Source organism: Cannabis sativa, chromosome 9 (genome assembly GCF_029168945.1).
Source record: "Cannabis sativa cultivar Pink pepper isolate KNU-18-1 chromosome 9, ASM2916894v1, whole genome shotgun sequence".
Classification (NCBI taxonomy): Eukaryota; Viridiplantae; Streptophyta; class Magnoliopsida; order Rosales; family Cannabaceae; genus Cannabis; species Cannabis sativa.
Genome location: NC_083609.1, coordinates 40,423,102 through 40,495,190, shown reverse-complemented (window position 1 = coordinate 40,495,190; position 72,089 = coordinate 40,423,102). Strand labels below are relative to the sequence as shown.

Genomic DNA, 72,089 nt, shown 5'->3' with positions numbered 1-72,089 from the left:
TGAAATAAATCATGTGAACCATGCAACATTAAATGTTATTTCTGATCTATATTAATAAGTAAATCTGATTATATTGAAATGAGTTTTATTTAGGGCATAAAACCCAACAAACTCCCACTTGCACTAATATAAAACAAAAAGTGTGTTTCAAATAATCTCAACACCTCGATATACAAATCAAGTGTAGTAGTAGTAAACTCCTCGTAATAGGATCTAAGAGGTTGAATTTACCACAACCTTTCCACCACTATTACTCTTCCTTAATCACAAAATCATTGATAATGTGAAATTCCTCTCTATATGTCTACTCTCTTGGGATACTGGATTCTATACTTTTGGCAACTACTTTTGGTTAATAGGGAAATAACACTAGTAGTTTAGGCAATTTGGAATGGTGCCAAAAATGTATAGAACTTTACTTAGACTGAATAAGTACCTTTCCTGTAACTTTAACATTCAGTCTCTCTTACTGGTAGAATTAGAGACTTCAGATAGGTTTTTACACTTCTCCAAAATCACTATTCCACCCCCAGAGTAACCACCGTCTTATCAGAAAGATTTACTAGCACAAATGCAAATTTCAAAATCTGATACGGTGTAGTCTAAGAGTTTTAAGCACACCCTTATAGACTAACATATAGTTCCTCTTCTTAATCTTAAGATTTACTTGATTGTCTTCCAATGTTCTTCTCCTGGCTTAATCTGATACCTACTCATTACTCCCACTCAACAGCAAGTGTCTGGTCTAAGGCATACAAAAGCATATCTAAGACCTCTCACTGTTGATTTAAGAAATTCTTTCATGGCTTTATCTTTTCTAGAATAGTTGAGACTTTTCCTTAGATAAATAAAATCTATGTCTAAGAAGTTGTGAAGCTTCTATAGATTGCCATTAGAAAGAAAATGCTTCAGGATCTTACTAAAGTAAGTTGCTTGCATTAGAGTAAGTAATTACCAGGTATACTACAAGCCATAGGTTTAGATAAACTCAAACCTATAATACTAGGAACAGGAAGTTTTGTTAAGTCCATTGAATAGACTTATTAACTAAAATTTCCTTTTACGTCCTTGTAATAGAAAAATTTAGGTTACTCCATGTGAATGAATTAAATCATAGTTCTATTGGCTTTCTTCTTAGTTTCTTATCTTGACAATCCATTACTTGTTTAAACTCACAATGGATTTTAATCACTAGTGTCTCCCAGGTCATAAGAAGGTGAGTTCCTAGAAACTCTCCCACTACGACAAGGTACCGTGAATTATGTCTAAGAAAACTAAATGGTATTGACCTCTTTGGTTGTGACAAGACAACAGAGGCAGTGGGATCATCATATGTCATATAAGATGATAGAACACTTTTGGAATCAAGAAAAATATCTCCTTTATTTGCTACTTGATTTACAGACTTAGTCATTTTCTTAGAAAAGTAGTATTTGTTTGAACAAACACTTTCTTATCTATTGACTATGGGATGGTCCACCCCTAATCACTTAGAATAGCTAACAAACCATGGTTAACAGTTCTAGCTTTTCTTAAGATTTTGATTAGGTCATCCATGAATCTAGTAATAATTTACATTAAGTATATAACCATTACATCATTCTGAAATTGTATTACCATAGAAGGAATTAGGCAACGACTAGTAACTAATCATCAACATGCAACTCGAAATTTCTGGGGAGGTAAGTTTGGATATAATTCAAAAATCGATTTAATGATCTTTGAACTGCATATCTACTAACTATTTCTCCACCCCTATCAGTTCGCAATATCTTTAACCACATACCTTAATGGTTTTAACCATTGCTAGAAATTAATGAAATTTTTCAAACATTTCAAATTTCTTGCTAAAAGGTATAATCTAGAGTTATCGTTTTAAGAATTACAACGAAAAACTCATATCCACCCCTGAATGTACATCCATCTGCAAATGAGATGAACTACATTCAGTGGATATAGGCATATTAACTCTTTGCAGAGATTGATCTTGTCAAATCCACTATGAACAAGATACAAATGCCATAGATTAAAAAAAATGTGGTAGTGTCTTTTGATGACTTAGGTTTAGTTACATCAAAGAGTTCTTAGAATACTGCAAGTGGATCCTTGTCACAGAATACCTAACTCATATTCCATACAGTTTTAATCCATTAATAGAAGATGGATATTAAACACTTGAGAAAGTGTAACTGTATTGTATTCTGGAATTAGAAATATAAGAAAATTTCTCTTTGGAATCTAAAATTAAAGTCAAAGACTTAAATTTATACCAAATATAATGAGTAATTCTATCTTGGACCACCACTACTAATAGAAACTCTAAGTCAGATTTGCCCATACAAGTAGGAGATTTCTAAGATTGAGGATTTATATCAATTAGGAATAGAATTTCAGAATTATAATCATATGCGTCATTTAATTTCTTAAGAGAAAATATAGAATGACATGAAATGATTTATAGACCATTCATCCTATGATATGTTATTGAGCTATTTCGAAATGAATAAGCTAAGAGGAATTAGGATAATTTCGTTTATAAATAAGAATCCAACGATGCTTCGATTAGTGAAAGTCAAAGTAATCTTATTTATACAATCTTCTTATTTCATATCATAAAAATACTAGTCTAAGGTGTCATCAATTGATGAACAGCTAGATGTCGCATATACAATATTTATCTTTCGAGATCTAACACTATTATGTATGTCTAATGGTGAAAATCCACTAGGGATTTATCTCATTAGATAAACAAGCCAAGTTAGACCAACAATGAAGATTCGAAATTAAACTACAACTTAATAACAGAAAATAACATGGTTCAATATAAATTCATACACAATTCAGAAAATATAAACATATAGCAAGTAGGAATGACAAGTGAAAATACTAAAACTTACAATCCTAAATAATTTCCAAGGTTTTCAACAAACTGATATCAGTGTCCCGTTTAGGCGAGAGTCAAAGCTACCATCCATTGAATAGAGTTGTCAGCTCATCTAAAATGTTAAACATTCTAGCAACCTTTTATTCGATCAAGATTGGAATTCAGCGTTGTCCCGTTTAGGCGAGAGTCAAGGCAATTGTATCTTATGAGCTTCCACCATTGTTTCGCAATTTGCAAGTCAAATATGGTCGCCACCATTAGGGTGATCCATACCATATAAAACACTTACAAACTACATATCTTTCGAGATTAAACGGTGCGAAATTGCTAATAAACGTTCCTCCATTAGGGAGGATTAGTCACTAAAACAAACGCGATGTAAAACCAACAATGGAGATCGAATATCTTAATAATAAAGCTCATTATTTAAAGAGAGTTGTATTTTCTTTGATTCTCTTTATTTAATCTATTTATTTTAAATATATATTTATTAAAATTTCCAATTTAGAATGAAAAATTCTAAATATAAATTTTAATTTAATATTTATAAATTTTACTTAGATGGATATGAAAATAACATGAATTATTTCCATCTTATTAATAATTTCCAATAAATATTTAGAAAAATATTCATTAATTAACCTAGTGCAGTTATTCAAATCAGGCAAATGGGCCTTCACAATTGAGGTGGTTCATGTGAGGGGGTGCTCGGTTCAGTATGTCGTACCCACTACTATGGCTCCCAACTCTCACACAAGGCCCAAAAGAGAGGAATTTAACCTTAAAATGAACAACTGTTATTAATTGACTAAGCCCAAAAACTAAATGGGCCTAAATAAAATCTATCAAGAACTATGACATTTTATTTAGCAACATTAACCTATATGCATCTATAATGAAATTAAATACATAGGCTCACACATGCACACTTTGGATGGGTCCTATCATGTTGCTAGGTCATACACAGATGAAAGAAGATTGTAAATATACCTGTTACAAATTATTAACTTGACCAAGGGAGCCATCAGATCATTAGATCTGGCAAAAGGTAACCATGGCTATTTGCAATCAAGTAATAATAGGTTTTGAAAACTTACACACAAACTTACTTGATTGCAAATAGCCATGGTTACCTTTTACCAGATCTAATGATCTGATGGCTCCCTTGGTCAAGTTAATAATTTGTAACAGGTATATTTACAATCTTCTTTCATCTGTGTATGACCTAGCAACATGATAGGACCCATCCAAAGTGTGCATGTGTGAGCCTATGTGTTTAATTTCATTATAGATGCATATAGGTTAATGTTGCTAAATAAAATGTCATAGTTCTTGATAGATTTTATTTAAGCCCATTTAGTTTTTGGGCTTAGTTAATTAATAACAGTTGTTCATTTTAAGGTTAAATTCCTCTCTTTTGGGCCTTGTGTGAGAGTTGGGAGCCATAGTAGTGGGTACGACATACTGAACCCAGCACCCCCTCACATGAACCACCCCAATTGTGAATGTCCATTTGCCTGATTTGAATAACTGTACTAGGTTAATTAAACTAGTTTAACCTAATAAAATTGATTAGCAACATAATTAATTTCATTTATTTTGAAATTAATTTAAGAAAACCATAGTTTAAAGAATTTTATATTCTAAGCTAAACTATGTGTATTTTCTTGTATTTAATTAAATATAGAATTATAACCATCTAGATTCTTTCTGAAGCTTAATTTAAATTTTTCATTAAATATTCCTATTTAAGTTGATATTTAGTTATCTCTAACTAATCAACTTAAATCTGAATATCTTTTGAATTTCAAATTTCAAAATTAAGTTGAGGAATTTTAGGCATTGGTTATTAAGATTCTTTAGATATTTTTTAAGTTAATATCTTTTCGAATATTAACTTAAAATGGAATATTTTAGAGATTTTTTAGGTTAATATCTTTTCGAATATTAACTTAAAATGGAATATTTTTGAATTAAGTGGTTACAACTTAATTTTTGATATTTAATTAAATTTAAATTTGAAAATATTTAAGACCTGGTAATTACTTACTCTAATGCAAGCAACTTACTTTAGTAAGATGCTGAAGCATTTTCTTTCTAATGGCAATCTATAGAAGCTTCTCGACTTCTAGGCATAGATTTTATTTATCTAAGGAAAAGTCTTAACTATTCCAGAAAAAAATAAAGCCATGAAAGAATTTCTTATATCAACAGTGAGAGGTCTTAGATATGCTTTTGTATGCCTTAGACCAGACACCTGCTGTTGAGTGGGAGTAATGAGTAGGTATCAGATTAATCCAGGAGAAGAACATTGGAAGACAATCAAGTAAATCCTAAGATTAAGAAGAGGAACTATATGTTAGTCTATAAGAGTGTGTTTAAAACTCTTAGACTACACCACATCACATTTCAAAATTTGCCTTTGTGCTAGAAAATCTTTCTGATAAGATGGTGATTACTCTGGGGGTGGAATAGTGATTTTGGAGAAGTGTAAAAACCTATCTGAAGTCTCTAGGTCTACCAGAAAGGGACTGAATGTTAAAGTTACAGGAAAGGTACTTATTCAGTCTAAGGAAAGTTCTATACATTTTTGGCACCATTCCAAATTGCCTAAACTACTAGTGTTAATTTCCTGATTAACCAAAAGTAGTTGCCAAAGGTATGTATAGAATCCAGTATCCCAAGAGAGTAGACATATAGAGAGGAATTTCACATTATCAATAAATTTGTGATTAAGGAAGAGTAATGGTGGAGAAAAGGTTGTGGTTAATTCAACCTCTCAGATCCTATTACGAGGAGTTTACTACTACTACACTTGATTTGTATATCAAGGTGTTGAGATTATTTGAAACGCACTTTTTGTTTTATATTAGTGCAAGTGGGAGTTTGTTGGGTTTTATGCCCTAAATAAAACTCATTTCAATATAATCAGATTTACTTATTAATATAGATCAGAAATAACATTTAATGTTGCATGGTTCACATGATTTATTTCATGATTATATGTACATAATGTATAAATTCATCTGAAACCCTTTTCACATACTTGATCCTGTTTATTGTACCGTCAACACATTGGAAAGTAAACATGACTATGTGAATAAAGTTTCCTAGATTTATCAGACATAGGGTTTTACTGATATGATAATCTACAATAGAGTTTACTTGCATTTGGAGAAGTGCTATGTTCTTTCCAGAGCATTGGTTAAAGTAAAGCTCAGGTTGGATGCATGGAGTATGCATCGGAAGGGACCGATATTGAACTTTGACTTAGATTTATTAAACTTACTGTGATATCTATTCAAGTCAATATCGCCTAGTTGATCCTAGATCAAATGATCTTAATCATGATATGATTAGGCTCAATCTCGAGAGGCTATTCGTGTTCTTCTATTTGTTAGTTAAGCCTACTTTTAAGTCAGGGTGATACGTACATTTTGGGAACACGGTAGTGCAATTGAGTGGGAGCGCTATCATAAACATGGAATCTATAGCTTCTATCTGGCGAATAGTAAGCAAAGGATGATCTCCTTCGAGCTTGACCAAACGAACATAAATGGTGGAGTACTCATTTCACATAAGCTGAAATATCATTTATACGGGGTCAAGTGTTTTAAGGAATAAATACATTGTAGGGTGTAACGGTAATTTAATCCCTTCACAGTGTAGATCATTCATATAGAGGATCAGTGATCACATTAGGATTATAACAATAGATAACTAATGATGTGTCTATATGGTGGAACATATAGAGCATTCTATATACTCAGAGTGCAATTCTAAGTTCTATGCGTGGATTCAACGAAGAATTAATTAGTGAATTTTAGTGCTAAATTCTTGATCTACTTATTGGAAGCTCGGTTATATAGACCCATGGTCCCCACACTAGTTGAGATAATATTGCTTGTAAGACTCATATAATTGGTTTTGATTAATCAATTATAATTCTCAAATTAGACTATGTCTATTTGTGAATTTTTCACTAAGTAAGGGCGAAATTGTAAAGAAAGAGTTTATAGGGGCATATTTGTTAATTATGATACTTTGTATGGTTCAATTAATAAATATGATAAATGACAATATTATTTAATAATTATTTATAGTTATTAAATAGTTAGAATTGGCATTTAAATGGTTGAATTCGAAAATTGGGGTTTTTGAGAAAATCAGATGCAGAAAAGATAAAACTGCAAAATTGCAAAAAAATGAGGCCCAAATCCACTATGTAGGGCCGGCCACTTTTGTAGGGTTTTTCCCTCTGATATTTTCATTATTTTAATGCCAAATAATTCAAACCTAACCCTAGTGGAATGCTATAAATAGATAGTGAAGGCATCAGGAAAATTACACTTAAATTTTCTACTTTTTCATTCAGAAAAAACTGAGCCTTCTCTCTCCCTATCTTTGGCCGAACCCACTCTCTCTCTCTTCCTCATTGAGATTTCGAAATTCTTAGTGTATGAGTAGTGCCCACACACAGCAAATGATACCTCAACCATAGTGAGGAAGATCGTGAAGAAAGACTTTCAGCAAGAAGGAGTTTCAGCATCAAAGATTCAGAGAAAGAGATCCAGGTTCCGATATTTCATAATGCTCTGCTACAGAAAGGAATCAAGGGCTAGATATCTGAACGGAAGGAGTCATTATGTTTCGCTGCACCCAATGTAAGGTTTCTTAAACTTTATATGTGTTTATTTCATCGTTTTAGAAAGTTCATATTTAGGGTGTTAATCAACATACTTGTGAGTAGATCTAAGATCCTGGTAAAATAATTTCCAACACTTTCTTCTTGACGAACAAAACCGGAGCTCCCCAGGGTGACACACTAGGCCGAATAAACCCTATGTCAAGCAACCCTGAAGCCGAATCTTTAATTCCTTAAGTTCAGCTGGGAGCATTCTATATGGAGCCTTGGAAACTGGTTTCACTTCTGGTGCTAAATCTATAATAAAATCAATCTCCCGCTGAGGTGGTAAACCTGGAAGTTCTTCGGGAAAAACATCTAGAAATTCCCGAACCACCTTGATGTCCTCTGGCCGAATGGTATCTGGCCGAGTGGTGTCCATCACCACGGCCAGAAACCCTAAACAATTGCCATGCAGTAACTCCCAAGCTGACATGGCCGAAATCACCAGGATCCAAGATCCCCGAATCGAACCAACAAACACAAATGGTTCTTCACTTTCCGGATGGAAGATCACCATCTTCCTCTTGCAATCAATACTGGCTGAGTATTTAGATAGGAAATCCATTCCTAAAATAATATCAAAATCTACTAGGCTCATCTCTATCAAGTCAGCACTTAACTCTCTACCATCTATTCTGATCGGCATAGACCTAATCCACATTTTGGAGATAACTAACTCTCCGCCAGGTAATAGGGTTCCAAACCCTGATTCATAACTATCACATGGTCTATCTAATTTACTAAAGATTCTGGCTGCCACATAAGAATGTGTGGCCCCATAATCAAACAACACTGAGTAAAATGAGTTATTAACTGAGAGCTGACCTGTTACAACTGAGGGGCTGGCATCTGCATCAGCCTGCGTGATGGCGAACACCCTAGCTGGAGTGGGTCTCGCCGGAGCCTTAGGTGCCTCTGATCTGAGCTGGGGACAATCCCTCTTGTAATGTCCGGGCATGCCACACTGAAAACATCCCTAACCTCTGCACTCACCCTGATGGTGCCTTTCACAACTGGGGCACTCTGGGTAAGAAAACTGGGTCTCAGCACCACCCTGACGGCTGCCTTTACTCTGGTTCCCCCGGAACCTCTTGTTCTGCCCCGAGCCACCGGATGCAGTGGATGTTCTCCTCTTCTGGTCCATGGTCGAACCACTACCTCCCTTGCTAAAGCCTGATGCAGGAGGGGTAGGAGCCCCGCCACTCACTGGAGTCCTAACCGGCTCCGACATACATCCAACTGCGCCCTCAGCTCGCAGTGCCTTCTCTACCATCTCAGCATAGGTGGTCTTGTCGTCGGTGGTGATCATAAGGTCATGTTTGATCTTCACATTTAATCCGTCCAGATACTTTTCCTTCTTGCTGAAATCGGTTGGCACAATTCCTGAGGCCAACCTCGCCAACCGATCAAACTGGGTGGTATACTCAGTCACGCTCATGTTTTCCCGCTGGGTCAGGTGTGCAAACTCTTTTCTCTTGGCACTTCTAACGGCCTCATTATAATACTTCGCGTTGAAGAGTTCCTGGAACCTTTCCCATGTCATGGTGGTGACATCATGAATCTGAGACACCATGTCCGACAAGACTAGAGCGTCTTCTTAGAACTGGAAGGTGGCACACACCACCCTGTCATTTCCGGTGACACCCATAAAGTTTAGTATCCTGGTGATCACCGTTAGCCACTGTTCGACTTTCATGACATCTGGACCTCCAAAAACCGGAGGTGCTTGCTTCCAGAACCTTTCATACAAGGGTTCCATTCTGTTTGCCGCTACCACTATCTCGGCCTAGGCAACAGGGACGGGTGCCACAGGAACTTCTGGCACAGGCACTGCAGGAGCCCCCTGCTGCCTCAATCTCTGAATCTCCTGATCTTGCTCCTCTATCCTGGATTGCATTTCAGTAAACCTAGTCTCCCAATTCTGGGCTTCCTGATCGGCTTGGGCAGCCTGGGCAGCTTGTGGTGGGTTATCATCACCCCGACCACGAGCTCTACCCCTAGGACCTCTACCACGGCCCCTAGCATGCGGGGAAACAGAGCTCTGTGACCCTGATTTGACCCTACCGAGTTGCCCTTACTCCTGGTGTTCCGCCTGGCGTCCATCTAGTCTGAACAGCCTGCGAAACCAAGAGTTGGCACATCAGGTCATGATCAAAGAGAGCTTACTAATGCCGCTTAATTTGAAAATTAAAAACATGCGCCTATTCTACTATCAGGCTACTAACATGCTTCCTATCAGGCTTTTCTTATTTCATAATAATTAAATAAGCTACTAAAGCAATAAAAGCTTACTGAACCGTAGAACGAGCTGACTGCTGATGATGATTGTACATGTCATGACGATCTTCGGAAGACAACCTCGCGCCTCTGATACCAAATTGTAACACCCTAACTAGCATAGCCGTATTACGTGATTTTTAAACGTACTTTACAAAAGTTACTGTCTAATACAAAATACTTGTCGCCTAGCGACTAATTACAAAAAGCACTGCTGTCCCGAGGATCGTACGCTCTAGGCCTAACTGCCCCGACATGTACAATCTTCACCGGCTCGCTCTCACGGTTCCTCAGCCTTGGCCTTGCCCTTACCTACACATAAACATAGCACTGTGAGTCGACAGACTTAATAAGAAAAGCATAAATCATAAACATACATAAATCCCGGGTTATGATCAGACGCCCATACCCCTGACCATAACCCTAACTGCCGTGTCCGACACGATACTGAGTCCCAAACGTTCATAAGACGGTACTATTGACAAGTAACAGCCTATACTCGGTACACTGGTCATACTCCAGCTGTTAGTCATACTCTAGCATGTACCGATGTGTTACAGTATCAGCCTATACTTGGTTCACTGGTCATACTCCAGCTTCTAGTCATACTCTAGCCTAACCGATGTGATACGATCACATAGCACTGTACCACCAACCCTAGTATCAGCCTATACTCAGTATATTGGTCATACTCCAGCTGCTAGTCATACTCTAGCCTAACCGATGTGATATGGTCGGATGGTACGAAGCCAACATACATATCTAATGTAATCTAACAGGCTTCCTAACATGCACGCTAAACATGTAATACATATGCATACTGTTATACTAATCTTACCTCAATTCTGAATTCAGGTGTGCCAGTCAACCTGACTGGAACGAACTGCACGGCAGTTTACAGGCTCCTAAACCATAACAATCACAACACTAATAAGTGATACGCTAAATCACTTCCCGGGGACTTAAACTAAGCATGCAACACTCATCTTTTTCATCAAAAATTCAAGAAACTAAAAGAGCAAGATGAAGAAACTTTACCAACAACTAGAGATTGCAAAAACTTGCTAAAAAGAGCTTGAATCACCAAGAAAAATTCCACTTCCTTGCTGCTCAAGGAGGGCCGAAAAGAGAGGGAAAGAGAGAGCGCTTTTTCACAATTTTTTCTAACTTTTTTCTAACTTTGAAAAATGAAAATAAAGGTTTTAGTTACATACTTCACCCAATATAAATCAAATAACATTAAATTTCTAATTTCTAAGTCCACTAAAGGACAAAACATAAATGGGGCAAAATGACTATTTTGGCCCTTCACACTAAAATAACATAAAGAGCACTAAAGGGGGTATTTTTGGGAAATTCTAAATTACCGACCACTCCCGACATTCCCAATGTCTAATAAACCGTCCCAATATACTAACATACTAAGTTGTGATTTTACTGAGCCAAACACCGAGTTCCATGTTACCTGGCACCGGAAATGCAAAATTATGAAAATCACTAAATGACATAAAATGCATTTCAGAATTCAATAATAACAGTATAAATAATTATTTAAATATCTATAAATAATTTTCCATAATTAAACATAATTAACTGCTAATTTCCAAATTAAACTAAGCGGTCTTTACATATCACGTAGTATAAATGCAATTTATGATTTGAAATCACATAGCTGTAATTTTCCCCCTTTTACTGGGTCAAAATGATCATGTTTCAAATCACGTCTTCAATTATTGTTTCTGGAGTTGTCTCGACAGAAGCTTGGTTCTAGTGATCTCAATAGCGAGCTGGGGCCATTTTTCCTTGCGAGGTCGACAATGCATGTCTGATGTCGATCGTGGTTCTTATGTACAATGAATTCTTCGGAGCTCATTTGAATGTTAGCTTCTGACTTGCCAGGGTTGTGAGCCTCATTGACACTAACGGGATGAAGTTATATGAGGTCTTCCCATAACGAGACAGGCAACTCGCTTACTTAGTCTTTCGCCGATCAGTCTGTAACACTTAGTTTGTACACTAAGGACTTTCGCAATTGATATATGTCACTTTCGTTTTCCAATGTTTATTGTCCTTGATGCCTCGCAATTCGCATTCAGTGTCGTATGATTTCTCGCCAATATGCTAAGTACCAGTTTGATATTAGTTCCTCGCCTAAGACCTTACAGCCTACGGGTTACAAATATACTCTGATACTCATGTAATTAATGAGTTATTCCATATAGAGCGATTGCATCGATCCACATTCCCCTTATCGTGACACGTGTCCTCTACTGAGATGGTAGCCGAATTTCGGGTATAACAATTTCCCCTTAAAAAGTTTTTTTCTTAGTAAAAAGTACTTTTTAATAATTATAGATGGCATTTTTGTCAGAATCCCTTCTTGGAAAAAATGTATCCTTTGCTTCTGGCGGTTGTACAGTTGTGAGGGTCATTATGAATCGTCCCTTCATGTTCTGCCTTCCAACCGTTGGATTTCTCAATCCTTAGCTTTCTTGTCACTGGACTTTGTGTATAAAAGGGCGGCTCAAGCTTGTCATTTTTCACAAACCTCTGGCTTTTTAGTGAGATTCACTTTCAGAATGAATAATCTCTTTCTTGATAGAATGTCTCTTCTGAATTCAGAAGTTCACTCTCTCAAACTCATAATACGAGGATGCGCCAACCATTTTCCATTTGTCCCCAAGAACTTCAAGCCTCCATTCGAGCCGAAAATAATGGATTCCAAAGCTGAGGAACTTCTGACCAATCCAAACCAGGGGAACCCCGTAGCCCGCCATGGGCGATCCTCACAAGTGATCCTTGAGGGTAAGTGTTATTCCTTGTGAATTGTGGTTTGAGCCAGATTATTATTTTTTGTTGCTCTACTGACCTTTTTTCTTTATCTCCACAAGAATAGGCATAGTCTTGTGAGCGACTCTAAAGGTCCTCCTCAAGCTATCAAAGAATTCCAAAGGAAGGTTGGCATGGTTACAGATGTACCCAGGAGAAAAGTTGGCATGGTTTCTATCAAAGAATCCAGCCAACCCAAGGTCTGGACCAGAGGACTTTTGTGCCAACCCCTTTCTGATATAGAGGAGTTTCCTGAATCTGGGAAAGAGGCCTCGGCTTCAGGAAATGGGATCTTCTGAGGATGAGGAGAATGAGGTATGTGCAAAGATCAAGGCTCTCTACATGTAGCCGGTCTTTCTCGAGCTATGTGTAGTCGGTCTTTCTCCGAGCTACGTGCAAACGGTGTTTCTCAAACTATATGAAGACAGTCTTTCTCGAGTTTTCCGACTTCTCCTCTCATCCTTTTTTTAGGAAGATGATTTAATGGTTTGCCCCTAGTGGCTTTTTTGTAAAGACAAGTTTATAATCCCACTTAGGTTTTTTCTTATCTCAAATGCCTTTTACTACTTTCATCCGAACTTAATACAATTGCATTTGCTTGCATGTTTATTCACAATGTAAACAATCATATTTTGATCAAATGTACAGTACTTTTGGATTTTTTCATTGCTCGTAATCTTCCTATTTAAGTAGTTAGTAATCTACTAAAATTTTCAATTTTCGAGCAGTTATCAATTTTGCCTCGCTATAGCAGTTACAATCTGCCTTAAGCAAACTTAAATATACTTGAATGATTTTGTATATTTTTAATTTGCTCGTATGAATAGTTATATTATCTATTCATTTTCTAGGTTCAAGTACTTTTATCAAGGCGTCGTGATTCCTCGTTTAATACTTTCCTAGCTCGTGAGAACCGTTAGTATTCAGTTTTATACGCGAGTTATAACTTTTGATTTTCCTTTCCCGTCAAATAGGTTTTAAATCAAAAATTATAGTGGTTTGATCCCTTCATCAAAAAGGTTTGATCAAGATGTTATAACGATTCAACCCCTCTCTCGTCAAAAAGGTTTGGCTAGGGAGTTATAACAGTTCGACTCCACTTTCGTCAAAGAGGTTTAGTTGAGAACCTTTGAATTTAAAAAAAAAAATGAAATGGAAGGTTAGCATTATACCATGTATTTCCAGATGAATTTCGGTTAATCATACATAAATGCCCCTTAAGTATTTTAAAGAATAAAACTTTGTAATTACTTAATATAAATGATCCTCTTTATTCATAACTGAAGTTTAAAGTTTACATCAGTAATGCGAGTTACATCATCTATTTATTGGTAGTAGGGTCGCAAATTTTCTACGTTCCAGTAGTTCTTTATTAGCAAGCCATCGAGTCGAGCCAATTTATAAACTCCAACTCTAACTACTGCTTCGATGACATATGGACCCTCCCAATTCGGGTTGAACACTCCTGCAGATGCATCTCTCGTATTTGCAAAGATTTGTCTTAGCACCAAGTCTCCAACATTGAATAGTCTTTTGTTGACTTTTTTGTTGAAGTATCTTGTAACTCGATGTTGGTATGTTGCGTTGGTGATTTGCGACTCAGTTCGTTTTTCCTCAAATAGATCCAAGGACAATTTTAAAAGTTTATGGTTTTCTTCTTGATTATAAAACTCTCTTTTGTGAGTCAATATGTTCACTTCAACAGACAGCATTGCTTCTGAGCCAAATGCTAGTGAGAAAGGAGTGTGTCCCGTAGCTGTCTTCTGAGTAGTTCTGTGGGCCCAGAGTACTTGAGGTAGCTCGTCAACCCATCTGCCTTTGGCAGCGTCTAGCTTCTTCTTGATAGTATCCTTTAAGGTTTTATTAATGGCTTCCACTTGTCCATTTGCCTTAGGTCTGGATACTGACGAGAAGCTTTTGATAATTTTATTCCTCTCGCAAAATTCAGTGAACAACTCACCATCAAATTGGGTTCAATTATCGGATACTATCTTCATGGGAATTCCAAACGTACAGGTTATGGAAACGAGGGATTATAATCATATGCGTCATATAAAATGACATGAAATGATTTATAGACCATTCATCCAATGATATGTTTTTAAAGCTAATTCGAAATGAATAAGCTAAGAGGAATTAGGATAATTTCGTTTAAAATAAGAATCCAACGATGCTTCGATTAGCGAAAGTCAAAGTAATCTTATTTATACAATCTTCTTGTTTCATATCGTAAAAATACTAGCCTAAGGTGTCATCAATTGATGAACAACTAGATGTCGCATATACAATATTTATCTTTCGAGATCTAACACTATTACGTATGTCTAATTGTGAAAATCCACTAGGGATTTATCTCATTAGATAAACAAACCAAGTTAGACCAACAATGAAGATTCGAAATTAAACTACAACTTAATAACAGAAAATAACATGGTTCAATATAAATTATACATAATTCAGAAATTATAAACATATAGCAAGTAGGAATGACAAGTGAAAATACTAAAACTTACAATCCTAAATAATTTCCAAGGTTTTCAACAAACTGATATCAGTGTCCCGTTTAGGCGAGAGTCAAAGCTACCATTCATTGAATAGAGTTGTCAGCTCGTCTAAAATGTTAAACATTCTAGCAACCTTTTATTCGATCAAGATTGGAATTCAGTGTTGTCCCGTTTAGGCGAGAGTCAAGGCAATTCTATCTTATGAGCTTCCACCATTGTTTCATAATTTGCAATTCAAGTATGGTCGCCACCATTAGGGTGATCCATGCCATACAAAACACTTACAAACTACTTATCATGCGAGGTTAAACGGTGCGAAATTGCTAATGAACGTTCCTCCATTAGGGAGGATTACTCACTAAAACAAACGTGGTGTAAAACCCACAATGGAGATCGAATATCTTAATAATAAAGCTCATTATTTAAAAAGAGTTGTATTTTCTTTTATTCTCTTTATTTATTCTATTTATTTTAAATATATATTTATTTAATTTAAATTTTCAATTTAGAATGAAAAATTCTAAATATAAATTTTAATTTAATATTTATAAATTTTACTTAGATGGATATGAAATAATATGAATTATTTCCATCTTAGTAATAATTTCCAATAAATATTTAGAAAAATATTCAATTTAAGTTGTTACAAAATTAATTCAAATTAATTTACAACTCAAATTGATTTTCTATAAATATATATTGCATTTCGAAAAATTAAAGTATTTAAGAATACAATTTTTGAAATTGCATATTAAAATAAAAAATAAATCCTGGAAAAATTATTCTAATTTAATGTTGGCCCAAAATTAATTAATAAAATTAATTTACCACAAAAAAAATGTAATTTTCCTATTTAATTAAATATATAAGAAAAATTTCAAATATTTAAGTATGATGATGAAAATCAACTTAAATATTAATTTTCTATTTAATTAAATACACTAGAAAAATACTTCAAGCAAAAATATCACCTATCTAGATTTTCCTTTGACTAATTAATTCAATTTCTAATAATATACTTTAATTCAATTTATTTTAAATTAATCAATAAATGAAAAAATCATTGATTTAAGTGTGTCGAAAATTAAAATAAATAATTTACAACTTTAATCTATTTTTCAAATAAAATTCGAAATTCCAGCATTTAAGAAATGCAATTTCGAAATTTGATTAATAAAATAAAGAAAAAATATATTTTGAAAATTATTTAAATTTAGTTGAAAAAATAAATTTCAACTAAAAATAATTTTCTATTTAATTAACTGTCATGAAAAAGAAATATTTAAGTATCATGATGAAAATCAACTTAGATATTTAATTTTTCAAATTAATTAAATGTATTAAATTCAAGAAATAAATAATTAAGTGTAGAGAAGGCTTAATTATTAATCTCTAGTTTAATACTAGGAAAAAATATACTTAAAATAAATTGTACCAAAAGTAATTATTTAAATAATTAATTTCACAATTTATAATATTTTCCTATTTTAATATTTGAAATAATAAGTAGTCTAGAAATAACTATCTAGAAAATATCTTATTTGACTAAGTATCTTTTCCACAAAATTTGAAAAATATCTAATTTAAGTTGTATTAGAAAAAAAAAATCTAGAACTTAAATATTTTCAATTTTAAATTTAATTAAGTATCAGAAATTAAGTTGTAACCACTTAATCCAAAAATATTTCATTTTAAGTTAATATTCGAAAAGATATTAACTTAAAAAATATCTAAAATATTCCATTTTAAGTTAATATTCGAAAAGATATTAACTTAAAAAATATCTAAAGAATCTTAATAACCAATGCCTAAAATTCCTCAACTTAATTTTGAAATTTGAAATTCAAAAGATATTCAGATTTAAGTTGGTTAGTTGTAGATAACTAAATATCAACTTAAATAGGAATATTTAATGAAAAATTTAAATTAAGCTCCAGAAAGAATCTAGATGGTTATAATTCTATATTTAATTAAATACAAGAAAATACATATAGTTTATCTTAGAATAAAGAATTCTTTAAACTATAATTTTCTTAAATTAATTTCAAAATAAATGAAATTAATTATGTTGCTAATCAATTTTATTAGGTTAAACTAGTGTAATTAACCTAGTACAGTTGTTCAAATCAGGCAAATGGGCCTTCACAATTGGGGTGGTTCATGTGAGGGGGTGCTGGGTTCAGTATGTCGTACCCACTTCTATGGCTCTCAACTCTCACACAAGGCCCAAAAGAGAGGAATTTAACCTTAATAAGAACAACTATTATTAATTGAGTAAGCCCAATAACTAAATGGGCCTAAATAAATTCTATCAAGAGCTATGGTAATTTATTTTAGCAACAACAACCTATATGTATCTATAATCAAATTAAACACATAGGCTCTCACAGGCACACTTTGGATGGGTCCTATCATGTTGCTAGGTCATACACAGATGAAAGAAGATTATAAATATACCTGTTACAAATTATTATCTTGACCAAGGGAGCCATCAGATCATTAGATCTGGCAAAAAGTAACCATGGCTATTTGCAATCAAGTAATAATAGGTTTTGAAAACTTACAAACAAGCTAAAACACATACTCCTGCAACAAGGTTAGCTGGATAGTTGGATGTAGGATTTATTTAATTTTAAATTAAATAATTAATTTCGAAATAATTAATTAAATAAATAAAATATTTATTTTTTGAAAATTTAAAAAAAATAAAAAAAAATTTCGAAAATTTAAAAAAAAAATTAAATTTAAAATTAAACCTACAATTTTGAAAAATTAGGTTTCAACCAACCTAAATACCATTTCAAAATTTGCTAACTACTTTTAAATTTTTAAATGTTATTTTATAAATAAAAATTAAATAAAAAATTAGAAAAGATAAATGAATATCTTTTTCAAATTTTAAATGTAATTTAAATAAATAAAATAACAAAATTTAAAAAATTAGCAAAATATCTTACATCTTTTAAAAATTACATGAATATAATTATCTTATTTTAAATTTAAAATAAGATAAGATATAATCAAATTTTAAAATAAGATAGATTTTTAAGCAAGAAGATATATACTAATTCTATTCAAATTCAAATTACACTAATATCTTGAATTAAATTTAAAAAATATTAAATTAATTCAAAATGATAATTAGAATTGAATTAGGAATAGTAATAGTATAAATATAGAACTACACAAAAAATCGAAAGTTAATTCCATGAAAAAGCATGAAAAATCGAAGAAAAACGAAAAAATTGTGAGCTGTACGGACAGTTTTCGCGATCGCAGGAAAATTTCAGCACAGCTCCGTTTTTTCAAATCTTCAAAAATTCATAACTAATTCAAAAAAATCAAAATTGAGTTCTGTAAAAGGCTAACTTGCTTAATTTTTTCCATACTATCCAATAAAAATAATTCCAGAAACAGAATCGCAATTATTTTTCACGAAAATTTACAAACATCAATCAATCATCAAATAACACTCATTACAACATGATACCATCCAAAAAACATACAAACAATCGTTTTAAAGTCCAAATTTCTTGCAAGTAAATCAATTACCATGACTCTGAGGCCAGTTGTTGGAATTTATTTTACCAGGATCTTAGATCTACTCACAAGTATGTTTATTAACACCCTAAATATGAACTTTCTAAAACGATGAAATAAACACATATAAAGTTTAAGAAACCTTACATTGGGTGCAGCGGAATATAATGACTCCTTCCGTTCAGATATCTAGCCCTTGATTCCTTTCTGTAGCAGAACATTATCAATATCTGAACCTGGATCTCTTTCTCTGAATCTTTGATGCTGAAACCTCCTTCTTGCTGAAAGTCTTTCTTCACGATCTTCCTCACTATGATTGAGGTATCACTTGCTGTGTGTGGGCACTACTCATACACTAAGGATTTCGAAATTCAAGAGGGAAGAGAAAGAAGAAGTGGCAGCTAAAGATAGGGAGAGAGAAAGGCTCAGGTTTTTCTCTGAAGGAAAAATAGAAAATTTAAGTATCAATTTCCTGAAGCCTTCACTATCTATTTATAGCATTCCACTAGGGTTAGGTTTGAATTATTTGGCATTAAAATAATGAAAATATCAGAGGGAAAAACCCTACAAAAGTGGCCGGCCCTTCTTAGTGGATTTGGGCCTCACTTTTTGCAATTTTGCAGTTTTATCTTTTCTGCATCTGATTTTCTCAAAAACGCCAATTTTCTAATTCAACCATTTAAATGCCAATTCTAACTATTTAATAACTATAAATAATTATTAAATAATATTGTCATTTATCATATTTATTAATTGAACCATACAAAGTATCATAATTAACAAATATGCCCCTATAAACTCTTTCTTTACAATTTCGCCCTTACTTAGTGAAAATTTCACAAATAGACTTAGTCTAGTTTGAGAATTATAATTGATTAATCAAAATCAATTACATGAGTCTCACAAGCAATATTATCTCAACTAGTGGGAGGACCATGGGTCTATATAACCGAGCTTCCAATAAGTAGATTAAGAATTTAGCACTAAAATTCACTAACTTATTAATTCTTCGTTGAATCCACGCATAGAACTTAGAATTGCACTCTTAGTATATAGAATGCTCTATATGTTCCACCACATAGACACATCATTAGTTATCCATTGTTATAATCCTAATGTGATCAATGATCCTCTATATGAATGATCTACACTGTAATGGGATTAGATTACCGTTACACCCTACAATGTATTTATTCCTTAAAACACTTGACCCCGTATAAATGATATTTCAGCTTATGTGAAATGAGTACTCCACCATTTATGTTCGTTTGGTCAAGCTCGAAGGAGATCATCCTTTGCTTACTATTCGCCAGATAGAAGTTATAGATTCCATGTTTATGATAGCGCTCCCACTCAATTGCACTACCGTGTTCCCAAAATGTACGTATCACCCTGACCTAAAAGTAGGCTTAACTAACAAATCAAAGAACACGAATAGCCTTTCAAGATTGAGCCTAATCATAACAGGATTAAGAACATTTGATCTAGGATCAACTAGGCGATATTGACTTGAATAGATTTTACGGTAAGTTTAATAAATCTAAGTCAAAGTTCAATATCGGTCCCTTCCGATGCATACTCCATGCATCCAACCTGAGCTTTACTTTAACCAATGCTCTGGAAAGAACATAGCACTTCTCCAAATGCAAGTAAACTCTATTGTAGATTATCATATCAGTAAAACCCTATGTCTGATAAATCTAGGAAACTTTATTCACATAGTCATGTTTACTTTCCAATGTGTTGACGGCACAATAAACAGGATCAAGTATGTGAAAAGGGTTTCAGATGAATTTATACATTATGTACATATAATCATGAAATAAATCATGTGAACCATGCAACATTAAATGTTATTTCTGATCTATATTAATAAGTAAATCTGATTATATTGAAATGAGTTTTATTTAGGGTATAAAACCCAACAGTCTTGTTGTACTCCTCCTTTCCCTTTAGGGATTTTCCCAAAAAGATCTATTCCCCATATAGCGAATGACCATGGAGACTCCATTTGTATGAGCTCATTTGGTGGAGCTCTTGGGATCTTGGAGAACCTTTGGCAATTGTCACATCTCTTGACATAGTCCATTGAATCTTCGATCATTGTAGGCCAAAGTTACACTTTTCTGAGTATTTTCTTTACAGGCTCTGCCCCCTAACGTGATTGCCAAAAAAACCTTCGTGAACTTCAAGCATTAGCCGTGTAGTTTCTTCTTTGGTGACACACCTTAAGAGTGACATTGAAAAACTTTGACGTTACATGACTTCGTTTGGTATGATATACACGGTAGCTTTCCTCATAATCTTCCTTACTTCATTTATGTCTTCTGGCAGAACTTTGGACAAGATTTATGCTGCTATTAGTGTCATTCAAGTTGGGCTATCATCTAGCATATCTATTGGTTTTGGTATAGAGATACTTGGATCTATTAGGTACTAGATAGGGACCAGGTTGGTCTTGTTTTTTATTGTGCTACTGGCTAGCCGGGCAAGAACATCTGCTATTGAATTTTCTTCTATAAGAATTTCTCTGATTGTGTACTCCTTGAGTTGACTTATTAAGTCATGTATCTTACGTAGGTAGGCCATCATCTTTTTTCGTCGAGCAGTGTATTCACCTAGCACAAAATTTTCCATGAGTTGGGAGTTGTTGAATATGTTTAGGTACTTTGACCGGACCTCGTGTTCAAATTTTATTTCAAAAATAAGAGCTTCATACTCTGCTTCATTGTTTGAGGCTTTGAAATCAAACTTTATGCCACCATGAAGTTGCTGCCTCCAGGTGTAATGAGGGCAATTCCCACACTAGATAATTGATCTATGCAAGAACCATCTACATGCAATTTCCATGTTAGAATCTCTTGCACTTGCTCTCACTTCTTCTCTTGGGTTCAATTATCGGATACTATCTTCATGGGAATTCCAAACGTACAGGTTATGGAAACGAGGGGCTCGGCCTCCGTCCATTTAGTGAAGAAGTCGACTGCTACTACCACATACTTAGCTCTTCCTCGCCTAGTGGGTAATGACCCAATTAAGTCAATACCCCATATAGCAAATGGGTAGGGCGAGGTCATCATTCTAAGTTCTATTGGCGGTACGCGATGTATATGTGAAAATCTCTGACACTTATCACATTTCTTGACAAACTCATGTGTGTCCTTATTGATTGTTGGCCAGTAATATCCTTGTTTAATGATCTTTTTAGACAGGCTTTGCCAGCCCACATGATCCTCACAAAAGCCTTCATGAATTTCTTTGATGATTTCATTCGCTTCTGTAGGGAGAATATACCGAAGTAGGGGCATTGAATACCCCCTTCTATATAGTTTGCCTTCGATAATTGTGTAGTGAGGCACTGAATACAATAATTTTTGTGCCTCGTTTTTGTCATTCAGAAGTTGTCCATCGAGTAAATAATTGATAATAGGAGTCATCCATGTAAGAGAGCTATCTATTATCTCGACGTCTTTAATTTCACATATACTTAGCTCGCTCAACATCTCTACCGGAACTAAGTTCAATTCATCCAGGTTATTATGCGAGTCTAATTTTGCTAAGGCGTCGGTGTTGGAGTTTTGTTCTCTCAGAATTTGTTTGATTTTAAAGTAATCGAATCTTTCCAAGTTCTTCCAAACTTTCTCTAAATACCTCACCATTTTTAACCCTTTGGTCTGGTATTCCCCGAGGACCTGGTTCACAATTAGCTGGCAATCACTATGAGATATGAGATTTTTGACTTTTAATGCCTCTGCTATCTTTAAGCCGACGATCAAGGCTTCATAATCAACCTCATTATTTGATGCGTCAAATTGGAACCTCAGAGCATAGTGAAACTTAAAGCCTTCTGGTGATATTAATATTACCCCTGTACCCAGACCCTGTTCGTTGGATGCACGATCCACATATAACTTCCAGGTTTCCGCGTCTCGCTGAACAGGTGGAATTTTTTTCTAGAGTTATACCTTCTATCAAGAAGTCAGCCAAAGCTTGGCCCTTGATGGAAGTTCGAGGATGATATGTTATGTCGAACTGCCCCAGTTCAATCGACCATTTTATCAATCTTCCAGAAGCATCTAGTTTCGATAAAACTTGTCTCAAGGGCTGATCAGTTAACACTTTTATGGGGTGCGCCTGGAAGTATGGTCGTAGCTTATGAGACGCATGGACCAGGCACAACACGAGTTTTTTTAGAGGGGGATATCTGGATTCTGCCCCTAGTAACCTCTTACTTACATAGTAAATAGGTTGTTGGTGCTTTCCCTCTTCTCGTACTATAGCTGCACTAATCGCATCTTCCGAGATGGCTAAATAGAGAAACAGCGTCTCTCCAGTTATTGGTTTCACCAAAACTGGAGGCGTTGCTAGATGCCTTTTATGTTTTGAAAGGCCTCTTTGCACTCTTTTGTCCACTCGAACTATTATTTTACCAAGATCTTAGATCTACTCACAAGTATGTTTATTAACACCCTAAATATGAACTTTCTAAAACGATAAATTAAACACATATAAAGTTTAAGAAACCTTACATTGGGTGCAGCGGAATATAATGACTCCTTCCGTTCAGATATCTAGCCCTTGATTCCTTTCTGTAGCAGAGCATTATCAATATCTGAACCTGGATCTCTTTCTCTGAATCCTTGATGCTGAAACCTCCTTCTTGCTGAAAGTCTTTCTTCACGATCTTCCTCACTATGATTGAGGTATCACTTGATGTGTGTGGGCACTACTCATACACTAAGGATTTCGAAATTCAAGAGGGAAGAGAAAGAAGAAGTGGCAGCTAAAGATAGGGAGAGAGAAGGCTCAGGTTTTTCTCTGAAGGAAAAATAGAAAATTTAAGTGTAATTTTCCTGAAGCCTTCACTATCTATTTATAGCATTCCACTATGGTTAGGTTTGAATTATTTGGCATTAAAATAATGAAAATATCAGTTTAAATTTCCTACAAAAGTGGCTGGCCCTATACTAGTGGATTTGAACCTCACTTTTTGCAATTTTGCAGTTTTACCTTTTCTGCATCTGATTTTCTCAAAAACGCCAATTTTCTAATTCAACCATTTAAATGACAATTCTAACTATTTAATAACTATAAATAATTATTAAATAATATTGTCATTTATCATATTTATTAATTGAACCATACAAAGTATCATAATTAACAAATATGCCCCTATAAACTCTTTCTTTACAATTTCGCCCTTACTTAGTGAAAAATTCACAAATAGACATAGTCTAATTTGTGAATTATAATTGATTAATCAAAACCAATTACATGAGTCTTACAAGCAATATTATCTCAACTAGTGGGGGGACCATGGGTCTATATAACCGAGCTTCCAATAAGTAGATCAAGAATTTAGCACTAAAATTCACTAACTTATTAATTCTTCGTTGAATCCGCGCATAGAACTTAGAATTGCACTCTCAGTATATAGAATGCTCTATATGTTCCACCATATAGACACATCATTAGTTATCCATTGTTATAATCCTAATGTGATCAATGATCCTCTATATGAATGATCTACACAGTAAAGGGCTTAGATTACCGTAACACCCTACTATGTATTTTATCCTTAAAACACTTGACCCCGTATAAATGATATTTCAGCTTATGTGAAATGAGTACTCCACCATTTATGTTCGTTTGGTCAAGCTCGAAGGAGATCATCCTTTGCTTACTATTCGCCAGATAGAAGCTATAGATTCCATGTTTATGCTAGCGCTCCCACTCAATTGCACTACCTTGTTCCCAAAATGTACATATCACCCTGACCTAAAAGTAGGCTTAACTAACAAATCAAAGAACACGAATAGCCTTTCAAGATTGAGCCTAATCATAACAGGATTAAGAACATTTGATCTAGGATCAACTAGGCGATATTGACTTGAATAGATATTACGGTAAGTTTAATAAATCTAAGTCAAAGTTCAATATCGGTCCCTTCCGATGCATACTCCATGCATCCAACCTGAGCTTTACTTTAACCAATGTTCTGGAAAGAACATAGTATTTCTCCAAATACAAGTAAACTCTTGTTGTAGATTATCATATCAGTAAAACCCTGTGTCTGATAAATCTAGGAAACTTTATTTACATAGTCATGTTTACTTTCTAATGTGTTGACGGCACAATAAACAGGATCAAGTATGTGAAAAGGGTTTTAGATGAATTTATACATTATGTACATATAATCATGAAATAAATCATGTGAACCATGCAACATTAAATGTTATTTCTGATCTATATTAATAAGTAAATCTGATTATATTGAAATGAGTTTTATTTAGGGCATAAAACCCAACAAACTCCCACTTGCACTAATATAAAACAAAAAGTGCGTTTCAAATAATCTCAACACCTCGATATACAAATCAAGTGTAGTAGTAGTAAACTCCTCGTAATAGGATCTGAAAGGTTGAATTAAACACAACCTTTTCTCCACTATTACTTTTCCTTAATCACAAAATCATTGATAATGTGAAATTCCTCTCTATATGTCTACTCTCTTGGGATACTGGATTCTATATCTTTGGCAACTACATTTGGTTAATCAGGAAATTAACACTAGTAGTTTAAGGCAATTTGGAATGATGCCAAAAATGTATAGAACTTTCCTTAGACTGAATAAGTACCTTTCCTGCAACTTTAACATTCAGTCCCTCTCTGGTAGACCTAGAGACTTCAGATAGGTTTTTACACTTCTCTAAAATCACTATTCCACCCCCAGAGTAACCACCATCTTATCAGAAAGATTTTCTAGCACAAAGGCAAATTTCGAAATCTGATATGGTGTAGTCTAAGAGTTTTAAACACACCCTTATAGACTAACATATAGTTCCTCTTCTTTATCTTAAGATTTACTTGATTGTCTTCCAATGTTCTTCTCCTGGATTAATCTGATACCTACTCATTACTCCCACTCAACAGCAGGTGTCTGGTCTAAGGCATACAAAAGCATATCTAAGACCTCTCACTGTTGATATAAGAAATTCTTTCATGGCTTTATTTTTTTCTGGAATAGTTAAGACTTTTCCTTAGATAAATAAAATCTATGCCTAGAAGTCGAGAAGCTTCTATAGATTGCCATTAGAAAGAAAATGCTTCAGCATCTTACTAAAATAAGTTGCTTGCATTAGAGTAAGTAATTACCAGGTATACCACAAGCCATAGGTTTAGATAAACTCAAACCTATAATACTAGGAACAGGAAGTTTTGTTAAGTCCATTGAATGGACTTATAAACAAAAATTTCCTTTTATGTCCTTGTAATAGAAAACTTTAGGTTATTCCATGTGAATGGATTAAACCATAGTTCTATTGGCTTTTCTTCTTAGTTTCTTATCTTGACAATCCATTACTTGTTTAAACTCACAATGGATTTTAATCACTAGTGTCTCCCAAGTCATAAGAAGGTGAGTTCCTAGAAACTCTCCCAATACGACAAGGCACCGTGAATTATGTCTAAGAAAACTAAATGGTATTGATCTCTTCGGTTGTGACAAGACAACAGAGGCAGTGAGATCATCATATGTTATATAAGATGATAGAACACTTTTGAAATCAAGAATTAAATATCTCCTTTATTTGCTACTTATTTTCAGACTTAGTCATTATCTTAGAAAAGTAGTATTTGTTTGAACAAACACTTTCTTATCTATTGACAATGGGATGGTCCACCTCTAATCACTTAGAATAGCTAACAAACCATGGTTAATGGTTCTAGCTTTTCTTAAGATTTTGATTAGGTCATCCATGAATCTAGTAATGATTTACATTAAGTATACAACCATTACATCATTCTGAAATTGTATTATTATAGAAGGAATTAGGCAACGACTAGTAACTAATCATCAACATGCAACTCGAAATTTCTGGGGAGGTAAGTTTGGATATAATTCAAAAATCAATTTAATGATCTTTGAACTGCATATCTACTAACTATTTCTCCACCCCTATCAGTTCGCAAGATCTTTAACCACTTACCTTAATGGTTTTAACCATTGCTAGAAATTAGTGAAATTTTCAAACATTTCAAATTTCTTTGCTAAAAGGTATAATCTTGAGTTATCGTTTTAAGAATACAACGAAAAACTCATATCCACCCCTGAATGTACATCCATCTGCGAATGAGATGAACTACTTTCAGTGGATATAGGCATATTAACTCTTTGCAGAGATTGATCTTGTCAAATCCACTATGAACAAGATACAAATGCCATAGATTAAAAAAAAATGTGGTAGTGTCTTTTGATGACATAGGTTTAGTTACATCAAAGAGTTCTTAGAATACTGCAAGTGGATCCTGGTCACAGAATACCTAACTCACATTCTATACAGTTTGAATCCATTAATAAAAGATGGATATTAAACACTTGAGAAAGTGTAACTGTATTGTATCTGGAATTAGAAATATAAGAAAATTTCTGTTTGGATTCTAAAATTAAAGTCAAAGACTTAAATTCAACCAAATATAATGAGTAATTCTTTCTTGGACCACCACTACTATTTAAACTCTAAGTCAGATTTGCCCATACAAGTAGGAGATTTCTAAGATTGAGGATTTATATCAATTGGGAATAGAATTTCGGGATTATAATCATATGCGTCATATAAAATGACATGAAATGATTTATAGACCATTCATCCAATGATATGTTTTTAAAGCTAATTCGAAATGAATAAGCTAAGAGGAATTAGGATAATTTCGTTTAAAATAAGACTCCAACGATGCTTCGAATAGCGAAAGTCAAAGTAATCTTATTTATATAATCTTCTTGTTTCATATCGTAAAAATACTAGTCTAAGGTGTCATCAATTGATGAACAACTAGATGTCGCATATACAATATTTATCTTTCGAGATCTAACACTATTATGTATGTCTAATGGTGAAAATCCATTAGGGATTTATCTCATTAGAAAAACAAACATGTTAGACCAACAATGAAGATTCGAAATTAAACTACAACTTAATAACAGAAAATAACATGGTTCAATATAAATTTATACACAATTCAGAAATTATAAGCATATAGCAAGTAGGAATGACTAGTGAAAATACTAAAACATACAATCCTAAATAATTTCCAAGGTTTTCAACAAACTGATACAGTGTCCCGGTAGGCGAGAGTCAAAGCATCATTTATTGAATAGAGTTGTCAGCTCATCTAAAATAGAAACCATTCTAGCAACCTTTTATTCGATCAAAATAAGAATCCAACGTTGTCCCGGTAGGCGAGAGTCAAGGTTATTCTCATTTCATGAGCCTCCACCATTGTTTCATGTTTCATAAGTTTATCTCTAAGTAGTCACCGTAGGGGAGAGTCTAATAGAGACGAAAACGTACAAAACACTTATCAAATGAAATCTTACGGTGTTAAATGCGTTCAACAAATAACCATCCATAGGGGGACGAAGTCTAGTGTCTCGAGGTTATATTGAAAACATTTAACTTTTGTAAGACCAACAATGGAGATCGAATATCTTAATAATAATCAAGCTCATTATTTAAAGTGAGTTGTATTTTCTTTGATTCTCTTTATTTAATTTATTTATTTTAAATATATATTTATTTAAAATTTCCAATTTAGAATGAAAAATTCTAAATATAAATTTTAATTTAATATTTATAAATTTTACGTAGATGGATATGAAAATAACATGAATTATTTCCATCTTAGTAATAATTTCCAATAAATATTTAGAAAAATATTCAATTTAAGTTGTTACAAAATTAATATAAATTAATTTACAACTCAAATTTAATTTTCTATAAATATATATTGCATTTCGAAAAATTAAAGTATTTAAGAATACAATTTTCGAAAAATGAATGTTAAAATAAAAAATTAATCCTGGAAAAATTATTCTAATTTAATGTTGGCCCAAAATTAATTAATAAAATTAATTTACAACAAAAAATATAATTTTCCTATTTAATTAAATATATAAGAAAAATTTCAAATATTTAAGTATGATGATGAAAATCAACTTAAATATTAATTTTCTATTTAATTAAATACACTAGAAAAATACTTCAAGCAAAAATATCATCTATCTAGATTTCCCTTTGACTAATTAATTCAATTTCTAATAATATACTTTAATTTAATTTATTTTAAATTAATCAATAAATGAAAAAATCATTGATTTAAGTTGATCCAAGAATTAATTAAAATAAATAATTAATTTACAACTTAATCTATTTTTCAAGATAAAATTCGAAATTCTAGCATTTAAGAAATGCAATTTCGAAAGTTGATTAATAAAATAAAAAAAATATATTTTGAAACTTATTTAAATTTAGTTGAAAAAATAAATTTCAACTAAAAATAATTTTCTATTTAATTAAATGTCATGAAAAAAGAAATATTTAAGTATGATGATAAAAATCAACTTAGATATTTAATTTTCAAATTAATTAAATGTATTAAATTCAAGAAATAAATAATTAAGTGTAGAGAAGGCTTAATTATTAATCTCTAGTTTAATACTAGGAAAAATATACTTAAAATAAATTGTACCAAAATTAATTAAATAATTAATTTCACAATTTATAATATTTTCCTATTTAATATTAGAAATAATAAGTAGTCTAGAAATAACTATCTAGAAAATATCTTATTTGACTAAGTATCTTTTCCACAAAATTTGAAAAAATATCTAATTTAAGTTTTATTAGAAAAAATCTAGAACTTAAATATTTTTCAAATTTAAATTTAATTAAATATCAAAAATTAAGTTGTAACCACTTAATTTGAAAATATTCCATTTTAAGTTAATATTCGAAAAGATATTAACTTAAAAAATATCTAAAGAATCTTAATAACCAATGCCTAATATTCCTCAACTTAATTTTGAAATTTTGAATTCAAAAGATATTCAGATTTAAGTTGGTTAGTTGAAGATAACTAAATATCAACTTAAATAGGAATATTTAATGAAAAATTTAAATTAAGTTCCACAAAGAATCTAGATGGTTATAATTCTATATTTAATTAAATACAAGAAAATACATATAGTTTAGCTTAGAATATAAAATTCTTTAAACTATGATTTTCTAAATTAATTTCAAAATAAATGAAATTAATTATGTTGCTAATCAATTTTAATTAGGTTAAACTAGTGTAATTAACCTAGTACAGTCATTCAAATCAGGCAAATGGGCCTTCACAATTGGGGCGGTTCATGTGAGGAGGTGCAGGGTTCAGTATGTCGTACCCACTTCTATGGCTCCCAACTCTCACACAAGGCCCAAAAGAGAGGAATTTAACCTTAAAATGAACAACTGTTATTAATTGACTAAGCCCAAAAACTAAATGGGCCTAAATAAAATCTATCAAAAAAACTATGACATTTTATTTAGCAACAGCAACCTATATGCATCTATAATCAAATTAAACACATAGGCTCACACAGGCACACTTTGGATGGGTCCTATCATGTTGCTAGGTCATACACAGATGAAAGAAGATTGTAAATATACCTGTTACAAATTATTATCTTGACCAAGGGAGCCATCAGATCATTAGATCTGGCAAAAGGTTACCATGGCTATTTGCAATCAAGTAATAATAGGTTTTAAAAACTTACATACAAGCTAAAACCACATACTCCTGCAACAAGGTTAGCTGGATAGTTGGAAGTAGGATTTATTTAATTTTAAATAAATAATTTCGAAAAATAATAAAAAAAATATTTTAATATTCGAAAAATAAAATAAAATTTAAAAAAAAAATTTAATTTCGGAAATAAAATTTAAATTTCGAAATTTAAAAAAATTTAAAATTAAACCTACTTTTTGAAAAATTAGGTTTCAACCAACCTAAATATCATTTCAAAATTTGCTAATTACTTTTAAAAATTAAATGTTATTTTAAAAATAAAAATTAAATAAAAATTAGAAAAGATAAATGAAATATCTTTTCAGATTTTAAATTTAATTTAAATAAATAAAATAACAAAATTTAAAAGTTAGCAAAATATCTTACATCTATTAAAAATTACATGATTATAAATATCTTATTTTAAATTTAAATAAGGTCAAAATATCTAAAAAGATTTAATTTAAAAAAAATCTTAAAAGATAAGATATAATTAAAAAATATCTTAAAAGATAAGATATTTTAAAAAAATATCTTAAAAGATTTTATAAATATCTTATAAAATCTGACCTTAAATTTAAAAAAAAAAATATAATCAAATTTAAAAATAAGATAGATTTTTAAGCAAGAAGATAGATACTAATTCTATTCAAATTCAAATTATACTAATATCTTGAATTAAATTTAAAAAATATTAAATTAATTCAAAAAGATAATTAGAATTGAATTAGGAATAGTAATAGTATAAATACAAAACTATACAAAAAATTGGAAGTTAATTCCATGAAAAAGCATGAAAAATCGAAGAAAAACAAAAAAATTCGAAACTGTACGGACAGGTTTGCGATGGCAGGAAAATATCAGCACAGCCCCGATTTTTTCAAATCTTCAAAAAATCATAACTAATTCAAATAAAATCCAAATTAAGTTCTGTAAAAGGCTAACTTGCTTAATTTTTTCCATACAATCCAATAAAAATAATTCCAGAGATAAAATCGCAATTATTTTTCACGAAAATTTTACAAACATCAATCAATCATCAAAAAACACTCAATACAACATGATACCATCCAAAGAACATACAAACAATCGTTTTAAAGTCCAAATTTATTGCAAGTAAATCAATTACCATGGCTCTGAGGCCAGTTGTTGGAAATTATTTTACCAGGATCTTAGATCTACTCACAAGTATGTTTATTAACACCCTAAATATGAACTTTCTAAAACGATAAATTAAACACATATAAAGTTTAAGAAACCTTACATTGGGTGCAGCGGATTATAATGACTCCTTCCGTTCAGATATCTAGCCCTTGATTCCTTTCTGTAGCAGAGCATTATCAATATCTGAACCTGGATCTCTTTCTCTACGAATCCGCCTTGATCTTTGAAACCTCCTTCTTGCTGAAAGTCTTTCTTCACGATCTTCCTCACTATGATTGAGGTATCACTTGATGTGTGTGGGCACTACTCATACACTAAGAATTTCGAAATTCAAGAGGGAAGAGAAAGAAGAAGTGGCAGCTAAAGATAGGGAGAGAGAAGGCTCAGGTTTTTCTCTGAAGGAAAAATAGAAAATTTAAGTGTAATTTTCCTGAAGCCTTCACTATCTATTTATAGCATTCCACTAGGGTTAGGTTTGAATTATTTGGCATTAAAATAATGAAAATATCAGTTTAAATTTCCTACAAAAGTGGCTGGCCCTATACTAGTGGATTTGGGCCTCACTTTTTGCAATTTTGCAGTTTTACCTTTTCTGCATCTGATTTTCTCAAAAACGCCAATTTTCTAATTCAACCATTTAAATGACAATTCTAACTATTTAATAACTATCAATAATTATTAAATAATATTGTCATTTAACATATTTATTAATTGAACCATACAAAGTATCATAATTAACAAATATGCCCCTATAAACTCTTTCTTTACAATTTCGCCCTTACTTAGTGAAAAATTCACAAATAGACATAGTCTAATTTGTGAATTATAATTGATTAATCAAAACCAATTACATGAGTCTTACAAGCAATATTATCTCAACTAGTGGGGGGACCATGGGTCTATATAACCGAGCTTCCAATAAGTAGATCAAGAATTTAGCACTAAAATTCACTAACTTATTAATTCTTCGTTGAATCCGCGCATAGAACTTAGAATTGCACTCTCAGTATATAGAATGCTCTATATGTTCCACCATATAGACACATCATTAGTTATCCATTGTTATAATCCTAATGTGATCAATGATCCTCTATATGAATGATCTACACAGTAAAGGGATTAGATTACCGTAACACACTACTATGTATTTTATCCTTAAAACACTTGACCCCGTATAAATGATATTTCAGCTTATGTGAAATGAGTACTCCACCATTTATGTTTGTTTGGTCAAGCTCGAAGGAGATCATCCTTTGCTTACTATTCGCCAGATAGAAGCTATAGATTCCATGTTTATGCTAGCGCTCCCACTCAATTGCACTACTGTGTTCCCAAAATGTACGTATCACCCTGACCTAAAAGTAGGCTTAACTAACAAATCAAAGAACACGAATAGCCTTTCAAGATTGAGCCTAATCATAACAGGATTAAGAACATTTGATCTAGGATCAACTAGGCGATATTGACTTGAATAGACATTACGGTAAGTTTAATAAATCTAAGTCAAAGTTCAATATCGGTCCCTTCCGATGCATACTCCATGCATCCAACCTGAGCTTTACTTTAACCAATGTTCTGGAAAGAACATAGTATTTCTCCAAATACAAGTAAACTCTTGTTGTAGATTATCATATCAGTAAAACCCTGTGTCTGATAAATCTAGGAAACTTTATTCACATAGTCATGTTTACTTTCCAATGTGTTGACGGCACAATAAACAGGATCAAGTATGTGAAAAGGGTTTCAGATGAATTTATACATTATGTACATATAATCATGAAATAAATCATGTGAACCATGCAACTTTAAATGTTATTTCTGATCTATATTAATAAGTAAATCTGATTATATTGAAATGAGTTTTATTTAGGGCATAAAACCCAACATTTGTTGCCTCGCAATATATTGAAAAACGGCACACACTTATCAGTTGACTTGGAAATTAATCTGTCAAGTGCAGCCATTCTTCCTGTCAAGGCTTGTACTTCCTTAGGCTTTGTAGGTGATAGTATGTCTATTAATGCCTTGATTTTTTCAAGATTTGCTTCAATACCCCTCGCGTTAACTATGAATCCGAAAAACTATCCTGAGGAAACTCCAAAGGAACATTTTCTTGGGTTTAGCTTCATGTTATACTTCTTTAATATCTTAAAGCATTCCGCGAGGTCTGAGGTATGATCCTTACTTTTTATTGATTTTACCAACATATCATCGACGTAAGCCTCCATGTTTCGACCTATTTGGTTTGCAAACATTTTGTTTACCAATCGTTGATACGTTGCTATACCGTTCTTCAGTCCGAACGGCATGATTTTATAACAGTAGAGTCCCATGTTGGTTACGAAGCTTGTATGTTCTTGATCTGGGACATACATTTTTATCTGGTTATATCAAGAATATGCGTCCATAAATGACATAAGCTCGTGCCCAGCAGTTACATCCACCAACTGGTCAATCTTGGGAAGTGGAAAATAATCTTTTGGACACGCCTTATTTAGATCAGAGAAGTCAATACAAGTTCTCCCTGTTCCGTTAGGCTTCGGGACAAGAACAAGATTAGCTATCCAGAAGGAATAAAACACCTCGCGTATAAAGTCGTTAATTAACAACTTGTCCACTTCCTATTTTAGTGCCCCTTGCCTCTCGGAATCCAAGGGTCTCTTTTTCTGTCTCTTCGCTGGGTAGCTTGGATCAACTTTTAAATGATGGCAGATAATATTACGGTCGATCCCTATCATATCTCCATGGCTCCAGGTGAACTGATCCTGGTTCGCCTTCAAAAAGCTTATTAGCTGCTATTTGAGTTGCTCGTCTAGGTTCTTCCCAATGTATATACACTTTGTGGGGTTTCCTGGATCGAGAATAACCTCTTCCAATTCCTCGATTGCTTTTAATAGGTTTCTCTCATCTTGAACTCGGAGGTCAAGATCACAATCAACTGATGACCGACTTTCCTATGCTGCAGCTCTATACGATAGCAATCACGAGCCAGCATCTGGTCGCCACACACCACTCCCACGCCATCTGGTGTTTAGAAACTCAAGGATAGGTGCTTGATCGAACTAACTGCCCCTAATTCGATCAGTGCTGAATGACCAACAATATGTTATAAGCCGATGGCAGGTCGACAACTAAGAAGTGTTGCATAACAGTAGCAGATAAGGGTGCCTTGCCTAAGGTTAATGCAAGCTCAATTATGCCAAGATTGGCAATGCTGTCCCCGGTGAATCCGCAAAGGTTCACCATACAAGGCCTTAATTTAGCGAGCTCCCATTGTCTATTAACACCCTCTTGATCCTTTTATTGGCGAGTTGAATGGTAATCACCAATGGATTGACGTGAGGATACCTCACATTTTTCTCGTCTTCCTCCGTGAATACAATGGGAGGTTCCTCGATTTTCACTTTCTTGGAAGGATCCAAGGCAAAGGCTGACTGCTCGTTTTTTATCTCTTTCACATATCTTTTCTGGGCGTTATTGCTTTCCCCTGCGATATGTGGCCCTCCCAAAATAACCAGGATGTCCTCTCCTTCAACAGGAAGAGGTTGTAACCCCTGGTTATTTGAGTTATTTGGCAGACTGGGCTGGTTGTATCCATGGCCCTGTCTTTTCACGTACTATTTAAAATGGTCTCGAGCGATGAGACTTTCTATTTCATCTTTCAATTGGCGACATTTTTCGGTTGTATGCCCAATATCCTTATGGAATTTGCAATACTTGTTAGGATCTCTTTTGCTCCTCAAATTCCTCATGGGCTCAGGCTTGCCAAAGGCAACCTATTGCTCATGTGCGAGGTAAATATTCTCCCGAGTTTCATTAAGCTCAGTATAAATAGTATACACTGGCACATACTTATCATGCATCTTCTGCTTCTTTTTATCATTCGGCGGTTTCTTAACTCCGTCCTTTCTCTTTGAACCAGAAGCCCCCGAGTTATCAATTCTCGTGGAAACAGTATCTGTTGAAACATTGCTGGGTTTGCTTCCCGAGCTTTTTTTCAACAAATTTATTTCTTTTCAGACTTCTTCCTTCCGAACGAACACTTGAGCCCTTTCGTTGAACTCAGTGATGCTTCTCACTAGACGTCCTTGTAAGTCATCCCACAACTCGCCCTATACGGTTAATGGATCAGTAGAGATTCCTGCCCGAAGGGTTGTGAGTTACGTGCTATCATCCAAATTCCTAACCCTAGTCGCAATCGTGCTAAAATGACTTAAGTATGCCTTAAGTGTCTTGTCGTGCTGTTGCTTTATATTGGTGAGCGAGGCCGCTTTGGGTAGCCTATCCCTAGCAACCTGGAATTGTTTCTTGAAATCTTTGGACAACTGCTCCCAGGAAGTTATCGAATGATGAGTAAACTTGTTAAACTTGCTACTTGCTGCTCCAACAAGCGAGGTGGGGAACAAAATACAGTGTAAATTGTTTGTCACATTACTCGCTCGCTTTATTGTGTTAAAGTTATTCAAATGCGAGACTGGATCAGTGGTTCCGTCATATGACGAGACATGCAGGTTTTTGAATCCTGAAGGAAAAGGGGTATTCATTATATCTGGATGATACGGCTCAAGCTCCTCGTCAGAGTCATATCCAGATGGTTTCCCTAATTCCCCCACTTGATATCTCCTGAACTTGTCCTCCAGCTCGTTTATCCGCAATTGGATTGGATCCTCTTGCTTTGGACCAAGCTATTAGCGAAGGTCAGGTTTCTTTTGATTCAAGTGCTCTCACAAATTTAGTTGGGAGTAATTGCTGGCAGACCTCGTCTTACTCACAGATTGTGTCCCACTCATAGACTTTGTCTTTGAGTGGCTCACAGATTTGCTGGTTCCCATACTTTCTCGATCATTAGCTCGTTGAGTACTTTCTCCTCTTTGAGCTGATCGACTGTGAGTTCTTAACCGCCTCGAGGTCACACTTGCTTCTTCACGCTCTGTTCTTTCCCCCGAGAGTGGTTTGTCGTATTTCCCCCATTAGGGTCTGTACGAGACCTCGCTCTATGGGTTTAGGAAGAACGCTGGTGATTTCTAGTAGGTGACCTCCGTCCTCCCAGTTGAGTGCCAAGATCCTCCTCATTGTCATGGGGGGTTTCTCATTCATCAGTTTTCAGTTGTCTCCCGTCTGGCTATTCGTTTTGATTTTTACGTGGTGTCTCATTTTCCCTGGGTTGTTCCTCCCATGCATTTTCCTGTCTCCTGGTTCGTGAGCCACGAGGTCTGCCTCGTGGTCTTCTCACTCCAGGTTCAGGTTGAGTTTGAGCATTTATCCCCTGTGTTGGCCTGACCAAGGCTGCATCACGTTCTAACTCAACGTTTTGACGCTGCGCCTCTTCCAAACGACGTCTCAGGCGGCAATTTTCCGTTTCATAAGTACCTTCTCCCGTAGGCTGGGCACCTCCACGATTGAGCTCTCCATTCCTCGTCCCGGGGTTTTGACCACTCCCACACTGAGTTTTCCTCGAGCGTGTTGTCCGCGTACTAGGACTAACGTTAGGTTGGGTTCTCTGGGAACGTGTGGTCCGTGCACTGGAGCCACCCTCAGTTTGAGTCCTCTTGGAATGAGTGGTCCGTCTGAACTGCGGGTTAGTAGACCTCCTGGAGCCTATGGGCTCTTTCCTAGGACGATGATTAGTTTCCTCATGAGGGGTGTTAACATCTTCTGGATTTTCAGCCATGAAGGAGATGGGTTTTCTTCAAAAGAAGGGAGGGTTTTCTGAGCTTTTTCACAGAGGCTCTCAATGAAAGCACCAAACTGTTAACGAAGATTTTTGTTAACTAAATTTGAGCCTCACAATAGTGATTTCACACAGAAAAAAAAAAATAAAAACTATAGAAATAAAAATATGAACACAAGGTTTTTTATGTGGTTTTGCAATCAAAATTCTGCATAGTCCACGAGTCAATCTTATTCAGATTTCTGATTGTTTTTCAGGGCCTCTCTTGTATGAGTTTTTTCGTCCCTTTTTTGATCTTGTCTGCCACTATTTATAATTACATAGTGGACAGTTAATTACAAAGTTGACTGTAATATGTTTACATCAATCATCCCTAAAATCATGGGATTTGATTACATATCATGTAGTATAAATGCGATTTATGATTTGAAAATCATATAGCTGTAATTTTCTCGCTTTTACTGGGTCAAAATGATCGTGTTTTAAATCATGTCTTTAATTATTGTTTCTGGAGTTATCTCGACAAAAGCTTGGTTCCAGTGATCTCAATAGCGAGCTGGGTCTATTTTTCCTTCTGAGGTCGACGATGCATGTCTGATGTCGATCACGGTTCTTATGTACAATGAATTCTTCGGAACTCACCTGAATGCTAGCTTCTGACTTGCCAGGATTGTGAGCCTCGCTGAAGCTAACGGGATGAAGTTATATGAGGTCTTCCCATAACGAGACAGGCACCTCACTTACTTAGTCTTGAGTCGATCCGTCTGTAACACTTAGTTTGTACACTAAGGACTTTCGCAATTGATATATGTCGCTTTCGTTTTCCAATATGTACTGTCCTTGATGCCTCGCAATTCGCATTCAGTGTCATATGGTTTCTCGCTTATATGCTAAGTACCAGTTTGTATATTAGTTCCTCGCCTAAGACCTTACAGCCTACGAGTTACAAATATAATGTGATACTCATGTAATTAATGAGTTATTTCATATAGAGCGATTGCATCGATCTATATTCCCCTTATCGTGACACGTGTCCTCTACTGAGATAGCAACTAAATTTTGGGTATAACAATATGTTAGCTCATGTAACACTGTTAATTTTTATAAATAAATTTGTTTGATGTATATTTATAAATAAAATGTATTGTAAGTATAGAATTGAAAAAGTAGGTATTGCTTATTGTTGGATAGAGGAAGCCTAGCCCAATAAGTTATGGCCCAATTGTGACTGCAATTGTGTTAGTGCGGCAGAAACAGGAGAATTGACAATCTTAAGCAACCAAACATCTGCGCTACAACTTGGTGAGTTCTGAGAGATCTCCTCAGTCTGGAAGAAGGAGACAACATACGCAACACCACCAACACCACCAACAAGTAGAGAAATGGGGTTGGGATCGCTAGCCTCGAGAGTCATAAGACCCTCAGCTTCTAGGCTCCTCAACTCCCACAAAAATGGTTTCTTCCTCACCAGGGCCGTATCCTCCACACCGGAGCTCCACAACGCCGACCAATCGGCGGCCGCCCAGGCTCAGCCTGAGCCCACTCCAGATCTTTCTCCGCGGACCCCGGTGGGCGGTGCCCGAGTCCATTTACCCAACCCGGAAGACGCTATCGAGGTCTTCGTCGATGGCTACCCAGTCAAGATTCCCAAGGGCTTCACTGTCTTGCAAGCCTGCGAGGTTGCCGGCGTTGACATTCCACGCTTCTGCTACCATAGCCGCCTTTCCATTGCCGGTAACTGTCGGATGTGCCTCGTCGAAGTAGAGAAGTCTCCCAAGCCTGTTGCCTCCTGCGCCATGCCCGCCCTCCCTGGTTAGGGTTTTCCCACTTTGATTTTTTTATTTGTAATTTTTGTGTTTGAGCATGTGTTACATTTTATCATGGCTGATTTAGGGTTATATCTTCTTACTATTTGAATTTTAAATTAGTGTATCATATAATCGGATATAAGTATAATTGGATATAAGTGATATTCAAAGTCTTGTTGATTAGAACTATATTATATATATATATTATATGGTCTCATACATTTACTAATGGAGTGAATGGTTTATGGTTCTTTTGCAACTTCCATTTATTATGTGCAGTAGCTTGATCACAATTTGTTGTATGAGAGGCTTTTGGTTTAGAGAAGAGAATCTCTCTCGTTTCATATATTGTTTAACAGCGCTGCTGGCGTGTTGCTATTTGAATTTTTAGTTTTGCTTAATTTGTTTGCTCGTGTTTGTAATTTCATTGATAATATATTTTCCAGGGATGAAAATAAAGACGGATACTCCAGTAGCAAAGAAGGCTCGAGAAGGGGTAATGGAGTTTTTACTGATGAATCACCCATTAGACTGTCCAATTTGTGACCAGGGTGGAGAATGTGACCTACAGGATCAATCCATGGCATTTGGATCTGATCGCGGTCGCTTCACTGATATGAAGAGATCCGTTGTTGATAAGAATCTTGGTCCTTTGGTGAAAACTGTTATGACTCGGTGTATTCAATGTACTAGGTCAGCCTCGATTTAGTTATTCACTTCTACTGCAGTCCCACATATGGGGTTCATAGTTTATTTTAGTCAAGAAACTTGTATCATCAAATTAATTTGTATTTTCATCAGCTTCTCATTAGCTAGTTTTTCTTTTCTAGGTCATTAATATTCAATGCTCAATGTTTATTCAGTTAGATAGTTTTCGCCAATCAACATAGCTTAAGGTTTTTTCTCCTTGTAAAACTCTTTGCTATTCATATGTGTTTTGGGCTAGTTTATTTAGTATGTGGTTTATGTTTTCAATGGTATTCTAGAAGCAAAAACTGAATCGTCGTCATTATCATTGTTTTTGTTATTACTATTTTAATAGATGTGATTTTTTTTTTTGTAATGTAATAGATGTGATTTTTTTTTTTTGAAATGTAATAGATGTGATTTTGTATTTCAATTGTAGACAATTTTTTTTCCGGGTTATCTTTGTCCAACGCATGAAATTATTATCTTTCACTGAATTTTCATTTTAAATATCAAGCTAGTAAGCCTGCACTTTCTTGAATTAATGTTTTAATAATTAAATTAAAAACAGCTATTTTGTTTCTTGAAAATTCTGTTCGGTGTAAATCATACTATTTATATACTGTTTTGACTTCTCAGTTTAGTATGAAGTCTTTATTTATTTGTCAGAGTATCTAGCAAGCTTCTGATGTGAAATGCATTTGGTTAAACAGATGTGTCAGATTTGCGACAGAGGTTGCTGGGGTTCAAGATCTTGGCATGCTAGGTCGCGGAAGTGGAGAAGAAATTGGGACTTATGTTGAAAAACTGATGACAAGTGAACTTTCAGGAAATGTGATAGATATATGTCCTGTTGGTGCCCTGACCTCAAAGCCTTTTGCATTTAAAGCCCGAAATTGGGAGTTGAAAGGAACTGAGAGCATTGATGTTACTGATGCTGTTGGCTCCAACATACGAATTGACAGTAGAGGTCCAGAGGTTATGCGCATTATTCCGAGGTTGAATGAGGTAGATTTTCTCAATCTTCACTAGATATACATTTTTATTGCATGGACATATTTCAGATGTCGAGAGGTTTATGCTTGCCAAGTTTATAAAGTTATGTTAGTCATAGATGGCTAATCAAATTGAAGTATGAACTCGATTAACTTTTATATACGTTTTTGTCTCATGGATAAACTATGGCTCTTTTTCAGTTGAATCAGATAAATCTTGTATGTAGAATGCTCTGCATTATCACCATGTGTTATGGTTGCAACATTCTGAGGTCTATACTGCATCACTGTATTAAAATATGCACTTTCCAGCCACGTCGCACACTTTCGGTACCAAATTTAGTCGTTGACATTCACTATCTTATGGATATTTTCACACGGGCAATTTTTGAAGCTCTTTAGTTGGAGTTCATCAGGTAAGGTACAGAAATTCGGGGTTTGTGCTCTATAAGGCACTGAAGTGTAAGGTTAGGTACTGAAGTGTTGGAGTATGTGGGTAATCTTTGACTTTGCTTGACTGAGCTACTTGTCAGTGGCCATATTGATTTGCATTCAGTATTGGTAGTTGAATTATTTGTAGACCCTTGCTTTCGGGTTTCACAAACTAGATTATTCTATTTTTTTTCCTTCAAATTTTTAATATCCTGCAGATGGATTTAAACCTGTAAATTGTTTACCAATCATATAAGATAGACGTTTTCCTATAGATATTTTTTCTAAGTTGTTGGGTATACAGTAGAACAACCAGTGGACCTTATGATGTTCACGGGCTACACAGTTGTTGGGCTATCACCTTCGAAACATTTTTGAGCTTTCCTTATAAGCAATAGTGTGCTAAGGATGTGTACATCGTCCATATAGCTAAGCTTTGAAGCTGTTTACTTGGGCTGTTCTGTGTTAAATTTGTTTTTCATCTGTTGCATAACATAAATGACATGATATCAGATAATGCTAATTTCTGCTAGTGGGTTGTCATGTGTTAAAGTTGTAGTGCTATTTGCCACCTATTTCAGGATATTAACGAAGAATGGATATCAGACAAGACTCGTTTCTGTTATGATGGTTTGAAGAGGCAAAGACTAAATGACCCTATGATTCGTGATGCTGATGGACGGTTTAGAGCTGTGAGTTGGGCTGATGCCCTTTCTGTAGTTGCTGAAATTGTCAATCAAGTTAAACCAGAGGAAATTGTTGGGATTGCTGGTCAGCTATCTGATGCTGAATCCATGATGGCTCTGAAAGACTTCTTGAACCGATTGGGATCAAACAATGTGTGGTGTGAAAGAAATGGTTCATACGCGGATGCTGATCTTCGCTCTGGGTATCTGATGAATACTAGCATTTCTGATCTTGAGAAGGGGGATGCTTTTCTCTTAGTTGGTACACAGGTATTGTCGTGACTTTTTTGTTTCATTTTTAGTATAGATTTGGTATCAAACGTATCCCCCCTATTGTTTCTATGGATAAATGTAACATGCTGGGAGTATGTTTATACTTACAAATGTAATTACCTGAATTTATTTATCTAATGTCTATTGCAGCCACGGGTTGAAGCTGCTATGGTAAATGCTAGAATTCGAAAAACTGTTAGAGCAAATCATGCTAAAGTTGGTTACATTGGCCCTCAAGCTGATTTCAACTATGATCATCAACATCTTGGCACCTCTCCTCAGACACTAGTTGAAATTGCGGAGGGTTGCCATCCCTTTAGCTCAGTCCTCTTGAATGCAAAGAACCCTGTCATCATTGTTGGTGCTGGACTTTTTGATAGGGTAGACAAGGATGCAATTTTTTCAACTGTTGAAGCCATAGCAAATAATGCAAAAGTTATCAGACCTGATTGGAATGGTTTCAATGTTTTGCTTCTCAGTGCTGCCCAGGCTGCAGCACTTGACCTGGGTCTTGTGCCAGAGTCTGTAGACAGCCTCCAGACTTCCAAATTTGTGTATTTGATGGGTGCTGATGATGTGAACTTGGATAAGGTTCCCGCTGATGCCTTTGTGGTTTATCAGGGACATCATGGGGATCGGGGTGTGTATCGTGCAAATGTAATTTTGCCAGCATCGGCATTCAGCGAGAAGGAGGGTACATATGAAAATACTGAAGGTTGCACTCAACAAACATTGCCTGCGGTCCCAACAGTAGGTGATGCCAGAGATGATTGGAAGATTATCAGGGCTCTGTCTGAGGTGGTAGGGACTCCATTGCCATATGATTCGCTTGCAGCAATCAGATCTCGTATCAAGACTGTTGCACCGAACCTCTTGCATGTGGACGAAAGAGAGCCAGCTTCATTTTCACCTTTCTTGAAGCCTAAATCTGCTCAGAAAATAAGTTCAGATCCATTTGGAACTGTTGTTGAGAACTTTTATATGACTGATCCGATCACAAGAGCATCAAAGATAATGGCACAATGCAGTGCGCTACTGTCGAAAAAGTGAGGTGAATTTGTATAATTTTAATAAAGTTGCATATTCACTTTTATTTAATTTCTCCTTTTAATCTTTTCTTTAAGCCGTCAAGGCTTTGTTTGGCCAGAGATTCTGGAACCTCATTGGAGGGTACATCCAATAAAATTATTTAGCATTTCCTTGAATGTAATATGTTTGCCATGTAAAAACATTTTTGCTGTAAAACCGATGGCTTCTATATTTTGGGCTTCACAATCTGTCTGTTTAATTATTTCTAACATTTAAATATTTTTATTTTTGGAAGGGATCTCTTTTGAAACATATTCAAAAAATGTTTTTTAATTTTTATTAAATTTGGTAACAAGTCTTCTCTTCTTGCGCTTACAAGATACTCATAAATTAAACATCAAACACTATGGATTACAGATTATTCGCTTTTATATATTAAACATACCGAAGTTTCGTTTTGAAAAACTATGCAATTTATATATGTATACATTTTTTTTTTTGGAAAGGAAGAAAATTTTATTCCAACTATTACTGAACAATACACACTGCAAAAGCTGCAACCAAACAACTCAAAAATTGTTGATTACAGTTATTATATTTTTCTCTTTAAAAGGAAAAAGCTTAGACGCTGCAACCAAACAACTCAAAAATTGTTGATTACAGTTATTATATTTTTCTCTTTAAAAGGAAAAAGCTTAGACAAAGTACAATAGTATTAGTGAACTTTAATCTTAATGCAATGTTTGATCTGATTGCTAATAGCTCTTGCTGAACCACAAGTAGCTTTAAATACGCATCTGTTGTGACTACACCAAATATAATACATATCAATTGCTATTACAACAGAAGTAATAGAGACCACCATCCCATTCAGAGGCTCAACACAATGAACCATCCAATCATCAAAATTACTAGGCCAATTAATTTGGCCTAACCAACTCGTAACTTCAGAAACCATCATCTTTGAGAAAATGTAGCTAAATAAAAGAAAAATGTGAGATTTAGAATTAACCTTATAAACTGGGCATAGCAAGACCCCACATTAAGAAATTTGGCAAGAAGATCACGAGTCAAATTAATGGCCTGCCACAGAATAAGACAGTGCTTCATGACCTTTAATTTGTGCCAAACTACCTTATGGTACTTCAACTTATCTGCTGAAATGATGGACAAGTAGAAATTTTTCGCCTTAAATTTCCCTGAACTACTAGCAGCCAAGAAAGCATGCTTATCGATGACATCTCTAAGCTTGACAAATTCTCTAAAATACCAACATCTATTCGAACTCGTCGTAAAGAGCCAAAAGTCTTGATTCTTCGTATAGATACTATTGATCCAGCGAACCCAAAAGTAGTCTTGCTTTGTGAAAATAGCACAAATATGTTAGGCCATTTTGTAGATATTTTTTACATGTTTGCAAATAATTTTTTTAAATTTTGTATAATATATTTGTCACTAATTAATTTCATTGTGAATTGTGATTTTTTTTCTTCTTAAAAATTACACAAAAAAAAATGTGTAATTTTTTTTCCAAATATAAAAAATGTTACATCCTAATAAATAAGTACTTATTTTTTATTTACAGTTTTATGATTTTAATTTTAACAACTCAACTTTTAAAACTTCAGTTATCAAGAAAAAATAAAAACATTCTATTTTTAAGTGTCAAAATTACAAAACTATGGTTCTTAGCAGCAAACCCCAAATTATATCAATAAAATAAAAATTACAAATGAACAAGACATAACAAGTAATTATTTTTTTTTTATTTCACATTTTTATGATTTTAATTTTAATAACTCAACTTTTAATAATTCAACTATAAAAAAAAAAAGACTTAAAAATTCTATGTTTAAGTTTCAAAATTACAAAAGTATGGTGCTTAGCAGCAAACCCCAAATTATATCTGTTTACCAAGATTTTCAGAAACCAAATATTTAAGAGCTTTAACAAATTAAATAAACGACTAAGTGAATGAGAATGAGATTTTTTCGTGGTTCAGGTGTTAATGAACCTTAGTCCACGAGTCAATGTATTTACCTATGAGGCTTTTTATGTATTACAGATAGGGTTTTACCACGTTAAGAACCCTAGTTCTTGCTATAGTATTTTTGTTGGGAATATTTTACCAGGATCTAGATTTACTAACAAGTATGTTGAATTAACATCCTAAATATGGATTTTTTAAAACAATGAAATAAACACATAAGGGTTTAAGAAAACCTTACATTGATTGCAGTGGAATATAATAACTCCTTCCGTTGAAGATCTCTAGCCCTTGATTCCTTTCTGTAGCAGAGCATTATCAAGATCTGAACCTGGATCTCTTTCTCTCTTTCGAGTTTGGTTACCACCGTCTTACTCACTATGATTGAGTACTTGACTTGCTATGTGTGGGCATGGCACTCATTCACTCAAGGTTCGAATGTGGAAGAACAATGAAGGAGGTGAAATCACTAAGGAAGGAACTCTCTCATCTAGGTTGGTTGAATAGTCAAGTTGACATTAGTTGGATGAGTGAGAGCATCATGTTCCTTTTATAGTGTTTCAACTAGGGCTTAGGGCTGAATTATATGAATTAAAAAAGAATAAAATATTAGGCAAACATAACATCATGGCCGTACACGATAATGGGACCACTTTCTAATTACAATTTTGGCACTTTATTTCAACCACTTATTCTTCTTTTAATAATACCATATTTTTCAATTCAATCCTATAAATACCAAAACTATTTATTTAATAATTATAATTAATTATCAAATAAAATTGTCATTTATGTAATTTATTAATTAGACCATACAAAGTCTTTTAATTAATAAACTGACCCCGAAACCTCTTCTCTTCACAATGAAGCCCTTGCCTAATAAAAAATCTTAAATAAGACATAGTCTAATTTTAGAATTATAATTGATTAATTAAAATCAATTAACTGAGTCTGCAAGTAGTATTATCTCAACTAGTGAGGGGACCATGGGCCTATATAACCGAGCTTTCAATAAGTAGGTCTAGAATTCATCAACCAAATTCCCTACTTATTAATTTTACCTTGCGCCACTATAGATTTGGAATTGAATACACTCCCAGTTATATAGAAAGCTCTATATGTACCACGATATAGATACGTTATGATTATCCATTGTTACAATCCTAATAGTCAAAGATCATCTATAGATGATCTACACTGAATAAGGACAAATTTACCGTTCTACCCTTCAATGTATTTTATCCTTAAAACACTTAGCTACCTATAAATGATATTTCAGTAAACTAATATAATTACTGAAATGAGGCCTCAATCATTTATCTCTATTCAGTCAAGCTCGAAAGAAATAATCTTTTCACTTCTAAATACCTATAGAAGCTATAAATTCCATATCTATGATCAGCGCGCCCACTAAATTGAACTACCTTGTCCTTAATCTGTATGTCACGAGAAGATCCAATTGGTCGACTTTAACGAACAAATTGAAGAACATTAATAATACAACTAAGTTGAACCTAACCATATCAAGATTAAGATCCATAGACCTAAGATCAACCATTGATATTGACTTAAAAAGATATAACAGAAACTTTATGATATCTTATCCAATATCAATATCGGTCTCTTCCAATGTATACTCCATACATCCGATACTGGTAAACTTTGCCAATGCCCTCTAAAGGACATAACACTTATCCAAGGTGTAAGTATACTTTATCCCTAATTATCATGTCTGTCTAAATCCAGTGAATTGACAAATCATGGGAATTAAACTTTTAAACATATAATCATGATTATATTCCACTGTGCTGACGACACTATAATCATGAACAAATATATATGTTCTGGACTTAATAGAATTTATACATTAAACATAATCATGAAATAAATCATGTGAACCATGCAACATAAAAGAGATTTATGATCTTATATTAATTAGTAAATCTGATTATATTGAAATGGTTTTATTTAGGGCACAAAACCCAACAAACTCCCACTTGCACTAATATAAAACAAAAAGTGCATTTCAAATAATCTCAACACCTTGATATCCAGATCAAGTGTAGTATGTAGTATTCTCTCCGTAATAGGATCTGACAGGTTGCATTCAATACAACCTTTCTCCGTCATTACATTTCTTAATCACAAAATCCTGTATAATGTGAAATTCCTTTCTATATGTCTACTCCTCTAGGGATACTGGATTCTTTACTTTTTGGCAACTACTTTTGTATTATTCAGGAAGTAACACTAGTCGTTAATTAATTATTGGTACAATACGAAAAACTGTATAGAACTTTCCATAGATTGAATAAGTATCTTTCCTGCAACTTTAACATCCAGTCTCACTGGTAGAGTTAGAGATTCCAGACCAATTTTTATACTTCTCCAAAATCACTGCTCCACCCCTAGAGTAATCACCATCTCATCAATAGACTTTCTAGCATCAAGCAAGTCTAGAAACTTGATTTGGTGTAGTCTAAGAGTATTAAAATACCACCCTTATCGACTAACATATAGTTCCTCTTCTTGATCTTAAGCTTTACTTAATTTCCTTCCAGTGTTCACTTCCTGGATTAATCTGATACCTACTCATTACTCCCACTCAACAATAAGTGTCTGGTCTAATGCATAATAAAAGCATATGTGAGACCTCTCACAGTTGATCCTAAGGAATTCTTTCCTTGGCTTTTATCTTTTTTGGAATAGTTAAAACTTTTCCCTAGATAAATGAAATATATGTCTAGAAGTTGAAAAGCTTCTATAGATTGCCATTAGAGGAGAAAAAAAATGCTCCAACAACTTACAAAAGTAAGTTGCTTGCACTAGAGTAATTAAATCACCACGTATACCATAAGCCATCGGTTTAGATAAACTTAAACCTTTAATACTAGGAACAAGATGTTTTGTTAAGTCCATTGAATAGACTTATTTTCAAAATTTCCCTTCTTGTCCTTGTAATAGAAAACTTTTAGGTTATTCCATGTGAATGGTTTTAACCATAGTTCTCTTGGCTTTTCTTCTTAGTTCCTTATTCTGACTATCCATTACTTGTTTAAACTAACAATGGATTTTCATCACAAGTGTCTCCCAAGTCATAATAGGGTGAGTTCCTTAAAACTCTCCCACTAAGAACACTAATGGTCTTAACCTCATCGGTTGTGTCAAGACAACAGAGGCAGTGGGACCATCTTATATCAAATAAGATGATAGAACAATATGGAATCAAAATAAAAAATATCTCCTCTACTTTGATACTTTATTTCAGATTTAGTCATATTCTTAGAAAAGTAGTATTTGTTGAAACAAACACTTTCTTATCTTAATGACCATAGGATGGTCCACCCCTGATCACTTAGAATAGCTATCAAACATGCAAACCTTAGTTAACAACTCTAGCTTTTCTGAAGATCACGATTAGGACATCCATGAATCTAGTAATGGTTTACACTAAGGTGGCATTTGGTTGGAGGTAATGAAAACAATGGAATAGGAATATGAATGGTAATGGAATGAAATAAGAATAGGAATAGGATTAGGTTGTTTGGTTAGATTTATGGAATGAATAATTGAATACATATTCTTATGTTTGGTTGACTATATAATGAAATGGAATGGAATAAATTAATTTTGAACAAAAATACTATTATTTTTAAAACATGATTAATAAATTAAATTAAATATATTCAACTTATACATATATTTTTTAAAAAAATTGATATGTATTAAAAAGAATTACTATTTATTTAAAAAATATATATTATAAAAAAGAAAAACTATATAATCACATGAAAATTTTAAACTAAACATTTTAATTTTTTAATTAATAAGATCAAACATTGTCCATATATAAAATTTCACTACAAAAAATATAAGTATTCATGTCCAATACCCATATTTATGCTTAAAACAATTGTTTGCAAAATTAGGAGCATAACACATTACACCAGATCTAAAAGATTATAATTTGTATACTACTGAATGTCAAAGGAAATATAAATTGTCCTGCAAATTGCATTAGATCAAAGTGAATAAACATGATCTTTCTAACTTTTTCCCGAGCTGTGTACTAAAGAGAGCTATTAAAAAGAACTCTCGCCAATTCATCCTTCTCATCATCTGGGACACTGAAAATGTAAGAAACCAAAGCATTATCTTGCATAATCATGCGATCTACCTTATGACGTTGAGCTGTAGTAAGTGTAGTGGTCCTTTCTAACTCTTTCTCGAGCTGCATATGCTTTTCATTCAAGCCAATAGCTTTACTCAAACGAATTGAAGCTTTTTCAATTACCTCTGCGATAATACAAGCTGATTGTGTAAGTGCATTTGAAAGTTCTTCATGATTTGCAACTTTCCTTTTCTTCTTTGAAGACCCATCTGATTGAGTGTGAGATTGAGCACCTCTTGTTGCATCTGAAACAGACATAGATTCCACTTCATCCACATTATTAGCATTGCTGAAATCATCTTCTCCAAGTGTAGTGTTTTCCTTTTTAGCTTCAAGTTCTTCAACAACATCTGTTACAGTCTCTGCATGTTTTCCAGTTGCACGATCTTTGCCAAAAACTGCACACAAGTCGTCATACCAAGGGAATGACTTGATCTTGAATGGGGCTGCTTCCTTATGACTCTGCGTGTATACAAAATAAACACCAATAAGTCTCACTACATAACCTATCTTTTACTTCACATATCTCTAAAGTATATATACAAAAGTATTTTATAAGAAGTCCCAAACATTATGCCAAGTCAAAAAGTATTATAATAGAGCATATATAAACATAAGTACCTGCAAATATGCTTCCCACACTGATTTTTCTGCAATTACAATTTTTCTATTACTGTCCCATCCAAACCCGCTACAAAGGTTCAGTCAACATTTCATGTACTATTTGAAAATGAGTCTTCAAAGTTTTCATTCTAGACTCAATGTGTGGCTTAGCTTGTATGTCACATCCAAGCATTCACTCTTTTAGTTTCATCTCAATAGCTCTAAGATAACCTGGCTTGAAGTTTCCTTTAGCTTTAAACTTTCCTTCATTATTTAGCTCCATAAGTGATTCAATCAAGTATTTGTCTTCATCTTCACTCCAAAATCTTTTATTTTGTCCTGGACCTCTTCCTTTTGAAGTCTCCATGCTGAAATAAGGAATCAAAATAATGTAAAACTAAAAACTAGAATTGAAATGTTAAACTTGAATGAAAAATAAAGCTATTCAATATTAAAGAAACAATGTAAATTGATATACATAATAATAAAAAAACATAAATTCAAAGATAAATTTTAATGTTGTGAATTACACGACCAATCAAATAAATTGGCATAGCCAAGTGAAAACAAATATAAAACCTAGATAAACATTGTGCATTTAATCTAAGAAAAAAAATTACCATGCTCTCCTACGTTCCCTCCATTTACTATACTTGTAATATCCCGATAAGCCTAATAGTAAATAATTAGGGTTTGTATTTTTATTATGAGTTAATAAGGTAATAAGTGAGAGTATGATCCTACTAATTTATTTCAGTATAAAATTTAAATTTTGCTATAAGTGAGTAAATAATCGTAGTTTGTTAATTACAGAGATTTATATAGCATGTGTAAATGTAATATGAGCTATATGTGGAATAAAAATATTTTGAAGTTTGGCGACCTTGGAGACCCGATTGGAGGCCGAAAATGTCACAACAGTTTTAGTTAGAAATATTGATGGGACTATTGGGATAAATTGATTTTAGAAATACCAGCGTCTTTTGGGGTACTCGGAGTTGGCCAATTACCCTAGAAATAGAAGTTTTTTAGTGGCTAAGAAATAATAAGATAATTATTAATAATAAATTTTTTTATTAATATTATATTATTATTAAAATTTTAACTTTCACGCTGATGAAAGTTTATATATATGTATATTATATAAGTTATATCAAAAACAATATAACGAAAGAACGAACGAAACTCTCGTTCTCCCTCCTTTGATAAAACCTTCTTCCCCTATATCCATTTTCTACGACTTTCAATCCAAAACTTAGCGATCTAAGCTCCGGTAGTAGTAGGATAGAAAATCCTTGAAGGGGAAAAGCTTAAGGTATGGTTTAATTTCGTTTTAAGTTTAAAAACAATTAGTTTCGTATGAGAGTTTTGTGAATTAGAATAGTTATGAAGGTTCTGAACTTATAGAATTTTTCTCGGGTAGTCATGGGACTAGTTCCAATATTTTCTTGTTGAATTTGAGGTGATTTTGAGTTAGAAATCGAGTTTGGAACTTTTTAAAGCTTAGTCCGAACTTTAATGACATTTTTCATTTAAGGGGTCAATTTTTATTTCTGTTATGTAAGGATGGTGATATTTATGGTAGTAGCAGGATAGAAAATCCTTGAAGGGAAAAGATTAAGGTATGATTTGATTTCGTTTTAAGTTTAAAAACAATTAGTTTCGTATGGGGGTTTTGTGAATTAGAATAGTTATGAAGGTTCTGACCTTATAGAATTGTTCTCGGGTAGTCATGAGACTAGTTCCAATATTTTCTTGTTTAATTTGAGGTAATTTTGAGTTAGAAATCGAGTTTGGAACTTTTTAAAGCTTAGTCCGAACGTTAATGGCATTTTTCATTTAAGGGGTCAATTTTTATTTCTATTACGTAAGGATGGTGATATTTATGGTAGTAGCAGGATAGAATATCCTTGAAGAGGAAAAACTTAAGGTATGGTTTAATTTCGTTTTAAGTTTAAAAACAATTAGTTTGGTATGGGGGTTTTGTGAATTAGAATAGTTATGAAGGTTCTGACCTTATAGAATTGTTCTCGGGTAGTCATGGGACTAGTTCCAATATTTTCTTGTTGAATTTGAGGTGATTTTGAATTAGAAATCGAGTTTGGAACTTTTTAAAGCTTAGTCCGAACGTTAATGGAGTTTTTCATTTAAGAGGTCAATTTTTATTTCTGTTACATAAGGATGGTGATATTTATGGTAGTAGCAGGATAGAAAATTCTTCCGAATCGATCGCTTACGAGATCGTACAATGCATCCTGGGGCCAGCTAGGCTCCCGAGCGTACGATCCCCTGGGGGACAAGAAGGCCTTTATTGCTTTAGTAACCGGTTTATTTTATTCTCGTTATGAAAAAAGAAAAGCTCGTTAGGAAGCATGTTAGTAGCTAATGGTTAAATTTCGTTTTAAGTTTAAAAACAATTAGTTTCGTATAGGGGTTTTGTGAATTAGAATAGTTATGCACGTTCTGACCTTATAGAATTGTTCTCGGGTAGTCATGGGACTAGTTCCAATATTTTCTTTTTGAATTTGAGATGATTTTGAGTTAGAAATCGAGTTTGGAACTTTTTTAAGCTTAGTCCGAACGTTAATGGCGTTTTTCATTTAAGGGGTCAATTTTTATTTCTGTTATGTAAGGATGGTGATATTTATGGTAGTAGCAGGATAGAAAATCCTTGAAGAGGAAAAGCTTAAGGTATGGTTTAATTTCGTTTTAAGTTTAAAAACAATTAGTTTCGTATGGGGGTTTTGTGAATTAGAATAGTTATGAAGGTTCTGACCTTATAGAATTGTTCTCGGGTAGTCATGGGACTAGTTCCAATATTTTCTTGTTGAATTTGAGGTGATTTTGAGTTAGAAATCGAGTTTGGAATTTTTCAAAGCTTAGTCCAAATGTTAATGGCGTTTTTCATTTAAGGGGTCAATTTTTATTTCTATTACGTAAGGATGGTGATATTTATGGTAGTAGCATGATAGAAAATCCTTGAAGAGGAAAAGCTTAAGGTATGGTTTAATTTTGTTTTAAGTTTAAAAACAATTAGTTTCGTATGGGTGTTTTGTGAATTAGAATAGTGATGAAGGTTCTGACCTTATAGAATTGTTCTCAGGTAGTCATGGGACTAGTTCCAATATTTTCATGTTTGATAGAGTATTGACCTATCATGTTGGTCTCATGGCAAAAGAGCCGGAGTATGACAGCAATGTATGACCTGGACACGTAGCAGGATATTTGTCAATAGTTCCCTATGAACGTTTTCATGGCAAGAAGGCTCCATGTCGGACATGGCAAGAGTTCGCATGAGATTGCGCTTATGTATGATCGAGTCCGTCGACTACATGTTCATGTGTAGGTGGACCGTGAGCGAGCGCATGAGATTGTACATGCTCTGGCGTTAGCCCCGGAGCGTACGATCTCGGATAAAGAAGGCTGAATTTTTGTAACCGGTCGTGACGACTTTTAATTTTATGTAATAGTTAAAATGCTTAAAACTTTTGTAAATGATTTTATAAATCGGGATCCCGAGTCTTTTGTAATATGGTTTATAAGTTTAATTAAAAAGCAAAATTTTAATTAATCACGTTTTTCCATAAACCTCGTTGATTAGCAACGAGCTGCACAGTACGTTTAAAAATCACGTAATACGCCTAAGGTAGTTAGGGTGTTACAGAAATCGAGTTTGAAATTTTTTAAAGCTTAGTTCGAACGTTAATGGCGTTTTTCATTTAAGGGGTCAATTTTTATTTCTGTTATGTAAGGATGGTGATATTTATGGTAGTAGCAGGATAGAAAATTCTTAAAGAGGAAAAGCTTAAGGTATGGTTTAATTTCGTTTGAAGTTTAAAAATAATTATTTTCGTATGGGGTTTTGTGAATTAGAATAGTTATGAAGGTTCTGACCTTATAGAATTGTTCTCGGGTAGTCATGGGACTAGTTTCCATATTATCTTGTTCAATTTGAGGTGATTTTGAATTAGAAATCGAGTTTTGAACTTTTTAAAGCTTAGTCCGAACGTTAATGGCGTTTATCATTTAAGGGGTCCATTTTTATTTCTATTACGTAAGGATGGTGATATTTATGGTATTTGTAGGATAGAAAATCCTTGAAGAGGAAAAGCTTAAGGTATGGTTTAATTTCGTTTTAAGTTTAAAAACAATTAGTTTGGTATGGGGGTTTTGTGAATTAGAATAGTTATGAAGGTTCTGACCTTATAGAATTGTTCTCGGGTAGTCATGGGACTAGTTTCAATATTTTCTTGTTGAATTTGAGGTGATTTTGAGTTAGAAATCGAGTTTGAAACTTTTTAAAGCTTAGTCCGAACGTTAATGGCGTTTTTCATTTAAGGGGTCAATTTTTATTTTTGTTACGTAAGGATGGTGATATTTATGGTATATATGCGTCCTGTGAAGTTTGGAGTGATTTGGATAAGTTTTGGTAGTGTTTCGGTGAGTGCGAAAATTGGGATTTTCGAGTTGTATAGTTTTTAGAAATTCCCAAGAGATCAGAAATTGTATTTTTGTCCTAACTTTTGACTCGGGTGTCTGTTTTTGACATTCTATATACCGTTTTGAAGCTTTCGACGAGCTCTAAAATATGGTGTATGTTTTAGAGCCAAAATATAAGTTTTATTTTAGTGTATTTATACCGTGGAGTTTGGTAGAAAACCTTAGATTGTCTTATGTGAATATTAAGCAGTGTTTTGAGATAAACACTTATTGGTTTATCGTTATTGTGACATAGGATCGAGATAATCGGTGATAGTTCTCCATTTGCTTTGACCAAAATATATGCACCTAGATTAAAGGTAAGAAAAGTATATTGTACTGTATAGTACGTTGTATGTAATACAATTAATATTGTTATGGATTGATTAATATTGAGATATAGTTAATATTGTTATATAATGAAAAGACTAATTGGTTGAGTAATGATAATGTGATAATATTATGCATATGATATATGGGGTCACCTGATTAGGTGATACAATTTTCCTAACGACGTACTAGGCATAAGTACGGGCGTCAGTGATATATGATGAGTACCGAGTGTAGGTACGGGCTCACCTGATTAGGTGATGCAATTTTCCTGGCGACGTACTGGACGTAAGTACGGGCGTCAGTGATATATGATGAGTACCGAGTGTAGGTACGGGCTCACCTGATTAGGTGATGCAATTTTCCTAACGACGTACTGGGCGTAAGTACGGGCGTCAGTGATATATGATGAGTACCAAGTGTAGGTACGGGCTCACTTGATTAGGTGATGCGATTTTCCTCGCGACGTATTTGGCGTAAGTACCAGCGTCAGTGACATATGATAAGTACCGGATGTAGGTACGAGCTCGTCTAATTAGACGATGCAATATATCGGTACCAGATTGTGGCACGGGCGCACCTGATTAGGTGATGCAATTGTATGATATATGGGTGCAGGTTTTTTGGCACAGGCTCACCTGATTAGGTGATGCAGTTATGCGACATATGGTGCCAGGCTATGGCATGGGCTTGCCTGATTAGGCGATACAATATAAGATTATCAAATTAAAGCATCGACTTGCCTGATTAGGCAATGTGATGTTATGAAGATTGTTGCTTTATGAGGTAACATGTATATTATTTATATGATTAAATGAATATGAATTCCATTATTGGTATAATAGTTTTGTATTACCAAATATCTGTATACTGATGTTTATTCATGGCAGATGCCAGTAGTAATTTGGATTTCATCTTATGAACAATGTGTGATGGTTTGATTCTTATTGTGTATGAATGACAATATTCAAATAATAAACTATATGATTGTTATTATTACTTTTCTTGTTGAGTCCTTGTGACTTATGGGTGCTATGAGGTGTAGGTAAAGGCAAAGAAAAACTAGATCAACCATGAGGTGGCAGTCTTCTCTAGCAATGTACATATTGACCTCACCGGCCTGCGTGCCGAGTAACCAGGAGTTGTTTTCGACTAGCTGTATTTGCTGTGTATTTTAATTTTATGTTTAAATGGTTGTCGTATATATTTCTTTAGCAAACTTTTTATAACAGGGATTCCCAGAACACACTTTTTATGCCGTTATAATGTCTGTTATTAGTGTTTTATTTGAGTCAAGTTTTTAATATTATCAATGTTTTTAATAATTAATTATTCTACTAGTATAAAACTAGTTTATAAAATCATATACGTGGCGTCCCTATAGATTAGGCCGTTACAATACATCTCATGTGCTAAATTATTTCTAAACGTTGTCCACTCTTCAGAAGCTTGAATACTTCTTATGGATCCATCAACATCTTCTTCATCTCGACTGTTAATCTCATTCTCTGAATGCATATAAGTATTATCAGTAAGTATTTCTCTTCTAATAAAATTGTGAAGCAAACAACATGCCAAAATTATTCGATTTTGAGTCTTTATTAGATAGAATGACAGACTCCTAAGAATTTCCCATCGATTCTTAATTGTACCAAAACATCTCTCAATGGCATTCCTAGCAGATGGATGCTTCATATTAAAAAATTCTTGTGGATTTTTAGGAGGATTTCCATCTTCCCATTGGTTGAGGTGATAACGTTGGCCTCGATATGGAGCAAGAAATCCCTTACAATAAGTATATCCAGCATCTACAAGGTAATAATAACCTAAAATAAAATAAAGATGGGAATTAAGTTGTCTCCTAAATGAGCTACTAATCAAAAATAAAAATGTACAATCTAAAACACCAAGCTTACCATTTGAAACACATGTACAAACTATTTGTTCTACGTATGGCATCACGTAAAACTCTACCATCTACTGCAGAGCCTTCCCAACCAGGTAACACATATATGAATTGCAAATCTTGGGAGCATACACCTAAGACATTTTAAGCTATTTCACCTTTTTGAGTACGATATTTTGGTTTATCATTCCTAGGTACTCTCACTCTAATATGAGTTCCATCGAGTGCTCCTAAGCAATTCTACCATATCATAAACAAAGTTTTTCTTATTACTATTTCAAACAAATAAACTATTTCCACCTAAACCATTTTGATTCAAGAAATATATATTATACCTTGAACCATTTCAACCTCTCATCTGTTGAATTTTCAAGAACAGATTCAGATCTTTTCAATAACTCTTCATGTAGCCAAATGATTGAATGTAACACATTATGAAAATATTTACAAATAGTCTCACCCGATCTCATAAATCGAAATCTAACGACTCTGTTTTTCACATGATGAGCAATTACATTTAAAAATATAGCCACTTGTTCATCTACTTGTAAATAGTTAGATGCTTTTAACCCACCCCTAGTTTCAAGCATTATGCATAAAGTGCTAAATGCTTTTCTATTCATCTTAAGTTGATCAAAACAAATGACATCACTCTCATAAGCTATTTGATGCACAATTTGCCTATTGACAAAAATATCAAGTATGTATAATTGTCTTCCAAAAGAGCTTGATTCAATACTGTGCTCAATAATTTTTTCCTATAATTTAAAAAACCATTGCACAACATGCAATACATTCATCCAATACATATAAAGAGTAGTCATGATCTTATTTTTTCTCAAAATTTGTCTTTCACTTACAGTTAAGCGAGTCATTGTCCTACAATGACAATCATTAAGCAAAAGAAACTTACCATTGTTAGAATTTATAAAGAAACTTTCCACCAAGAGAGATAAGAAAAGACCAAGGGAATAAGGGATACTATAACATTAACCTATAGGAACTAACTATCATTTTCATAGGAGGCCTTTCCAATTCCAAGTAGTATTATCAAGATAAGGACATATGAACGGGGTATTAGATGAGTGTCTTTTAAATTAGGAACACTTCCAGTACAAGTCAAGAAATTAGTAATTAAATAATTTGACACGTTTGTTTGACCATGTAATTTTTTTTTGTGTAACTAGTAAACATTAGTTGTTCATATGTAATTACCGACTTTCAAACACACACTCAAATCAATGGTATGAGATGAGATAGACTACTGACATTCTTATGCAAAGTAATCAATTATTTTTACTCATCTTAAATGGTTATTAATAACATGAATATATGATCCAACAATTTATCATGTTTAACAACTCATCTATAAGAATAAACATGAGAAAAGTTGTAACATAAATTTGTGCTGAAAAACCAAGTTTTCATTAAGTAAACTAAAGCTAATATCATCACCAACAAAGAAAAAAACCATTAAAAAAACCCAATTCTCAAACATGATCAAAAACCCCATTTCAGAAATCAGAACGCTTGAGTAGAATTGAAATTTAGAAAAGAAGAATAAAAACAAAAACAAGAGCAGGGTGTAAAGAGATTAATTAAGAGTCATAATAACACCATTCAAAATAACCTCTTTGTTAAATCCTAAAGCTTTCTTAGATATGTCATGAGCACAAACATTTCATTCTCTAGGAACATAACAAAGGAAACATTAGGAAATTTAGACAAAGAAAGAGATACATTATAAATTAAATCTGCCAAAGATGATTTATCATTCCAATTACACTTCACCTTATTAACAACAACTTGACAATTGGTCTCCACCAAAGCAATAAATGTATTCTTCATCTTGTTTTACACTTAATTTTTATTTTTATTCTTCACTCTTTTCTTAACCACCATTTTATATAATTGCCATTAAAAAACTCAAACAAAAAAACATAATAATATATTATGTGATAATATTAGATTTACTGAGAGTCACACCTTACTCTCACAGTCATAAAATCAGACACATGGAGCCCAAAATATCATGGTAGCTTGAAACAAAATCAAACAGAACAGCATGAAAACAATCAGCGAATAAATCAACAGTTAGGAAAATGAATGCATTTTAAAAGAATACATCAAACGTCAGATAAATGTTGGAGAAATTGATCAATATTTTGTATTAACTCCAATTGGTCAACAAATCTCAAACAAAAACAAAATCAATATTTTTGCAACTACAAATAAATCAAAATATAACCACGAATCAGTGAAGTAAAGCATTTTATTTGAAGAAAAGCAACTTGAATCCTTCCTCCTCACCAGTTAGAGAAAAATAAGTAACAATATCAACTACCACCAAACCAGATAATGAAGAGAGAGAGAGAGAGAGAGAGAGAGAGAGAGAGAGAGAGAGAGAGAGAGAGAGAGAGAGAGAGAGAGAGAGAGAGAGAGAGAGAGAGAGAGAGAGAGAGAGAGAGAGAGAGAGAGTGAAATAAATTACCTCTGGCAACACTACCACCAATCAAGGAAGCCCGACACTTGTAGCGTGAGTCTGATCAAAGAAGACAGCCACAAGAATGGTATCAACGGAGGTTAATCTTCAGTTTGCTAGGGTTAGGGTTTGTTGGGCTTGGCCCATGGCTAGAGTAGAAGAGAGATAAGTAGTGGAATGAAATTATAATTCCACCAAATAAAAAATGGAAAAGTAATTTTGTTTGTTTGGGGGAATAGCATTAATATGGAATTCTTTTCCAAAATTGTTATTTTCCAACCAAACAAAAGAATCAGGCCCATTAGTATTCCATTCCATTCCTTTCTGGCGCATTACCATCAACCAGACGGGCCATAAGTATACAACCATTCTATCATTCTAAAATTTTCCTATCACTAGGGTATATCCCTAGAAGGACTTAGGCAACTGCTAGTAACTAATCATAAACCGTTTACTTTCATCAATATGCAATCTGAATTTCTAGGGAGGTAAGTTTGGATACAATTTGAAGTTCAACTTAATGATCTTTGAACTGCATATCTACCAAATATTTCTCCACCCCTATTAGTTCGCAAGATCTTTAACCACTTACCTTAGTGTTTTTCAACATTGCTAGAAATTCATGAAATTCTCAAACATTTCAAATTTCTTTGCATAAGGTAAAATCTAGAGTGATCGTCTTAAGAACATAACGAAAACTCATGTCCACCCCTGAATGTACATCCATATTCGAATACAGATGATCCTACTTTCAAGTGGATATAGGCATGTTGACTCTTTGCAGAGAATGATCTTGTCAAAACAACTATGAACAAGATGCAAATGCCATAGATATATTAAATTGTGGTTGTGGTCTTTTGATGACTTAGGTCTAGTTACGGCAAAGAGTACTTAGAATAGTCCAAGTGGATCCTGGTCACAGAATACAAAACTCAAATTCCGTACACAAACATACAGTTTGAATCCATTGACAGAAAATGGATATTAATTTGTGAAAGTCATACTGTATTGTATTCAAGAAACTGAAATTGAAAATTTCAATTTGGAATCTAAAATTTAAAGTCAAAGAATTAAATTTATACCAAGTATACAATGAGTGATTATTATCTCTTGGACTACCACTACTAATCTAACTCTAAGTCTAATTTGCCTAAAGTAAGTATATACAAGTAGGAGATTTTCTAAGATTGAGGATTTATATCATTTCGGGATTATAGTCATCTGCGCCATTCAATTTCATAGAAGAAAATAGGATGACATCATAAGCAGATAATTTATAATCCATCCATGATATACTTTTGAAGCAAATTCTAAATGAAAAAGCTAAAGAGGAATAATTAAAGGATAATTTTGAATAAAATAAGAATCCAACGATGTCCCGGTAGGAGAGAGTCAAAGTCATTCTTATTTTATATATCTCTTCATTGTTTCATATTGTAAATACTAGTCTAAGTTGTCATCTTTGGATGAACAACTAGATGTTGCATTTACAAATATTTATCTATCGAGATCTAACACTATTATGTTTGTCTAATGGATGATAATTCTTTAGGATTTGTCCCATTAAAAACAACAAGCAAAGTTAGACCAACAATGAAGATTCAAAATTATATTACAATTAATAACATAAAACAACATGGTTCAATATAAATTTATACACAATTCAGAAATTATCAAGCATTTAGCAAGTAACAAAGACACGTGAAAATACAAAACAAGAACACCTTAAATAATTTCCAAGGTTTCCAAGAAACTGATACAGTGTCTCGGTAAGCGAGAGTCAAAGATATCATTCATTGAATAGAGTTGTCAGCTCATCTAAAATGGACACCATTCTAGCAACCTTTTATTCGATGAAAACAAGAATCCAATGTTGTCCCAGTAAGCGAGAGTCAAGATTATTCTTATTTTATGAGCTTCCACCAGTGTTTCATACTTTGTAAATTTATCTCTATGTAGTCACTGTAGGGAAGAGTCTAATTGAGACAAAAACTTACAAAATACTTATCTTTTGAGATCTTTACAGTGTTAATTGTTTCAACGAATAACCATCCATAAGGGGGACGAAGTCTAGTGTCTCGAGGTTATATTGAAAATAATTAACCATGTAGGACCAACAATGGAGATCGAATATCCTTATAAGTAAAGCTCGTTATTTTAAAGAGTTGTATTTTCAATTGATACTTATTTTAATTTATTTATTTAATTAAAATTACTAATTTAGATTAATCTAAATATAATTTTTACTTTAATATTTATAAAATTATATCCTAAGAAGATCTGAAAAATAAAAATTTATTTTCTGTCCTTAATGTTAATTTTCCAATAAATATTATAAAAATTACTTAATTTAAGTTGGTCCAAAATTAATTGAAATTAGTTTTAAACTCAAATTTAATTTTCTATAAATATATATGACCAAATTTGAAATCCAATGTATTTAAAGCAATACATTTTTGAAATTCTATTTAAAATAAAATAAAATAAAAAATGGAAAAAATTATTCTAATTTATGTTCCTCTAAAATAAATTAAATTAATTTTCAACATAAATATAATTTTTCTATTTAATAAAATATCTTAAGAAAAATATCAAATATTTAAGTGTCTAGAACAAAATCAACTTAAATATTAATTTTCTTATTTAATTAAATATATATAGAAAAATACCAAAAGTCTACCTAGAAAAAATCTATCTAGATAATTCATAAACTAATTACTTATTTTCTAATTAAAATATATTATATTTTAGTCTATTTATTTTAATTAAATCATTAATGAAAATTACTTGATTTTAGTTGATCTAAAATTAATTAATAAATTAATTTTCAACTTTAATCTAATTTTCAAAGTTGAAAAATTTCAAAATATCTACATTTAAAAATGTAATTCGAAAATTTATGTAAAAAAATGATTCTTAAAATAAAATAAAATATACTCTGAAAATTATTCTAATTTAAGTTTATCTGAAATTAAAAAATTTCCAGCTTAAATATAATTTTCTATTTAATTAAATTCATGAAAATAGAAACAATTTAGAATCTAAAATAAAATCAACTTAACTATTAATTCTAATTTAATATCTAAGAAAATATTCTAATAAGTTTGTCCAAAATTAATTAACTAATTAATTTTCAACTTAAATATATTTTGCTTATTTAATAAAATCTCATAAAATAGAAACAAATAATTAAGTATCTTCAATAAAATCAACTTAATTATAAATTCTAATTTAAGTTCTAAGAAAAATATCCTAATCTAAGTTGGTCTAAAATTAATTAACCAATTAATTTTTAAATATATTTTTCTACTTAATTAAATATTAGAAAATATAAATTAGTTACAAGAAATAATTATTTAGAATATTTCATTAAACTAGGTGTGTTTTTCTAAATTAATTTTAAAATAATCCAATAAAAAATTAATTTCATATATTTTAAAATTAATTATGTTGCTAATTAAGTTTTAATTAGGTTAAACCAGTATAATTAGCCTAATACAATTATTTAAATAAGGCAAATGGCCCTTCACAATTGGGATTGTTCATGTGAGGGAGGACTGGGTTAAGTATGTCATACCCACTACTAATGGCCCCCTAACTCTCACACAAGACCCAAAGGAGAGGAATTTAACCTTTCATTAAATAATTTTTATTCATTGAATAAGCCCAATACTAATTGGACCTAAATAAAACTATCAAAAGGGAAAATATATATAAATAAATGGGCTTCTTATATGCATCTAAGCCTAAAAGCAAACATATAGGCTCACACAGGTCAAATTAATTTGGATGGGCCCTATCATGTTTAGGGTTGTTAAAACAACCTTAAATATCTTTTTAGAAATTTAAAATTCAAAAATAAAACTAATTTAAAATATCTAGGTTTATTTGAATTATTTTATCAAATTAAATTAAATATCTAATAAGATAAATGATTTGAAAATAACTACATAAATATTTTTAATATCATTTTCTAATCTTATAATTTAATAAAATTAAAATAACAAAATAAACTAATTTTAAAATAGATATGGTTAGAAAATTATTATTTTAAGAATAAAATAACAAACAAAAAATAATTATCCTAATTATATGTCAAAATATCTCAAATTAAGCATTGTTCAAATTTCTACAAAAATATCTAGTTTATTTAAATATTTAAAATACTATTTATAAATTTTTAATAAGTAAAATGATATAAAATATTATTTTTCTAACTTATAATTTATAAACAATTAAATATTTAACAAAATAACCAATTTTGAATTTGAAAATATAATGGTTAGAATATCAATAAAAATATCTAGGTTAATTTCAAATTTAATATTATTTAATTTATCATATAAGATAATTTTAATATAATATTTCAAATTAAAAGATAAGGATATCATTTAATTTAAAATATTTTATCTTATAATTAAAAAATATATAAATATTAAAGAAATTAACAAATTTTTAAAATCTGACCATAATTAAAAAATAAAATAAAATAATCAATTTTTAAATTTAAACCTCAAAATATCAAAAAATTAATAATAATGTATTAAAAATAAAATATTATTAATTTAAAATTGATATTTAAGTTTAAATATATTAAAAATAATATTTTATTTTGATTTTTAGGGTTTGAAATCAAGAAAATTCGAAATTGGGGAAATATCCCAAAAAATTTGGATTTTTATGCCCTAAATAAAATCCATTTCAATATAATCAGATTTACTAATTAATAAAGATCAGAAATTGCTTTTATGTTGCATGGTTCACATGATTTATTTCATGATTATACTTAATGTATAAATTCTATTAAGTCCAGAACATATGTAAATATGTATATATTTGTTCATGATTATAGTGTCGTTAGAACATATGTAAATATGTATATATTTGTTCATGATTATAGTGTCGTCAGCACAGTGGAATGTAATCATGATTATATGTTCAAAAGTTTAATTCCCGTGATTTGTCAGTTCACTAGATTTAGACTAGCATGATAATCAGCGATAAAGTATACTTACACCTTGGATAAGTGTTATGTCCTTTCCAGGGCATTGGCAAAGTTTACCAGTATCGGATGTATGGAGTATACATTGGAAGGGACCGATATTGATCTTGGATAAGATATTATAAACTTACCGTTATATCTTTCTAAGTCAATATCAATGGTTGATCTTAGGTCTATGGATCTTAATCTTGATATGGTTAGGTTCAACTTAGTTGTATTATTTATGTTCTTCAATTTGTTCGTTAAAGTTGACCAGTTGGATCTTCTCGTGACATACAGATTAAGGACATGGTAGTTCAATTGAGTGGGAGCACTAAACATAGATATGAAATCTATAGCTTCAATAAGTATTTAGAAGTGAAACGATGATCTCCTACGAGCTTGGCTGAATAAAGATAAATGATTAAGGCCTCATTTCAATAATTATATTAGTTTACTAGAAGTATTTTTTATAGGTAGCTAAGTGTTTTAAGGATAAGATACATTGAAGGGTAGAATGGTAAATTTGTCCCTATTCAACGTAGATCATCTATAAAGGATCTTTGACTATTAAGATTGTAACAATGGATAATCATAACGTATCTATATCGTGGTACATATAGAGCGTTCTATATAATTGAGAGTGCTATTCAATTCAAAATCTATAGTGGCGCAAGGCGGAATTAATAAGTTAGAGAATTTACTTGGTGAATTGTAGATCTACTTATTGAAAGCTCAGTTATATAGGCCCACCGTCCCCTCACTAGTTGAGATAATACTGCTTGCGGACTCAGTTAATTGATTTTAATCAATCAATTATAATCCTTAAATTAGACTATGTCTTATTTAAGAATTTTCACTAAGCAAGGGCTTAATTGTGAAGAAAAGAGGTTTTGGGGTCAATTTATTAATTAAGAGACTTTTCATGGTCTAATTAATAAATTACATAAATGATAATTTTATTTAGTAATTAATTATAACTATTAAATAAATAGTTTTGGCTTTTATGGGATTGAATTGGAAAATATGGTATTATTGAAAAGAAGAATAAGTGGTTGAAACAAAGTGACAAAAATCTAACTAGAAATTGGTCCATTAAGTGTACGACCATGAAGAATTTTTTGCCCAATATTTTATTCTTTTTTAATCCATATAATTCAGCCCTGAGCCCTAGTTGAAACACTATAAAAGGAACATGATACTCTCACTCATCCCCTTGATGCATTCAACCAAATCAAACTTAGTTTTCTATGTTAGACAACTAGTAGATGAGAGAGTTCCTTCCTTAGTGGTTTCAGCCTCCTTCATTGTTCTTCCATATTCGAACCCATAGTGAATGAGTGCCATGCCCACACATAGCAAGTCAAGTACTCAATCATAATGAGTAAGACGGTGGTAACCAAACCCGAAGGAGAGAAAGAGATCCAGGTTCAGATCTTGATAATGCTCTAAGACAGAAAGGAATCAAGGGCTAGAGATCTTGAACGGAAAGAGTCATTATATTCCGCTGCAATCAATGTAAGGTTTTCTTAAACCCTTATGTGTTTATTTCATTGTTTTAGAGAATTCATATTTAGGATGTTAATTCAACATACTTGTTAGTAAATCTAGATCCTGGTAAAATATTCCCAACACACACAACACATCAAGAGAATAAACAACATGTACATCACTTGGATACCTCATAGCCTCAAAATTTTGAATCTAATTGTCTCCCTATCAATTTCCATGGTCAAAGTCCCCTCATGCAGATTAATCTTTGTTCTTGCAATTTTCATAAATGGCCTTCCCAAAAAAATCACAGTGGAGCATGGATTGGATTCATCTTCCATATCAAGATCATAGAAGTCTACTAGAAACACCAATTCATTGACTTGAACTAACACATCTTCAAGAACACCTCTAGGATAAGCATTCGATCTATAAGCAAGTTGAATAATTATTCCAGTTTTTCAAGTGGACCAAGATTCAAATAATTGTATATGGAGAAAGGCATGACATTTATAGAAGCTCCCAAATACAACATACACGGTTTAATCCTTTTATTGCCAATAGTGCAAGGAATAGTTGAAGCACTAGGATCCTTACATTTTGGAGGAAACTTCTTTTGTAGTACTGTAGAAACATTCTCCCACACACTAACTTTTTCATTACCCCTCAATTTACGCTTATTAGTACATAGTTCTTTCAAAAACTTGGCATAACATGACGCTTGTTGTAATGTCCTTGCTTCAAGCCTCCATTGGACCTTCCCCCACGAAGTAATTACTCTTATACACGGGTACGTCACTCTGGCTACTTTTTGGACTGATGACTGTCCCTAGAGACCAACAAGAATGTTTCTAGCGTGCTTTGTCCTCACTCGCACACTTCATGAGAAAACTTCCTAGGAGGTCACCCATCCTGAAATTACCCCAGGTCAAGCATGCTTAACTATGGAGTTCTTTCGTGATGTGCTACCAGAAAACAAGATGCACCTTATTGATATAGGTAGTACCAATCAATCCACTTAAGCCATCTTCAACTATGTAGTCCCATACCTACAAAATCTATGAATCATCACACTTGACCTTCCCCAAGCGATGTGGGATTGCACAACTTACTCGATATTTCCCCTTACAGATCATGAGATTACTGACTGTCAGACTTGTTTAATAGCATCAAGAAGAGGAATATTCACCTCCACCTTGCGGAATGTATCAAGAATTCTTGTTGTTAACTTTTTCCTTTTTTAGTCTTCTTCAATCTTCTTGAGAAAGGTGGTGGTGTGACCACAATAGGCCTTGGTTGTGAAGGGTTGGTTGGCTTTGGTGACACTATTTCATCAACTGAGCTATCAACTTGTGGTTGTGGTGGCAGTGTATTTGGTATTGGATGATAGGTCGATCATATTGATTTCCACTTCTCAAAGTTACCGCACTAGCATTCTCCTCGGGATTCTTCTTAGGTTGTGAGGGAAACTTATTAAAAAATATGAGCTTCCAATCTATTATAAGATGCTGAGAGTTGGCCCACTTAATTCTTTAGACTTTTCAATGAGGCTTCAGTTATCTATTGGAACCTTAGAGTATTTGGGCAAGGCATTAATTAAGTCTTCAGTAGAGGGTTTGGCGTTTGATGGTGGTGCAACTTGTGGTGCTTGAGTTTGTCTCGATTCAAAATTTTGTGGAGGCCACTGTTGAAAGTTGAAACTAGGTTTTGTAGGTGTAGACTGTGGATCATTTTGTTAATTGCAATAGCAAAGATTTAGATGATTCTGCTAGCTAGGTGTGTAAGATTGTGAAAAGGGTTCTAGTGTAACCGACTTAGTTGATCAGGAGAATTACCTACAATGTTCATATCCTCAGTCTCTCCCTCAAATAATGTAGGACAAGTATCAATTGCATGGCCCATGGTTTGACAAATCCCACTAGGTCTCACTTGTTGGCCTAAAGCAAGTTATTGTACCACGAAGGTTAATTAAGCTAATTGCTGACTAAGTTGGTCCTCAACGGGTTTTCTCACTTCATTAACCTGTCGTGATGAAGGATTAGGGTCTCAACAAATGCCAAACTATTTGCATTGGCAGCCACGTTTGAAATTAAGCTTCTAGCTACTGCAGGAGTCTTGTCTACCGGTGCACCTCCACTGGCTGCATCAATCATTCTCCTATCCAATGGTAGCAAGCCCTTCAAAAAAGTATTAGATAAGGAGTTGTTCACTTATTTGGTGATGAGGAAAATTAGCACATAACCGCTTGAACCGTTCCCAATATTCATATAATGACTCTCCTGTAACCTGCCTGATACCACAAATTTCTTTTTTGTTGCTTCCAATAATACAATTTTCATGTCATTCCATGTCTCAATATTACCAAGTGGAAGATAGTACAACCATTGTATAGTTGCATCCTCCAATGAGAAGGGAAAGACCCACGAGTTGATTTTCTCTTCAGTCACTGAAGGAGGTTTCATAATAGAACGAACAATATGAAATTCTTTTAAATGATTATTAGGATCTTCATTGGGAAAACCATGGAAAGACAAAAACAAGTGAACGAGGCTTATTTCAGTTCAAAATTAACATCCGAAGGTGGATAATGGATGCACAATGGTTGTTGATCAAGATCTGGCACGACCAACTCTTTCAACGTCTTGTTTTGAGCCATGGTCTTGTGATAATTGGTTGAATCATTAGAATCAAACTTGTGATCAGCTGGTAATGGCTCTTTGACAGGACCAAGACGTTAAAAGAGAGGATTATTGGTGATAGTCTTTGATGAGCGAGAAGTAGATGATGACTCAAGATAGTACTATACCCTTGATAGTCTCTTTGGAGTATCGTCTTCACTAGACATGTACACCTGAGAATGCCAAAGTGAAAACTAGTTAGTAAGACAAAAATTAAATAACACAATAGTATTCGACAACAGTGCCAAAAATTTGATGCGTGTCATATGCTGTATCAAATTTACTAATTAATTTAATTCCAATACTTCCAATTATTTAAGTATAAAAGCAAGTACGGGTTGATCCCACGAGGACTATGTTTACTCTATTATTCAATAATTAAAAAGTAATAAAAATGGAGATTGTTTTTATTTTTTTTAGAACAAAATTAACAAATAAAATTAAGAAAATAAATAAAATGCGATACTACGATATTCAAGAAATAGTTAAAGGTTAATCTCCACCCTCAACAATCATCCTTACCTACTAATAACGAATGATATTTAAATTTTCCAATCATATTATTAATCCAGCAGACAATGCTAAATCAGACAAGTATCCCAATCTCCCTATTACAAGTAATCAAGGCAAAGTGCTCAATAATTAACTCTTTTAACTAAGCAATAAATCTATTAAGCATAAAATTACTTTTCCCGACGCTCGTTCTCAATCTCCATCTCTAACCTGAAGGCTTCAACAGCAAGCTTGGCCACTTCTTAGTTCCTGATACCAAGCAAGCGCTCTAGGCCATTATTTAGGTCTTGGGTTTTTCTCAGGCAAGTCTGTGTCTTGACATGCACGTCCCTCTCCGTCTGAATCTCGATCTCCTTAGCCTTCAACTTCTCCTAGTGAACTCTGGAAGAGCCCTTGGCTCTAGCATGAGTAAGGCTAAACTTCAACATGGCCTAAAATGAAAAGAAAAACCATGTTATAAGTAAAAGAAAACCTGTCCAGCCAACCCCTTAATGGTGCACATCTAGCTGGCCAGCCTCCCATTGATGCAACCAAAGCTGGCCAGCCCTTTAGTGGTGCACACCTTGCTAGGCAGCCCCTGCCAATGCAACAATTTAAGTAAATCAAATATAAAACTTACATATGATATGTCTTGGAGGGCTCTGGATGTCAAGCACTCCAGTTCCTCATCCTCAAGCTCTTGGAGCTCTCCGTCAATGATAGGCAAAGTCCTGCCAATATAGTTTCGAGCAAACTCAGCAATCATCGGACTGGTGGATGAATAGGCCCTCCGGCCAGACTTTTGGCCCCCTTGCCTGTAGTTCTACGTGGGGGTAAAGATCTCCTCGAAGGAGGGTCCATAATCATCGACTGATCAGCCAGAGCATGCCCTGGAAAGGGGGAGGCAATGGGGACTGAGTGGCATTAGAAAACCTCGTGGTTCGGGCCACCTTGGCCTAAGGATGACCTGAAGAAGCACTACTAGAAGGCTCCCCTACTAGATCCCTCATCCTAGAATCCATGCCTTCAAAAAGAAAGTATTGAAGTTAGAATACAAGTTTTAAGTATTGAATGCAAGAAAAAGTAAAGTTGGTACTATCAACTACCATCTGAGAGGCAATCATCCTCGGAGGAGAAATCATTTGAGCTGCTATCATTAATGGCTGCCTTGCCCTTGCCTCTAGAAGTAGGTGGGGGGCAAGCAGACCTGGCAAAATTTTGGCCTCTAGGCCTAATAAACAAAGAGGCATCACCAATAATACCTCCGCATGCCAAACGCTGTTGGAGGGCCCTGTCCCTCTTATCCATGGTCTTGGTAAGCCTGGTGACGAGAGCATCATCATCTGAATCAAGTGTATGTCTTTCCTCCAGGCAAGTCTCCTCTGCTAGTAGAGCATCATCTAGGCCTCCAAACAGGCCCACAGCTCCCTCAACACCAGACACAGGAGGATACAAGCCATACCTCTAAAAGTTTGCTTCACAAGCCAACTTGAGTATGTTACTCCTCTCAGCAGGGAGGGACAAGATGTAATTAGCTTTATCCCTCATCTGGAGAGTGGGAATAGAGCGTATGTAACTTGTCACCCTTTAGAAGCGGTGATGGACTTACGGGATGTCGCATGCAATGAAGTAAGTCATGGAGTATCCTCCAACCTTTAACAAAGCTATGCTATTAGTGTTGCCCAACCACTGGTAGCCTAGCTAGCTAAAGTAGAAGTATCCAAACTGGCCTTGCCTCGAAACGTACTTCAGCTGAAAGAAGTATTCGATCTCATAAGGAGAGGGCTAAGGCCAGTCCAACACTGCTGTTATCCCAAATTTTGCACTCTGACAAGGCATCACACGATGGTGACACGTGGAATAAACTTTATATATCTGTTCGCACGAGATATGCCGAACAGAGCATCGCATATAGTCGCCCAGACAAAGTCTTCTTGGGTGGGTAGTGAGCAATCCAAACAGCACGCCAACACTTAGCAGTTTCAACACTCACATCGTGAGTCACAGAAGAAATCCCTATAATTTTGGGATCATATCATAGAGATATGGCAAGCTGTCCAAATCCCTTGATCAGTGTATTCTGCATTTAATATGCGATCCTGCAATTATATCTATTGTAATCAGAAGGGACACTCTTCCCTCAAAACTTATAGCCCTATAAATAGTGATCTACTCTCACTAGGCAGGGGATCGAAAAACTTATCTAAGAATTCATATTCAGAGATATTATTGCAAGAGCTCTAGGAAAAGGAATAATTATATTCTTTGTTCTTAAGTCAATACAAACTAAGGGAAGTAGGCTATTACTGAATTGCTCGGGGCCGAACCTCTATAAAACTCTTGTGTCTTTATTTATTTCATTATATTACATATATACTATACTACTTGTAATTTACAATCAAGACTCATTGTCATTGACCAAAAGCGAGGTCAACATTTTGGTGCTTTCATTGAGAGCAGAAACACAGGATCGCTCTTTATCTAAAATCTAATCATAAACACGATGGTGGTACAAACTCGTAAAGGCGTGGTTGATCCAGCAAATCCACAGGAAGTGGATCCTGCACTACAAAATCCAGGAAATGCAAGGGTTCCACCAGCCACGAATCCTGAACAACCGAAAACTGTAGGTCAAGGTGTGACGACTCCTTTTAGTGGAATTGCGCCTGGTGTGCAAGAGACTGGAAATACCAGTTCAACAGCTAATCAGGGTAGTCCCAACACTGTCGTTCCGCCAGTAACAAATGTCTGAACAACCATTGGAGATGACATCGAGATCCAGAACCTCCATGCTGCTCTTGGAATCATGCAAGGTCATACCAACACCCTGCATCATGATAAGGAGGAACTCCGTGCTGCGGTGAATCTCGCATTTGAAGAGCAAAGGCTCATTTTTTCTAAATGGAGGGATAAAGAGATGGAGACATTGAGGGCTCAGCAAGCAGCCATTGACGACCGAACCAGACAGGCCACCGTGCTAATATAAAAGGCCTATCAGGCTACCAGTCAATAGCCTGCAACTGTTATTCCCCCTGGGTAAGACAGACGAATATCCAGCCGCGAACACCTCTCAAACTCTAAATGGTCAGCCATCCAATCTCTGATCACAGGTTCCACTTGTGGGCCAAGCGGTAGGCGGGCAGACCTTGTCTACCAACTCGCCAGGAAAAGTCATACCTAATAACTCCACCCAAGTTAATGGTTCCAGCTAGCTAATTGGTCAAACAAACCAATCACTAAGACAGCCGGGTGTTTCTATATTTAATCGATTGGGAATAGTTCATGATCTCAGAGATGATCTAAACAGAAGGAGAGGGTTGGACGAGCAGCATGACGGGCGAATCGTTCAGCCCGGGGATCATGCTCAAAATCTCGCTCAAAGAGATGCTGACATGACTCTGGTCGACCAAGAGGCT

General features: G+C 33.7%; 2 protein-coding genes across 2 annotated transcripts; one reads left to right on the top strand and one right to left on the bottom strand.

Moving 5' to 3' along the window:
• Positions 1–38,351: 38,351 nt before the first annotated feature.
• LOC115705995 (NADH dehydrogenase [ubiquinone] iron-sulfur protein 1, mitochondrial) lies at positions 38,352–43,319 on the top strand. Its single transcript, XM_030633489.2, has 5 exons — positions 38,352–38,975; positions 39,418–39,664; positions 40,372–40,666; positions 41,667–42,041; positions 42,195–43,319. The coding sequence occupies exons 1-5, from the start codon at positions 38,546–38,548 to the stop codon at positions 43,092–43,094; spliced, it is 2,247 nt and encodes a 748-aa protein (XP_030489349.1). The 5' UTR covers positions 38,352–38,545; the 3' UTR covers positions 43,095–43,319.
• A 5,810-nt stretch (positions 43,320–49,129) lies between these two features.
• On the bottom strand, positions 49,130–57,424 carry LOC133031392 (uncharacterized). Its single transcript, XM_061104877.1, has 8 exons — positions 57,410–57,424; positions 56,885–57,307; positions 56,708–56,789; positions 56,263–56,469; positions 56,046–56,151; positions 50,032–50,202; positions 49,853–49,922; positions 49,130–49,693 (listed from the first exon to the last, which is right to left on the bottom strand). The coding sequence occupies exons 1-8, from the start codon at positions 57,422–57,424 to the stop codon at positions 49,130–49,132; spliced, it is 1,638 nt and encodes a 545-aa protein (XP_060960860.1).
• Between the last annotated feature and the right edge of the window lie 14,665 nt (positions 57,425–72,089).

Bases quoted from the DNA above. Each gene is read 5' to 3' on its own strand.
- LOC133031392 (XM_061104877.1), bottom strand. The intron at 49,923-50,031 runs GTGAATGCTTGG...GAACCTTTGTAG, and splicing joins ATTGAGATGAAACTAAAAGA to CGGGTTTGGATGGGACAGTA. The intron at 49,694-49,852 runs GTACTTATGTTT...GTATACACGCAG, and splicing joins TGTGGGAAGCATATTTGCAG to AGTCATAAGGAAGCAGCCCC.
- LOC115705995 (XM_030633489.2), top strand. From the start codon at position 38,546: ATGGGGTTGGGATCGCTAGCCTCGAGAGTCATAAGACCCTCAGCTTCT. The intron at 39,665-40,371 runs GTCAGCCTCGAT...TTGGTTAAACAG, and splicing joins CGGTGTATTCAATGTACTAG to ATGTGTCAGATTTGCGACAG. The intron at 42,042-42,194 runs GTATTGTCGTGA...TGTCTATTGCAG, and splicing joins TTCTCTTAGTTGGTACACAG to CCACGGGTTGAAGCTGCTAT.